The 72,089-nt window shown below is 53.7% G+C and overlaps 3 gene segments (V, D, J or C); all 3 read left to right on the top strand.

The window, feature by feature from the left end:
- Positions 1–1,781, top strand: part of LOC119515372 — a 6,494-nt gene extending 4,713 nt beyond the window's left edge. Inside the window, 4 exon segments of the C gene segment in view lie at positions 87–377; positions 766–804; positions 902–1,222; positions 1,354–1,781. Of these exon segments, the coding sequence occupies positions 87–377; positions 766–804; positions 902–1,222; positions 1,354–1,682 (980 nt within the window).
- Positions 1,782–22,720: 20,939 nt separating this feature from the next.
- On the top strand, positions 22,721–34,175 carry LOC119515587. The segment is given in 7 exon segments: positions 22,721–22,783; positions 28,384–28,680; positions 28,943–29,266; positions 29,368–29,688; positions 29,778–30,101; positions 32,876–33,009; positions 33,160–34,175. Coding segments are annotated over 6 exon segments (1,440 nt in total).
- LOC119516034 lies at positions 33,268–45,837 on the top strand. The segment is given in 4 exon segments: positions 33,268–33,294; positions 44,257–44,575; positions 44,846–45,184; positions 45,380–45,837. Coding segments are annotated over 4 exon segments (1,080 nt in total).
- Positions 45,838–72,089: the final 26,252 nt, after the last annotated feature.

Genomic DNA, 72,089 nt, shown 5'->3' on the forward strand with positions numbered 1-72,089 from the left:
GGAGGAGCTGCAAATGGAAGGGTCTAAGTGCCTTGGTGCCAGGCGGGTCAGGCTCTGCCTTCACACCAGCACCTCCTCTCTTCCAGTCGCAACCACGGCCCCATCAGTTTACCCTCTGGCCCCCAGCTGCAAGGAGAAGGTTGATGCCACAGTGGCCCTGGGATGCCTGGTCACAGGCTACTTCCCCGAGCCCGTGTCGGTGCAGTGGAACTCGGGTGCCTTGACCAGCGGCGTCCAAACCTTCCCGAGTGTCCTGCTTTCCTCGGGCTTCTACTCCAGCAGCAGCCTCGTGACTGTGCCCAGTAGCACTGTGAAAAGCAAGACCTACACCTGCAACGTACACCACCCGGCCAGCAGCACCAAGGTGGACAAGATCGGTGAGAACATGGACGGGCAGCACGGGCCCTCACCCACAGCCCAGTGTGCTCTGGAAGACAGGATCAGGGTCAGCCCTGGGGTGGCTGCCTGTCAGGGATGAGCCAAGGGGCATGGGACGGCTGAGAACCTAGCCCAGGGTGGCCAAGGAGGAACCTGTCTCCTCCTCATTAAAACCTCTGCCTGACTCCCACCCACAAGGTCAGTGAGGGGGTTCTCTGGGCACTGACCCAGGCCCAAGGCAGGCATAGGATGGATGACACTGACCCAGGTCCTGGGCACACAGACAATGATCTAAACTGGCCCCAAAGGGCAGAACCTCCCCATGGCCCTGTCTGGTCGCCTCCTCTCCTCCCAGACTCTGGTAACCCCAGTCTGCTCTCTCTGCAGTGAAACCAGTGATCTCTCAAGTCACCCCCACTTGCCCAGGTAAGGGGCCGGCCAGGCCTTGCCAACACGGGGGAATGGGAGGATCCATTCCGCCCACCCCAGGTGGTAACTCACCTTCCTGTCTCTCCGACCCCAGTATCTGCGGGACCATCAGTTTACATCTTCCCCCCGAAGCCCAAGGACACCCTCATGATCTCCCGCACCCCTGAGGTCACGTGCCTGGTTGTGGACGTGAGCCAGGAGGAACCTGAGGTGACATTCAACTGGTACGTGGACGGTGTGGAGACACACACGGCCAACACAGGGCAGCGGCAGGAGCAATTCAACAGCACCTACCGGGTGGTCAGCGTGCTGCCCATCAAGCACCAGGACTGGCTGAAGGGGAAGGTCTTCAAGTGCAAGGTCAACAACAAAGCCCTCCCGTTTCCCATCGAGAAGACCATCTCCAAAGTCCCGGGTGAGTGAGGGCCATCAGCCAGGCTGAGAAACACCCTCTGGAGGACCTCCACCCTTCCACAGCCCCTGGGGTCCACACACCTCAGGTCAGCCCCCTGCCCTGACCGGCAGCATGGTCTTCTGTCCCCACAGGGCAGCCACGGGAGCCGCAGGTGTACGCCTTTGGCCCACACCCAGAGTCGCTATCCAAACAAGTACTCAGCCTCACCTGCCTGGTGAAGGACTTCTTTCCCAATGAAATTGATGTCTCATGGCAGAGCAATGGGCAGCCATTGCCCGAGAGCAGCTTTGTGTCCACCCCGCCCCAGGAGCAGCAGGATGGAACCTTCTTCCTCTACAGCAAGTTAACCATAAAACGCAGTGATTGGCCAGGAAGCAATCTGTATTCGTGTGTCGTGATGCACGAGGCCCTGCACAACCACTACACACAGAAAACCGTCTCCCAGTCTCCCGGTAAATGAGTGTGACCAGTGAGCACCCCTCCCCAACCCCTGTAAATATCTCCCAGGCACCCCTGCATGGAAATAAAGCACCCAGCACTGCCCTGGGATTCTGCGAGACTGGCATGGTTCTTTCTGAGGCTGCTCCTGAGGAAGCCTCTCTCCTCACTGTTAGGGAGAGAGCACGGGTCCTGGGCCAGATCCCAGGGGCACATGAATCTGCACTGGCCACCTGGAGGGAGCTCCGTGCAGGTGTTCCCACAGCAGGGAAGAGGTGGTCTCTCTTCTGTGCCCTCCCTCCAGACAGCAGCTACTAGGGGCTCAGGCGTGGGAAAATGGAATAGGTGGAGGCATCTCCCAAGGACAATGAAGTCATAGCATGCCTCTGTAGGGGCCTGTGCAGTGGGGAAAGTGGCCTGTCATTTGTCCCAAGGTCCCTGTCCAGGAGCTCCCCTGGCAACTTTGGATCCTCTTGTGAGAACTGCCAGGGCCAATGGATGTGCCTTTTCTACCTGGATCCCACATGGCAAGTTCAGGAGGAAATGGGTTGGCCATGGCCTCCATCCTTATGGAGTGTCAGGGAGACACATGCATGGGGACCCTCACCCCAGTGCTCCAAAGAGGCAGAGGCAGGTGGGTCCATCTTCCCCCGGGGTGGGCCCCATCCCAGCCACCACATTCACACTGAGCCCAGACACTTTGGAAACAAGTGCCTCTGATGAGCAGCTCTCAGCCCCCATTGCTATCTTTCCATATGCATGCACATCACACCTAACACACCTGGGCCTCCCACAGGTATTCAGTGCAAGTGCCCATCCATGTGCACCTGCAGGCACCAGCTGGGCCCCTGATGTCCACCAGACCTGGCACAAGTGCCCAGCGGGCAGCTCACTGCTCATCCACTCACTGACCAGCTCAGACTCAGCCTCCTCTCATGTGCAGACATGGGAAACCCATACCCAGACACACACTCCACACTTACTCTAGGAGGGACTGACATGGGGCCTAAGGCAGGTGCTTCGTGCGTTCCCTCATGCTCCTGTGATGGCAAAGGCCTCTTCTGGCACAGCCGCCAGCCTCCCACATGCTCCCACACTCACACGCTCCCACACTCACATGCCCATGCATTCAGCCACTCCTCTACACTCACAGGTTCACACACTTGCAGGCTCACACGCTCCCACTCCCCCATGCTCCTATTCCCACATGCTCACAAGCTGACATGCTCACACTTGCACATGATCACACACTCATATGCTCACACTCCCATGCTCCAACATGCTCACACCCTCACAAACTCATACACTCAACACTCACATGATCCCACTCTCATGTGCTTACACTCCCACACTCATACACTCACATGCACCCACTCCCACATGCTCCAGGCTGACATGCTTGCACAGCCACATTCTCAGACACTCCCACTCCCACAGCTCACATGCTGACACTCTCACATGCTCACACTCCCAATGTTCACACACTCACACTCGCACACACTCATATACACACACATATGCTTACACTCCCACATGCTTACATACACAAACGCACTTCCATGCACTCACATGTTCAGAGACTCATGCTCACAATCCCACACTTCCATACTCCCACACATTGACACTGCCACATGCTCACACACTCACATTCCCACATGTTCACACTCATACTCCAGGAAACCACACTCACTAGGTCCACCCTCACCATTGTCCCTAACACTGGGGGCCTCTCCTTAGCTCTGTTCCTCTCTGCAGCCAGATGACCCAAGGAGGGTGCAGAGGGCTTGGGGTGGCCTCATTTCCTTTGGGCCCCTTACACTGCCTCTGCAGCCCCAAGGCCCAGTGGATGGCAGGGAGCAGGTCCCACAGCTGACCACCGGGCACTATCTGGAGCAAGTGGGTGCGAGGCTAGAAGAGGGGGATGGTGATAAGGATGATGCCTCTCAGGCTGGGAGGGATCACAGCACTTCCCTGAGAGACCCAGAGAGGGTACCCCAACGTGACCCAGAGGGAATGGGGCAGAGAAATGGGAGAACAATCCTGGCACACAGGCCCTTCCACCTGAACTTTCCCATCCCATTCCTCCCACTCCAACCTGTCCTGCCTGACTCAGAGGGACCTGCCCCTCCCAGAGGCTGTGGCTGGGACAGCCCCCTGACCCCCATATTTCCTGGGCAGAGCTGTGGCCAGACGAGAGTTGTGCTGAGGCTCAGGATGGGGAGCTGGATGGGCTGTGGACAACCATCTCCATTTTCATCACCCTCTTCCTGCTTAGTGTGTGCTACAGTGCCACCGTCACCCTCTTCAAGGTGGGCTTCTTCCTGGGACCTCCCTCTCTGCACCGACAACCATCCCCACCAGCCCGGGGCTCTGTCAGCCAGGGCCCTGGTGCAATTGGCAGAAAGAAGGGTGGTGGCCAAGGGGGCAGGGACTGTGGGCACCACAGAAGCCGCGGGAGCCTGCCTTTCCCCACACGCTCACATCTACCTGTCTTCCTACAGGTGAAGTGGATCTTCTCCTCAGTGGTGGAGCTGAAGCGGACAATCGTCCCCGACTACAGGAATATGATCAGGCAGGGGGCCTAGGGTCACCCTTCCTGCTCAGGCATCCAGAGATTGTACATAGAGGAGGTGCTGTCCTGGCTGCAGACTCCACAGAAGAGAAGACATTGGCCCCCACTCCAGACCTGCACCTCTCAACTCTGACCTCATTGACCCCTGATCTTGACACCCTCTGACCCCACAGGCCTTTGACCCTGCTCTTTCTGACCCTGCCACCCTCTGAACTGCTGCCTCATCTACATCCCTTTAGAGAACTTTGAAGGCAGCAAATTCTAACCCCAGACCTCAGCTGCCTGGACACCTGCTGGTTCCCCCATAACCAAGCACACGTGCACAGCAGCAAACAGAAGGGCTGGACAGGGGTTTTTGCAGACAGAACCATGTGCACTTCTGGGGCTCAATGCACTGAGAGCAGGAGCATCAGGCCCTGTTCCCACAACTCAGACCCAGACACATCACTGCCCAGCTCGTGCAGGTTCACACTGAATGGGGAGATGCCAGGGCCAAATGTCCAGGTGTCCATCAGGGAAAGGGCAGGCCTCTGTAGGAATCAGAGCTGAGAGTCCACCCTTGGCCAGACCCCAGAATGCAAGGGTTTCCCACAGAGGCTGTGGTGGGAACATCGCATTGTGAAGGGCAGCCCTTGGGAGGTGCCACTGTCCACTTCTCAGATCTCCCTTCTTCCTGGCCCTCATCTGGCCACACTCCATCCTGGGAGCTTCGGTGCACACCTGGCCTGAGGAAGAGTCTCACTGGAGCCTCCATCCAATCACTGGTTCACCTCAGTTGAGCCACTGTCCAGCCTCCGTGCTCTGGCACCTTCTTTTAGCATGGAGATCTCTGCAAAGACCACACCCTGGATACCCACAGTAACCTCAGATGAGGGATCCAACACAAATGGACAGACAGTCCTGACTGCCTGCTGGGGAGAGTGAGAGGACAGACTCAGGACATCCTGCCATCTCCCAACCATCAACCGCCGCTCTGCTCCAAAGGTCTGTGCTCAAGGATGTGGGCAGTGGGAGTTTGTCTTCACCTCTACACAGGGAAACCCTGCAGAGGAGGATGTGGGCAGGAGTGCAGGGGTGAGAGATCTATCCTTCCCTCCACCTTAGGAGTCCCTGTGGACGAGGGCATGGGCTAGGGGTTGTGTGGCCTCGGCAGGTGCCCAGGTAGGTACAAGGATAGATGCCCGTGAGGGGTGAGCATCTCTGCCACTGAGGAAGGGCAAAGGACAAGTCGGTGACAGTCAGATGGGCCTCCTGGGAGGGGCCTAGGCAGGATGTGGTCACATGAGAGGCAGCCTCAGTGGGTCCCATGGACAGAGGAGGGGAGAGAGGAGTCTCTGGGCACAAGCGCTGGGAGAGTGGGGCCAGCAGGCATGGCCAGCCCCAGTACTGGATGCCAGGCCTCCAGCCCATGAGCATGCAGTGGGGGTTGGGACACAACAGAAGAGAGTGCCCCCACCTTGGGGGCTGCACCAGGCAGCTGTGGGATTTGGTAGCAGTTGCAGCCCGAGGGGCCTCAGTGCCCCTCTAGGTTCTTTGACTTATTGCTTCTCAGGGCAAGAGAGCCAGATAGACAGGGCCAGAGGTAAAATCGCCCTGCTCTGTGCAACTCGAGCACTGCTATGCATGGGAGGCAGTGGGGAGTCTCCTCAGGCCAAGCCACACGCTCTGGGGGAACCCATCCCACCCATACAGGGAACCCCGCTAAAAGGATAGAGCCTCAATTAATGATGATGATTTGGGGCATGGGGGAGGGGAAATCGTAAAGACAAATTGCTCAGAAGAAATATCAGAACATTAGTTTCAGCAGCTTTTTCTCCTCTTTAATTTTCTGAAGCCCATTCATTGTCTGTAATGTGCATGTGTTTCTACTTTTTTACAAATGACAATAAACCACCCTTTAAAATGATACGATTTATTAGTCTGTCCATGTTGCTACACTCCTTGCCTATCTCAAAACACAGTTGGGAAGAGCGTGGCCACATCACTGTTCCAGGGACTCCTTCCACAAATGTACACTTTCTGGAATGTTCTGGCCCTTCTGCCCACCCTCAACCCCTTCCTGCCTGCACTGGCCACCCTCCTTGACCTGCCACAGGACCCTGTCCCCCGGGCCCCTTCCCCTCCTCAGGGTATTTAGATGGGCCTTCCAGGGGTGTCCTTCTCCCTGCAGAACTGGAGCCCGAGTTAGGAGGCACCATGCAGTCCTGTGGGGTTACTCTGCAGGGTGGGCAGGGTGAGCAGCCCCAGGAAGGCCTCACTGCCCTCAGCTGGGCAGTCCCAAAGGACCTTCATCCAGCTGTGTCCCAAGCACACAGGGACAGGCCCAGCAGCACTGACCTCAGTTCCCAAGTCTGGGCAAGGAGGAAGGGCAGGGGGTCACATGGGGACTGGGGGGTCAGCGGGGGAGTCCTGGGGAGCAGAGCCATGTGGAGGTCGGGTACAAGAGGGTCGTCGAGCACTGGCATGGCCAGAACTGAGAAGCCACCTGCTGTGAGAGGTTGGCATGGATCAGGCCCCAGTGGTCAACAAAGGCCAACCCAGGTGGGGCTAGAGATGGAGAGAAGCTGGGCCACAGTCATAAAAGGAGGAGCTGACATGTCCTGTGGGCCTCAGACAAACAGAGATAATTATTGGCAGGACAGGGCCACAGTGGGGCTTCTTTAGCAGCATCACTCCAGCAGCTGCACAGAAGCTTCACCAAAGACACAGGGGCCAGGCAGGATGTCCCCAGAGGCCCAGGCCCAGACTGCCCAGGGAGAAAGAACAGGGCCAAACAAGCAGTCAGGGTCTTCACCAAGGAACGGATGCCTGCTGGATGGTGAGCTTCAGGGACCCTGAGGGTGGGCTGGTTTGACCAGGCAATTTGTGCCCAAGGCTGGCCTTTGAAGTATCAGGATTTGGTGCTTCAGGAGCTGTGGGGAACAGGTGCAGAGGGACTGAGGGTGAGTCCTTTGGCTTTGCTGAGGGTCAGGCAGAAAGAAGAGTGACCAACCGAAAGACAGGCAGCAGGCAGCTGGCAACTGGCTTTATGCCCACCAGCTCCATCCCATGATGATGGGAGCACAGCTGACTCCAACTTCCAGTGACATCAAGACATCAGGGATGGCCATGCATCTTCTCTGTGGCTTTACAAAGCCACCCCCTGACCTTCACCCTGCTCAGGGTGGGCACTGCTGAATTCCTGAGAGTGCACAGCTCAGCCCAGGCTGTATCAGGTGCCACATCACTCAGGGTGGAGAGGGCTGTGGTGGGAAGGGCAGGAGCATCCAGCTCTATGGGGAAGGAGCAGATGCTTCCTGCAGCCCCTGACAGTGAGAATCCTCAGTCCAAGGGCAGCCTGGGGGTGGGCAGAGGGGACATCTGGTCCTCTGGTCCCCCAGAATCCACACATTTGTGCCAAGTTGCCTTAGGGATCTGGGCATTTTCCCAAAGGCTCTGAGTCCTGTCCCAGATGCTGCCTGCAGAAATGTCCACACCTTGGCCCCATAAGAACCCCCATTTCCACAGTGCCATGGGACAATAAGGACTGCTGGAGGCAGAGTCAGGGCTCATCCTGACCTGTCCCCATGCCAGGTTCACATCTCTAATTGCAGCTGGTGTGCACCCGCCTTGTCCTCCAGGCACTGCAGGCCTCAGATGCCTTCCCAAACCTGCTCCCCCTCCAGGATACCACACAATGGCATCTAAGCAAAAAACTTGAGATTTTCCCACACTTTCTCCTCTAACCTATAAGCTCCTCTTGCTAATGGGGTTCCCCATCTTTCTCTAGCCCACCACTTCTACCCCATCCCTTAAACCAATGCAGTAGCTTCCCCACAGCATCTCACCTCCCATCTGCTCACCCCCCACAGCCTCCCATCTTCCATAGCCATGCTCCCAAGTCTCCCATCCGGTTCCATCCTCCTTCAACACTTGTGGCACCATCAGCGTCTGTGCCCCGTCCTGCCTCTCTGTGTACAGCCCGTTCAGGCCCTGGAGGCCACCATCTGTGAACAGTGTGTTCTCTGTGATGTGCCATCCTCTGACCCCCTCCTCCCACCTCACCTCACTCCCCTGCCCCTTCCTCATTCCCCCTTATACACTCCCCTCTCAGCACCTGTCTTCTTGACACACTCCCCACCCATCATCCTCCTTACACCCTGTCCTCCTGATACCCGTCTCCTCCTGCAGTTGCATGACCCACCCACCCCCACCATCTGTCCTCCTCACCCCCTCTTGCATGAGACCCTTCACCCTCTGATGCCAGAGCTCTCCCTTCCTGAACCTGCTCCGCCCGTGGCACATCTGCTCTGAGGGCTGGCTCTGCATCTGCCCCTCCCCCTTCATCAGGCTCTGAGCTCTCACCACCTAATCTCCCTTGCAGTCCCCACATGGAGGGGATGGACCCACCATCACTGCCTATTAAGCCAGTGATGGCTCAGCTCTGTACAGTGAAGCTGGGATCTGGGAGACCCCCAGAATCCTCAAGGGCTGCACCCAGCCAGGCCATCAAGAGCCCCAACAGGGAACCCAGCAGGCCCCAAGTCACCCTACCTGATCTCTGCTGCATTCTATGATCACAGCCTCTGGCAGATGACAGAGACCAAGCCAGAAAGAGATGGACCTGAGCCATCCATGGCCTCTGTCCCAGAGCATGTACCTGGGCAGGCCTCCGGACCTCTATGTTGCACACCTCAGCTGAAGCACAGACACAGACACACACACCTGTTGTGCAGAGAAGTCATGCAACACATGCTCAGATGCACACAGACAAGCATGCTGGCTACACAGGGTAGTCGCAGCAACCCAACACAAACTCCAACACACACAGACATGCATCCTGCCATGTAGGGCAGTCACACCAATACATGCTCAGACACACACAGACACACTGGTCTAATGCACAGGGACAGTCAAACCAGCAAACATTTAGAAACAATCACTGGCACACATGCCTACTGCACCAATACACACTCCAACACATACAGCCTCACACACTTGCTGCACAGGGCAGTCACACCAACACAACTTCAGACACACAGACACATGAAAGCTTGTCCTGTATAGGAGAGCCATAGTAACACACTCAGACACACACAAGTTCACATGCCTTCCCCACACTGGGCATTTATGCTAACACACTCAGACACACATATTCATCTGGCACCTGCAGTCATACACGTCCTCACATAGTGGAACACACACAGACACACACACACACCTGCTGATTTCCACCAGAGCCACAGCTGGATGCTGAGTTCTCTGGATCATAAGGCTGCCTCATGCACCAAGCCTTTGCACACATGGTTCCTTTCACCTGGAAACTCCAAGCAAGCTCTTGTAATCCCTTTTCTTTTTGGCTCATGTGTCTTTTTCCCCTGTGAATCCCCCCCAACCCACCAAGCAGAATGGACCTTGCTCTCTCTCAGCCTGTGAATGTGCTTCTCCACTTGATAGCCATGCACGTCCATCTCCCTTGAGACTGGGAGCTCCTGGAGGTCAGTAGAACATCTTCCTGAGTCATGCCCTATGGGCTGAACCCAACTGCTGTTCTACAGGGCTGGGATACCATAGTGAACAGTCACTCCAAGTCCCTGCCCTTGTGACAGTGGCATTCTCATCCCTTCTTTATGTTCTGTCTGGACCCAGACCAGGCCATGGCACAGATGCAGGCTGGAGGATGGGCAGATGGGTGAAGGTCAGTGAAATGACCAAGGTCACCCATCAGCATGTTGGAGAATTGGGTCCAAACACAGACTGCTGACTTGAGGTTAGTGATCTTGCTCCTACATTGCCATCCTCTGGGTCCTTTTCTTGTGCAGGTTAAAGAGGGTCAAGCCAGAGAAAAGAGACTTGGGACAGGGAGGAGCCTTAGACATAACAAGGCAGGGGAACCACATGAAGTGAAGTTCCCAATGATATCAGGGGATACAAAGAGCATAATACAGAAGACTATTGGGCACACTGACTCTCAGGTGTCCAGTGAAAAACTACCCAGAGAAGTAGCTCTTCTCAAATCCTCATCCTGATGGTAGATCTTAATATTGGTCCTCACTGGTCATTGCCCACTCCCCACCCCATGCTGAGAGCATGCTGCCCCGTGGGAGAAAGATACTCACCACCCCACTGTCATCAGCCTCAGATAAAGGAATGTCAACAGGAGTGTCCACTGTGTGGATCCATCATTGCTCTATTCCTCTTCCCTGGGAATGATATGTTCCAGAATGCACCTCCTCCTTCAGCTTTGATACCAGAACAAAGAATTCACCTGGAGCAGAACCAGGCAGAGTCACCACAAACTGCAGTAGACACTGAAATGAGACAGAAAAATAACTATAATGTTAATAAACTTTTCATTTGGGGATTGTGGTGGTTTGGAGATGTATATACCCCAGGAAACCATGTTCTCACATCTAATCCCTTCCTGTGGGTGTGAAACCATCATAAATCAGACCTTATGATGAGGTTACTTTAGTTAAGGTGTGGCCCACATCAATCGGGATGGGTCTTGAGTCTTTTACAAGAGAACGAAATTCAGACAAAGAGAGAAGAAAGCCACAGGAGACAAGAAGCTGGATATCGACGGAAACCAGAAGAGAAGGGAGAGGCCAGGAGGGGCCACCATGAGCATGGTCATGTGACAGAGGAAACAAGGACCAAGATCCACTGGCAGCCAGCTCCAGAACGCCAGTCTTCAGGAGGAAAGCATCACCTTCACTTGCCTTCATTTAGATGTTCTCCTAGTCTCAAAACCATGAGCTAATAAATTCCCATTGTTTAAACCAACACATTGCATTGTATTTGCTTGAACAGCCCAGGAAACTAAAACAGGGGTCATTTGATATCACAGTATATCCTAGCAAAACTGAACGATACACCACCATTAAAATGCATGTCCACTATTGAAGTAAATTAAAATATCTACTAAAATGTAATACTTTATTATAAATACAAAAATTTATTACAATGTGTGTCCATTTGATGTGGATACAGCATTTTGACTTTTTCAGAGTTTTCAGAGACTTTCATTGTGTTTTCACAGCACCCCTGAGAGGCAGATGTCACTGCCTCAACTTTGCTGATAAAGAAATCAAGGCTTTAGAGAAGCTGCATCTCCCTGCTTCTGGGTAGAGACTGAACTCATGTCTTCTGGCCCTGAAGTTCATGTTCTTTCTTCTCTATACTGCCTCTGAAAGAGATTCCAGAAAGTCATCCTGATCTGATTCCTACCCTCAAGAGAAGACCATCTCCTTACAGCAGGAACTCAACCCAGTTGTTGAAACCTCGTGCTTTAATAAGGTCCCAGAAATGTTTGGAAGGGCAGAGGCTGACTTGGAAGTTCTGTGAATATTCTATCCATTTATTTATTCAACAAGTATTTACCAAATGGACACTTGGCACATTATGTATACAAGACCAACAGGGCTTCTGCCCTCAGGAATTTTGATTCCAGTAGCAGAAACTAACATTGAGTACATAATCTCACAAATTATTATTTAAGTACAACTGTGACAACTACTATGAATGAAAAGTAGTGGCATGATAAAGTCATATAACAATAGGTGCTGTGGGGTCAGGGAAAGTTTTCCTGAGGGAGTGCCCAGGAGGCGTGTGTGGTCGATCTCAATTCTGCTCATCAATTCTGGTTTTCTGTGCTTCTGGGACACAGACAACTAAACTCCCTGAACACTTAGGTTGGGTGAGGCCATGTGGGAGAAGATATTTGTGATACATTAAAGGATAATTATTAAGTGGTATAATCTTGACTCTCATATAGATATATAATGAACACATTTCCAAGATTTTACTTAACTGATACAGAATGAAATAAAACAAAATAGAATTGGTATGGCTAGGAGATTTAAAATGGAGTCAGGAGGTCATTCTTGAGGTACTCTTTCACAAGTCTCAGCCAGATAGCACAAACTGCCTAAGTATGCAGAGCCTCAAGCAATAATGTTCCTGGAAACCCCAAAGACATACAGATACCATAAACAAGCTACAAAACAAAGAACTCAGTAAATTAATAATCTGAAGGACAAATGGAGTACCCAATATCTATCAACCATAAAGAACAAACCTTCTTTTCCTTTGAAAACTCTTACCTGGAAATGCAAAGATGGGCCATGACTTAGGTTGCTACCTGAATCTATGCTCTGTGAATTGCAATTCTAAGACCCCAAATAAATGCTTTCATTGTCTTGCAGCTTTGTTTTTATCATTTGACACTGATAAGAGGTTACAACCAGTTCGGAATAGAATTCAAAGCACTGTACTTACATAGTTGAATCAGGCATGCTAAAATGAATTCATAAATAGATGCAAGAAACTAGCTTTTTCCATGGGAGGACAGGAGGAATCAATTGTCTTTCCAAGGAACAGAACTTGCATTCCAATCAATTAACAGTAACTTACAGAGTTGTAAATCATAGATTGAAGACAGTGAATAGTGTGGACTCCCATAGAATCACATCATCTGGAGAACATGCAAGAAAATGGCTTGTTTTCCATTGAAGACACCCATCAATTTTTTGGTCCATTTCGAAGTCTTTCACAATTTTCCTTATAAACACACTATAAGAGGAAAAATTATACCCAAAATTATATTATATGCAGAGCTCATGCAAATCAATTAGAAAAACCTAACACTTCAATAGAAAAATGGGCAAGAGAATTGAAAGAGTATTTCACAAGAGATATCTAAGCAGCCATTAAACACATGAAAAGGATTATAAATATTATTAGTCACCAGAGAATGGAAATGAAAAACCACATGAGAGAAAGTAGTTCTGATTCCAATATGCTGGTGAGACTTGTATCAGACTAGCCCATTGTCAGATAGCAATTATAAACTCTGGAAAACAATAATAAACAATTATTTGAAGGCATTGGAGTATGACCCGAAGCAGGCAGATACTAGAGAGGACTCTTTCCTTGAAGGACGTGTCTGAAGGCAGTCTACACAGCATGTGCAGCAAGAACTACAGCAAAAAATGGAAGTCTTATTGGCTAGAGGAGTCAGATAGTAGAATTCAGGGCTGCTAGAGCAGCTAAAAACTGAAGGGAAATATCCATAAAAGGAGGGATCCACAGAAAAGGAGCCCCAAAATCTGCACATAAACACCACTCAAACCCATGCATGGAGACTTAGGGAGCAACTCACAGAAGCGAGTTAGAATTTAGAACTCTGCACATATCCAGGCACAAGGACCTAAGCCCGCAGAGACCCAGGGGAAACACAAGTCACTGAGCAGTGCTATATAGAACAAGGGCCTCCAGGTGGGAGGGGAGAGACACAATGAGAGAAATGCTGGCAACTACTTTTGTGCCCTCACACAACCCTGTTGCAGTCAGCAGGACCAGTAAAGGCAAAACAGACTTTTCTGAAGTGGCCCACCTTTCTGGATTTGCCACAACTGGCCCCCAGGGCAGGATTCCGGAAAGGGGAAGAAATCAGGGAAAGAAAAGAATCAGAGAAAAAAAGGGAGTGGTAAACTGAATTGCTGTAAGAAAGGGCAGATCCCAGAACTGAAGAGTGTAAAAGTGAGGCAGAGAATTTCAACAACTCATAGGAGCTGGGAGAAAAGTCTGAACAAAAACAAAGAGAACAGATCAGGATTCACAGAGAAGGAGAGAGGAAAGGGGGCTCTCTCCTGGAGGTGAAACAGCTAGCCAAAAAGTGCAATCTTAAATATCTTACCACATTCCAGGACAAGAATCAGATGAAGAACTGAGAAAATCTGAACAGGTAAACATGGGGCATATTAAAGGTCTGGAATAGGTTAATCCAAGAGTCAAAGAAGAGCCTTAACATAAAGCCAACCAACAATAAAATCCTAGGCAAGAGGGAGAAATGAACCTACAGAGTTAATTCTTCAAGATAATCAGATGCCTAGATATTATCAGAAAATTACACACCATATTAACAAACAGGAAGACATGGCACAATCAAAAGAATAAATGAAAACTTCACAGGACACTCATAAGATAGAACAGCTAACCAAAGATGATCATCAACAGCATATAACAGCAGATTTCAACAAGCAGATTTCAACAGGCAGAGGAAAGAATCAGCAAGTTAGAAGACAGGGCAATCAAAATCATAGAATGAGAAGAACAGATAGAGAAAAGAATAGAAAAATAAATGAGCAGGGTCTCCATGAATTGAGTGACAGCCTGAAGCATAGAAATATATTTGCCATGGATGGTCCAAACGGGGAAGAGAAGAGAAAAGGGGCAGAAAGAATATTTGAGGTAATAATGGCTGAAAATTTCCCAATTCTTATGAAAGACATGCATATACATATCCAAGAAGTGCAACATAATCCAGACAGAATAAATCCTAATGAACCTACTGTGAGACACAAATCAATGAGAATGTCAATTGCCATAGATAAAAAGAGGATTATAAAAACAAAACAAAAAAAAAAGCAATTCAGGACGTACAAGGGATCCCCAGCAAGAGTAAGTTCCAATTTCTCATCAAAACCAAGGAGGCAAGAAGGCAGTGATATCATAAGTTTAATATACTGAAAGAGAAAAACTGCCTGTCCAAAACTCTTTATCTGGAAAAACTGTCCTCTAAAATGAGGGAGAGTTTAAAATGTTCATAGACAAACAGGAACTGAGAGAATTCATCAACAATAGAACTGTCCTACAAGAAATACTAAACAGAGTTCTGCAGGCTGAAAGGCAGAGACAAGAGAGAGTGGCTTGGAGTAGTGTGAAGAAATAAAGATCTTTAGTAAGGGTAACTTAACACGTAAATGCAAAACCCAATAATGGTACTGTCTCATCAAAATAGAAATCTATTCTTTAATTCTTTGAAGAGTCAGAATACAACTGAACAAGAAAAAGGCATATTTCCTGAAAATGGACATGCAAAATATAAAGTGGTAAAGTGGTAAAAAATAATAGTAATAATAATAAATACAGGAGAAAAAGGGGGATATGGGGGCAGAGAATGTGCATGCTAATGAAGCTAAATTAGTATCTTTTCAAATTAGTGGATTATAGATGGAGGTTGTGAAATATAAATCACAGGGTAACCATAAAGTATTTTTAAAAATACAGAAACAGAAATGACAGAGGGATCAGTCAAATACATCACAAAGATAAACTATACAGAAAAGGAAGTTGCAATAAAGCAGAAGAGAGACAACAAAAGATATCACTATAGAAACCAGTGTACAAAATGGCTGAAGTAAGTAGTGCATTTACAGTAATAACGCTGAATGTTAAAAGATTAAATTCCCCAAACAATAGATACATGTTGGCAGAAGGGATTTAAAAAAGAGCATTATCTAGCTATGTGTTGTTTACAAGAGACTCACCGTAGAACCAGAGACACAAACAGGTTGAAAAGGGAAAGGATGGAGAAAGTTAGTCTATGCAAATAATAACCAAAAAAGAACAAAAGAACTAGGGTAGCTATACTAATATCAGACAAAATGGACTTTAAATCAAAAGCTGTTACAAGAAAGAAAAAACACTATAGGTTAATAAAAGGGGCAATCAACCAAGAATAAATAATAGTCACAAATATGTATGTACCCAAACACAATGCTCCAAAATACATGAGGCAAACACTGGCAAAACTGAAGGCAGAAATAGACACCTCTATAGTAATACTTGGACAATAGCACATCCAGACAGAAGAGAAAATGTCATGATCATTTTAATCGACACAGTAAAAGCATTTGACAAAATTCAGCATATGATCTTTTTTTTAATTTAATTCAGTTTTATTGAGATATATTCATCCATGGTGTACAATCAACTGTTCATAAAACCATAATATGAAAGTAAAAAAGAACATCCACATCATCCTCCCCATCCCAACCTCTTTTTCATTCAGTTTTTGTCCCCATTTTTCTATTCAACCATCGATACTCTGGATAAAAGGAGTGCTATCCACAAGGTTTTCACAATCACACTGTCATCCCTTGTAAGCTACATTGTTATACAATCAACTTGAAGAGCCAAGTCTCTTGAGTTGGAGTTTGGTAGTTTCAGGTATTTACTTCTTGCTGTTCCAAAATATTAAAACCTAAAAAGAGTTATCTATATAGTGCGTAAGAATGTCCACGAGAGTGACCTCTCGAACCCTTGTGAATTCTCTCAGACACTGAAGATTTATTTCATTTCATTTCGCATCCCCCTTTTGGTCAAGAAGATGTTCTCAATCCCACAATGCTGGGTCCAGATTCATCCCCAGGAGTCATATCCTGCGTTGCCAGGGATATTTACACCCCTGGGAGTCAGGTCACACATAGTGGGGAGGGCAGTGAGATCACCTGCTGAGTTGGCTTAGCTAGAGAGAGAGGACAACTTCTGAGCTACAAAGAGGTACTTGGGGAGACTGTCATATAAGCAGGTTTAGCCTCTCCTTTGGAGTAACATGCTTCATAAGGGCAAGGCCCCAAGGACAGAGTGCTCAGCATACCAAACCATCAGTCCTCAATGTCCATGAGAACATCAGCAACAATCCAGGTGAGGAAGTCCAACACTTCTGCATTTTCCCCCAGCTCCTCAGGAGGGACTTGCCTATATATTTTTATTCTCTGCCCAAATTATTTTGCAACGTGTTGTTATTTCATACTAACCTATACAAACCTACCAGATCTCATGTACTAATCAAAGTTCCATGTAATTATAGTGTTTAAACAAACAGACTGTAGAGATTATAATGTTTAGAAAATACACATCCTGCACCAAATAAATATCTCTTCCCTTGGTCTCATATGGAAGTTAAAGTTTCAAAACACAGTCAGTTTCAACCTTTACCCTTTGGTCCAATTTGCCCTAGTGTTACCCAGATATGCTTCATTCATATCTCTAATTGAAATCTGGGGTCTTTTTCAGCATTTTCTCTTTTAATGGTTGCTGTATGTACTAATACTGACATTCATATCTGCTGAGCTCTAGCTCTGAGTTTCAGGTGTCACACAGATATCCAACATTCCAGAGACCAATCAAGTTATACACAAGGGGATCAGCATCTCAGGGTTTAGAGACAACCATTACAATCCAGGAGTAGATGTGACTGCTGTAAGAGCTTACAATCTAGGAGCATTACAGTAATCATTCCACTGATAGTCTGTGCTCTAAGATTCAATTCTGAGTTTGCACATTATAGTTAGCCCATATTGGTGAAGCATTATAGTGTTTGCCTTTGTTTCTGGCATACTTCACTCAAATTGCTGTCTACAGGATCCATTCACCTTGCATGTCTCACAGCTTCACTCCTTGTTGTTGCTCAATATTCCATTTCAGCATACTTTCTTGATAGAAATGCTTAGATAATTAAGAAGAGAAAAAAACTTCCTCAACATGATAAAGGGCACATATGAAAAACCCACAGGTGACATCATACTCAATAGTGAAAGACAGAAATCTTTCCCTCTAAGATCTGATACAATACAAGGACAACCACTGCACTGTCACCACTTTTATTCAACATAGTAGTGGAAGTTCTCACCAGAGCAATTAGGCAAGAAAAAGAAATAAAAGGCATCCAAATTGGAATGGGAGAAGTAAAACTTCCACTGTTTGCACTTGACATGATCTTATATATAGAAAGTCCCAAAAGTCAACAAGAAAGCTACCAGAAATAAGAAATTAATTCAGCAAAGTGTCAGGCTACAATAACAATATGCAAAAATCAGTAGTGTCTCTGTACACTAGTAATAAGCATGTTGAGGAGGGAATCAAGAACACATTGCATTAAAATAGCAACTTAAAGAATCAAATATCTAGGAATAAATTTAACTGAGGATGTAAAGGACTTGTACACAGAAAATTCCCAAAACATTGCTAAAAGAAATCAAAGAACACCTAAATAAATGGAAGGACATTCCGTGCTCATGAACTGGAGGGATAAATATCATTAAGATGTCAATTCTACCCAAAATGATTTACAGAATCGGTGCAATCCCAATCAAAATTCCTACAGCCTAATTTGCAAAAATGGAAAAGCCAATTATCAGGTTTATTTGGAAGGGTAAGTGTCCCTGAACAGCCAAAAACATCTTGAAAACGAAGAACTACATTGGAGAACTCACACTTCCTACCATTAAGGAAAATGGCAAACCTACAGTAGTCAAAATATCATGAAACAAGCACAAAGGATTGTTATACTGACCAAGAGAATCGAATTTAGAGTTCAGAAATACACCCTCATATACAAAGCAAGTTGATTTTTGACAAGGCTGCCAAGTCCACTCAATTGGGAAAGAATAGTCTTTTCAACAAATGGTTCTGGGAGAGCTGGATTCCATATGCAAAAGAATGAAAGAGGACCCCTAACTCATACCATGTACTAAAAAATTAATCCAAAATGGATGAAAGACCAACAAATAATAGCCACAAATATAAAACTCCTAGAAAAAAATATAGGGAAGCATATTCAGGATCTTGTTTGAGATAATGGTTTCTTAGAGTTATACCCAAAGCACAAGCAATAAAAGAAAATTTATATAGATTGGACCTCCTCAAAATTAAGAAATTTTGTTCGTCAAAGGATTTTGTTATGAAAGTGAAAAGACAACCTACTCAATAGGAGAAAATATTGGGAAACCTCATATCCAATATCCAGAATATATAAAGAAGCACTACCAATCAACAACAACACAAAAAAAAACAATTTTTAAAATGGGCAAAATACTTGAATAGACATTTCTCCAAAGAGGATACACAAATGGCTAAAAAGCACATGATCCTCAACATCACTATCATTAGGAAAATGCAAATTAAAGCCACAGTGAGATATCATTTTACAACCAATAGAATGGCTACTTTAAAAAAACATACAATTGCAAGCATTGAAGTGGATATGGAGAAATAGGAACACTCATTCATTGCTGATGAGAATGTAAAATGGCACCCCCTATGGGGAAGACAGGCAGTTCCTCAGGAAGCTACATATAGAATTACCATATGACCTGGCAATCCCGCTACTAGATATAGATCCAGAAGAACTGAAAGCAGGGACTGCAACAGATATTTCCTCACCAATGTTCATAGCAGCATTATTTACAGTTGCCAAAAGATGGAAGCAATGCAAGTGGCCTTCAACAAATGAACGGATAAACTAAATGTGGTATACACTTATGATGGAATATTATGCAGCTGTGAGAAGGGATGAAGTCCTGATGCTTCATGAAGGACTGATGAAGTACTGAGGGCATTAGGTTGAGTGAAATAAGCCATACAGAACAGGACAAGTAATGTACGATTTCACTGCTATGGACTAATTATTATAAGCCAACTTAGAATTAGAATCTAAAATATAGTTTACCAAGGGATACACTTGAGGTAGAGAATGGGAAACTGAAGCCTAATTTATACAGAAGTTCTATTTAGATTCATTGTTAAGGTTTGGAAATAAATGGCAGTGATGGTGGTACATTGTAATTAACAATGCTGAATTATGTATGTGAATTATGTGTGTGAATGTAGTTGAAAGGGGAAGTTTAGGGTTGTGTATGTCAATAGGTGTACATTTGGGGTTGCAGCCAAGGACAACAAGGGAGTCAGCTGGACTCAAAATCTGAGGACCAGGGCAACTCTGAAGTCCAGCCCTCTAAGAGGGGCAAAGCTCAAAGCACTCAGTTATGGGGGAATCTGAGAACCTGGTGAGCACTGAGCCCCCCAGGTGAGAGCTGGGGTAGCTGAGGGCCAGTTCCTGCTACCCTGTGGTGTCCCAGTTCAGAAGAGTCTAGGAAACATCTGCAGCTCAGCTCTCTTCCCCAATGGCCCCCTGACCTGAGCTGGCATTGGTCCCTTGTTACCCACACAAACCCTAACAGTTGGCCTTGTCTCAAAGGGTGGGTGTAATAGCACATGGGATCAAAAACCACTCCTCCCATGCTCTCTGGCCTGGCTCCACCGAAATTCCTGCTGGTCATTCAAGCAATGCAGCCCCTAAAGAATTGCCTAGCCAGGTCAGATCCTGCTCTGGGGGCCCACCTGAGCCAACTCAGTTAAGGAGCATCCTGGATCAAGGAAGGCTTAGCTCTTCACACATCCAGCTTCCCAGTTCCACACCCTCTGACATGGGAGAGCCCATGGTGAGCACTCCAGTGGACACCAAGCAACCCTGCCCTTGCTCAGGCCAGTCACAAGCTGACATGGGAACAGCAGTGCCCTCTCACACACTGCCTGGGGGTCTCCTCAGTCAGCAGGGCCAGTTCAGGCTGTGGTAGGGGAGAAGACCCTTCCTTATTCCCGCAACACACAGAAATATACACATGAACACATGAATGCTTACACACTCGTGCATCTGTATGTGCATGTGCACATGTGCATACAGATGTATAAACACTTGCACACACATGCACACCTGAGATGCTGGAGTAAGGGAAAAGCACTATGGGACACAAGAGAGGTCCTGAGCAAGCAGGGGGGCTGCAACAATGCTAGGGTGGACAAGGCCAAGCATTCAAGACAGCCAAGTTCTGTGTCGGCTTGGACCAGTGCCATACGAAGCAGCAAGTACCAGTCCCACCACTGGATGGGAAAGGGTGGGGGTAGCAGGGCAACTCCTAAGACCAGAACAAGAGTGAGACTTGGACTCCTGTGTCCAGAGCTGAGTCCATCCTGGAGGAACATGGGAGAGGAATGGAGGGCACTCTTCTCCAGGAACAAGGGACCCCAGGTGGGAACCTGAAGCTCAGGGGCAGCAGGTACCCTGAGCCTCCTTCCTGAGGACCCACCCACTGATGCCACACACACAACCATCTCACATGGTCTCAGAAGCCTGGCACCCAGGACATCAGAGGGAAACCAGGGGCAGGCGGGCTGGCACTGAGCCCCCTTTGCCTAGTGCCCATGGCCTGGAGAGAGAGCAGAGGGATGCAGGGTGAGTGGGAGTGGTCCAGGTGACCACCTACACAGACCCTGGGCCAACCTGGGCTCACACTCACTGAGGTGGGCTTCACTGGGCTAGGCTAGACTGAACTAGACTGTTCTGAGCTTATGTGACTGAAAGCCCAGAAGGGAGAGGAGATCCCCCTCTGCACCCTCCCTTGCCCCCTGTGGTTTCTCTGAAAGCACAGGTCCTTCTACAGAACTCAGAGTTTCCCACCCATCCTCCCACACTGTGTCCATCCCTGGGGCTGAGGATGTGGAGGGACAGACCTGGGACAGACTGCCCTGGGGAGTCAGAGGGTTCAGGAAGGGTCATGGCTTCCCCAGGCATAGAATTCACACCACAAATCTGTGACTAACCCTCACCCTTCCCCCTTGTCCCCAGCCCCCTCAAGCTGGGTCAGGCCCCACCCCAGGTCAGCCCCTGTCCCACACAGCCTCAGACATCCAGTAGCCCTTTTTGGGTCTCCAGAATGAGTCTGAACACCCCACCAGAAGGCACCAGGTCTCATAGAGCCCTTCTCCACACAGTTCCTGTGCATGGGGACCACTAGTACATTAGACCTGGAGTCCAGGGTCCGGGGTCCTGATGCCACCTAGCAGCTCTCCCCTCCCCCAAGGACCTTGCATGTGTCCTCCTGGAACCTTTGGGTCAACAAGCCTGGGCACACGGGTTCCCTGTGGCCTCCCCCAATGTATGTGTGCACACAGGCCTTGGGGGATTCCTGGAAGCCCACAGGCATGTAGGTTCTTCCACACCATTGAAGGAAACTCTAGGCTCCCCAGACATTGTGGGAGCAGGTACTGGGTGTTGGCTGTGTGGCACACCAGGCACATAAGCTGAGGAAGCCTCTGGAGAGCCACCCCATGCCCCATCCCAGCCTGCTGCATGGTGCCAGAGCCCCTGACACTGATCCACCCTGTGGAGTCCAAACACCAGCAGCTGCAGGGCCTGGAAGACTCACTGACCAGCCCTCAGCCTCACAGCCCTGTCCAGCTCTCCCCCACAGTGGGCCCCTGCTCACCAACTCTGCCCTCGCCCTGTACCCTTGGTGAAGCCTGCCCCAGCTAGAAATCTAGGCTGTGGGACAGGTGCCCAGGAGCAAGGAAAGAGGCCATGGGTCACCACACCTTCTGGAGGAAAGGCAATGTACTGGCCAGCATGGTGCCTCTGGGGAGCCCAGGGAAGGACAAGGGCCTTCCCAACTTTTATGGACCTATGGCCCCCATCTCACTCATGCCCAGAGCAGGCACGACCATGCTCAAGGGGTCCTTGAGCATCTGCCAGCAGGGAACACGCACATGGCATCAGATCTTGAGGCCAGGTAGGAGGAGCTGGTGGAGAAGACATAAACAGAGGGCTGCAGAGAGGAAGGAGGAGGCTAGCCCAGAATGCACCTGTGCATCCCCAGCCAAGGGGCTTCACCTGGGACCCCACGGGCGGGTGCTCCATCAATTTCCCAAGAACAGAAAGAAAAGGGAACTTCCAGAGCTGCCCAGCCCCTGGGATTTCCCACCCCATTTTTAGCTAAGAGCACTGAGGCAGAGCTCCCCTCCCCATAAGCCCTCTTCTCTTGATGTAAAAATAACATCAATGGTTACTAGGGGTTCTCTTTGGCCAGGGAGCCACCCCTAGGCAGGAGACCAGCTGAATATCCAAGGACCCTACAGACAACCACAGCCAGGCGTGACAGGACAAAACGGTGAGCAGTTCCTGATGAAAGCCCTAGGACCTCAGATATCCCAGTCACTGGGAACCCAGAGGGACCGGGCTGCTGGGGCTGCTGGGCTTGGGGTAGTGGACACTAGCTGCCTTCTGGAATGGACTGAACCCCTCAGTCACCATGAGTCTTTCAGCTGTCCCTTCCCTGCACAGGGACACAGAGGGTCAGGAGACTGCCCAAAACCAACGTTTAAAGGCAAGCAGCTCTTGGATTAAATAAGTCTGGGAGCAGGGCCTAAGAGGGAGACAGTCAGGGGTATCTCAGAGTTCCAGACCTAGGCTGGGCTGTGGATCTCCTTGCAAAAGCCTGGGACCCAGATCTGCCTGCCCAGTCATGCCTGGGGTATAGGTATCAGCGAGCTGTCCTTGTGCTGAACCATGGGCCTGAGATGGCCTGAGCCATGACTTCTGGGCCAAGCTGTGCAGGACTGCACTGGGATGGGCTTAGCACAGCTAATTGAGTAACCTAGGCTATGTGAAGGGAGATTAACTATTCTGGGTACAGTTGAGACATGCTGGTCATTCAAGGCCATCCTCAGCCATGCTTCACTGAGCTGTCCTGAGAGGAGCTGGGTGGACTGATCTACACTGAGCTGGGAGGTCTGAGATGGACCAGGATGGACTAAACTGGGCTGGGTGAGGCTGGATTGGGCTGGACAGGGTTGATCTGGGATGAGCTGGGCTGAGTGGCCTGACCTATACTGAGCAGGTTACGCTAAGATGGGCAGGATGGACTGAACTGGGCTGCACTGGGCTGGACAGGGTTAAGCTGGTCTGGGCTGGATTGGGCTGGGCTAAATAGACTGACCTACATGAGCAGGGTAGACCAAGATGGGCCCAGATGGGCTGATCTGGACTGCGTGGGGCTGGACTGGGCGAGGTGGGATGGGCTAAGGTGGGTTAAGCTGGGCTGGGGTGGGCAAGGATAAGCTTGACAAGGGCTGAGCTGGGCTAGGCTCAGCCATGCTGGGCACAGCTGAGCTGGGATTGGCTGGGCTGGACAGGGATGGACTTGACAGGGATGGGATAGGTTAAGCTGGACTGGGCTGGGATAAGCAGGAATTGGCTGTACAAGAATGGGTTGGGCTGGGCTGGCCAGGCTGGACAAGGCTAAATATGGTGGGCAGGGATGGACTGGACTTGGCTGAGCTGGGCAGGGCAGGGATGGGCAAACCCACCTATGTGAGCAGGGTAGACCAAGATGAGCCAGGATGGACTGAGCTGGGCTGAGTGTGGCTGGACTGGGCAAGCTGGACAGAGCTGAGCTGGGCTCGCCTGGGCCAGGCTGGACAGAGCTGAGCTGGGGTGAGCAGGGATGGGCTGGACAGGGCAGAGGTGGGAACAGCAGGGATGGACTGACCTAGATGGACTGACCTATATGTGCAGTGTAGACCAAGATGGGCCAGGATGGGCTGAGCTGGGCTGGATGGGGCTGGGCTGGGGTAAGGTGGGCTAAGCCAGGCTGGGTGGACCATGCTGGACAGAGCTGAGCTGGGCTGGGTTGGGCAGGGATAAGCTTAAAAGGACTGAGATGGGCTAGGTTCAGCCATGCTGGGCAGAGGTGAGCTGGGCTGGGCTGAGCAAGGAAGGGCTGGACAGGCCTAAGCTATGCTGAACAAGGTAGGACTCAGATGAGCTGGGCTGGGTTGTGTTGGGCTGAGTGTACTGAGCTATACTGAGCAAGGTAGACTGAGATGGGCCCAGATCGGCTGAACTGGGCTGGGCTGGGGTAGGCTGTACAAGGCTGAGCTGGGCTGGACTGGTCTGGGCTGGGCTGGGCAGAGCTGAGCTGGACAGGGCTAAGCTAGGCTGAGCAGGGCTGGACTGAGATGAGCTGTGCTGGGTTGTATTGGGCTGAGTGTACTGACCTACACTGAGCAAAGTGTACTGAGATGGCTCAAGATGGGCCAAGCTAGGCTGGGTGGGATTGCGCTGCACAAGCTGGGCTGGGCTGAGCTGCCAAGCTGGGCTGAGCTGGGTTGAGCCAAGCTGGACAGAGCGGAGCTAGGCTGGGCTGGGCTGGACAGGAATGGGCTAAACAGTGCTGAGCTGGGCTGGGCTGGGCCAGGCTGGACAGGGCAGCTGGGCTGGCAGACAGGGCAGAGCTGCGCTGGGCAGGGATGGGCTGAGCTAAATGGACTGACCTACATGAGCAATGTAGACCGAGATGTGCCAGGATGGGCTGAGCTGGGCTGGGTGGGGCTGGGCTAGGTGAGCCAGTCTGGGCTAAGGTGGGCTAAGGTGGGCTGGGCTGGGCCATGCTGGACAGCACTGAGCTAGGCTGGGTTGGGCAGGGATAAGCTTGATAGGGCTGAGCTGGGCTAGGCTTGGCCATGCTGTGCAGAGCTGAGCTGGGGTGGGCTGGGCAAGGAAAGGCTGGGTTGTGTTGGGCTGAGTGTACTGACCTACAGTGAGCAAGGTAGACTGAGATGGGCCAGGATCGGCTGAGCTGGGCTGGATGGGGCTGAGCTGGGGTAGGCTGTACAAGGTTGAGCTGGGCTGGGCTAGGCTGAACTGAGCTGGACAGGGCTAAACTGGGCTGGGCTGAGCTGGGCTGGGCCAGGCTGAGCTGGACAGGGCTGAGCTGGGATGGGCTGGGGTGGGTTGGGCTGGGTGTACTGACCTACACTGAGTGAGGTGAACTGAGATGGGCCAGGATGGGCTGAGCTGGACTGGGCAGGAATGGACTGGACCAGGCTGAGAAGGGGTGGGCAAGGGTGGGCTGCACCAGGCTGAGATGAGCTGGGCAGGGATGGGCTAGACAGGGCTGAGCTGGGCTGGGCCAGGCTAGTCAGGGCTGAGCTGAGCTGGGCTGGGCTGGGCTAGACCAAGTTGGACAGGGCTGAGCTGGGCTGGTTTGGGCTGGACAGGACTAGGATGGGATGGGCCAGGCTGGACATGTCTGACCTAGGCTGGACAGGGATGGGCTGGGATGAGCTGGCCTGGGCAGGGATGGGTTAGACAGGGCTGAGCTGGGCTGAGCTGGGCTGAGCTGGGCTGTACAGAGATGTACTGGACAGGACTGAACTGGGGTGGACAGGGCTGGGCTGGGCAGAGCTGAGCTGAGTTGATATAAGCCAGACTGACTAGAGATAGTTTGGGCTGAGTAGACTGAGCTACACTGAGCTGGGTAGACAGATGGACAAGCGTGGGCTGAACTGGGCTGAGCTGAGTTGGGCAATTTACGACTGATTTAGGCAGGGCTGGATTTGTTTGAACTGAGTTTACTCTTCTGGGCTAGAGTGAGTTCGTCTGTCCTGGAGTAGGCTGAGCTGTGCTTATCTAATCTGAGTTGTACTGAGATGGGCTGGACACCATTTAACTGAGCTGAACTGGGCTGGGAGAAGCTAGGCTCCACTTGGCTGAGCTGAGTTAGGGTAAGCACGATGGATTGAAGTGGGATGCCTTGGCATTCCCTAGGACAAGCTTAACCAAGCTGTCCTGTACTGGCAGTTTATGGTTGACCTGGGTTTAGTTGAGTTGGCTGCTCTGAGCCAGGGTGATCTGACTAAGTTAGGCTGTGCTGGGTGGACTAAACTGAGCTGGATTGAGTATAACTGAACTGGGTAGAATGTGCTAGGATGAACAGGGTAGATATAAATGGGCTATCCTGGATTCAACTAGGCCAGTATGGATCAAGCTGGAGTACCCCAAGAAAAGTAGGGCTGAGCTAGGCTGAACTGAGCTGAGTTGAGCTAACAAGTTTAGACCAAACAAGAATGTTCTGTGCTGAGCTTAGCTGATATGAATTGAAGTGGGCTGAGCTGGGCAGAGATAGACTTGGGCTGAACTGAACTGGACAAGGCTGAGCTCTATTAAACTACAATAAAATGGTATGGGCAGCATTGGGTAGCACTGAGGTGACCGAGGCAGGGCTGAACTCGAATGGGTGGTTGGAGCTGAGCTGGATAGGCCTGAGTTGAGTTTGACAGGGTTGGGCTGGGCTGAACAGGGTTGAGCAGGACTGGATTGAGCTGGACAATGCTAGGCTGACCTGTGATGGGCCAGGCTGGGCTAAGCTGCACTAAGCCAGGCTGAACTGGGCTGGACTGAGTTGGGCTAAGCTGGACTGAGCCGGGCTGAAATGGGCTGAGCTGGATCAGGCTGAGCTGCATCAATCTAGGTGGTCTGGCTGTTCTAGGCACATTGTTTTAGCTGAGTTGAACTGAGCCAGACTGGACTGTTAATCCGAACTGTCTGTAGCTGACTGTCCTGGGTTAGCTGAGCTGCAAAGGGCTGAGCTAAATTGAACTTCACGTAATTGAGTGGTCTGAGCTAAGAGGAGCAAGGTGGACTAAAATGGGATATCATAGGCTGACATGGGCCAGGCAGGACCAAGCTGGGATATCTTGAGCTGAGCTTTGTAGAAATGGACTGAGTGGAGTTAAGCTGGGCTGGCCTGGCTGGACTGTGTAAAGCTGGACTCAACTGAGCTGGTTGGTGTCAGTTGGTCTTGGCTGCACTGAGACAAGGAGATCTGGACTGCACCCAGCTGGAATAGACAAAGCTGGGACAGACTGGTCGGGGCTGGACAGAGTTGAGAAGGAAGGACAGAGCTGTGCTGGACCGGGGTCTGTGATATTTTTGTAGCTTAGAACAGACATCAAGATCAAGCTGGGCTAGGAAGCATGGTTAGGATGAACTGGAGATGAGGGTGGGGTATATGATCTGTGATTCCAAGGCCAGAGGAGGGGGCAGGCATGTGTGCAAGCAACTTGGTGCAAGGATGCTCTTTAGGGAAAGGCTGGAAAGTGTGCTTTGATCAACTCTTCATTCTCTAGCCATGGGGCACTGTGATCAGTCTTCCTCACCATGACAGGCCTGTAATTAGACGTCCCCAGTTGATGAGCAGGAAGGACGGAGAACCTTGAGACCTGGCTGGTCGGGCAAGGGGTGAGATGGAAATGTCAACCAAGGCAGAGTGGCCAGGGGAAATGAGTTGCTGAGCCTCTGGGCCACAGGGATCAGGGAGCCGAGTGGGTGGCAGACATCCTGCCTGTGGGGAGACCTAGATTGGCTTTGAGGTTGGGGCAGAAGGGACAGCTTGGTGATTCCTGAGGAGGGGCTCTCTGGGTCCCCAGGATCCAATGGGGGATCAATGGATGGGGGCACAGGGGAAAGTCTGGTGATTCCTGGGGATTTTCTGGCCCCAATGGGTGGGCTCCAAGCCTTCTCTTCTGGCCAAGGGGAAGGACCCCACGATCCAGCCATCCCAGGCTGAGGATGGGCTATGTCTTGGGAAGGTCCTTGTTCCTGAGGCTGAAGGTTATGACTACTAAGTAATAGCTCCTGATGGCAGAACAGGGGGATATCAGATTGCTTCCTGGCCTGGGGCTTGTAGAGGAAGAAGAGGGGTCAAAACATGAGAGAAGGTCCTGAAGTGAGCCTGGGCTGCCTGACCCCCCTCCACCGCATCACAGCTCCCATCCCTAACCCACAGGCCACACCTTCCAGACCACCCAGAACCCTGGGGATGGGAAGCCCCTGGTCAGACTCCATGGTTATCTTGGAGCCTGATAGGGTGACGCCAGGGACTGCCTGTCCCAAAAGCCAGTGCTGACTGTGGTTCCATCCCTGCAGAGGCCATCCAGGAGCCCAACGTCTTCCCCCTGGCCCCCTGCTGCATGAGCACTGCTCTCTCCAATTTGACACTGGGCTGCCTAGTGAAGGGCTACTTCCCGGAGCCAGTGACCGTGAGCTGGGACACGGGTCCTCTGAGCAAGAGTGTTGTGACCTTCCCCACCACCCCGGACACAAACCCCAGCCTCTACACCACCGTAAGCCAGGTGACCATCTTGGGTGAGTGGAACAAGCAGAAGTTCACCTGCAGTGTGGTCCACAGTCCGTCCAATGCCAGCATCAGCAAGAACATCAGCGGTGAGCATGGGCTGGGTTCATGGTGACTCAGCTAGAGGGACTGCAATCAGAGAAGAGGAAAGACTTCCAGAAAGTGATGGGCTGAGAACAAGAGGGCCCCCAACGCTTGTTCCAGCAGAGAGCAGGAGAAGAGTAGCCTTCCCTTGTGGAGGGAGGAGGCATAGAGGCTGGGAGGAGAGGACAGGTCCAGGGCACAGAACTCAGCGAGATCAAAAACACTCCCACCCATGGTCACTCACACTCTGCCTGTCTCTGCCTCTAGTGTGTTCAAAGAACTTCACCCTGCCCTCCGTGAGGCTCTTCCACTCATCCTGTGACCCCCAAGGGGACTCCCACTCCACCATCCAGCTCCTGTGCCTCATCTCTGGCTACACTCCAGGTGACATCAATGTCCGGTGGCTGGAAGATGGGCAGGAGATAAAACATTTGTTCTCAAACACTGTCCCTGCCACGGTAAAGGACAAGCTGGCCTCCACCCACAGCGAGATCAACATCACCCAGGGCCAATGGGTGTCTGAAAAAACCTACACCTGCAAGGTCACCTATCAAGGCCTTAACTTTGAGGACAATGCCAGGAAGTGCTCAGGTACAGACCCCACCCACCCTGACATGGGGTGGGAGGCTGGGGAAGGTTAGGGAGGGGGAAGGGAGGCTGCCCTCCCATCTGCTCCTGGTCCCACCATGCAGATTCCGAGCCCCGAGGGGTGATGACTTACCTCAGCGTCCCCAGCCCAATAGACCTGTACGTCAATAAGTCACCCAAGCTCACCTGCTTAGTGGTGGACCTGGCCAGCAGCGACCAGTTGAAACTGACCTGGTCCCGGAAGAGCAAGAAACCTGTGCACCCAGACCCACCCAACAGCAAGAAGCAGTACAATGGGACAGTCACTGTCACGTCCACCCTGCCAATAGAAGTGAATGACTGGATCGAGGGTGAGACCTACTACTGCAAGGTGACCCACCCGGATCTGCCTAAATCCATCGTGCGGTCCACCACTAAGGGCAATGGTGAGCCAAGGGAACAGGGTGGTGGGCAGACCCAGGGTGCTCCGGGAGACAGCCAAGTTGGTTGAACTTGCCTCCACTCCCACCCACAGGCAGCCGCGTCCCCCCGGACCTCTATGTGTTCCAGCCGCCCGAGGAGGAGAAAGGGAACGAAGTCACCCTGACCTGCCTGATCCAGAACTTCTTCCCCGAGGACATCTCTGTGCAGTGGCTGCGCAATGACACGGTCCTCAGCGCAGACCAGTACAGCACCACAGGCCCCTACAAGGCCAATGGCCTCAAGCCCTCCTTCTTCACCTTCAGCCGCCTGCAGGTCAGCAGGGTGGCCTGGGAGCAGGACACATTCTTCTGCCATGTGGTGCACGAAGCACTGAGTGGCTCAAGGACCCTCCAGAAACCAGTGCCCAGAAGCCCTGGTAAATGAAGCCCTCCCACCCACCTTCCAGCCCGTCCTTCCCCTTTCCCCCCAGGGTGCCACCTGCCTTGGTCAGGGACTGGGTACTGGCTGGAAGTCTGTCCATTGTGAAACTGCACTGGGAGGGCCCCCAATAAACTCTCAGGAGCCTGCTTGGAGCCCTGGCATGCCTGTTCTTGTGGGGCAGGGCAGGGATTGTGCTGAGCCTCTGGGAGTCAGAGGAAGAGTCTCTCAGATCAGAGAGATGGGAGAAGGCTGGGTCATCCTTCTGTCTCTATATCTTGGGTATTTGCCAAACTCCAAGTCCACGGGTTAGGGGTGGGGGTCCAAGCACAGACACCCAGACTCTCCTCTTGCCACTCCAGGCCCTGCCTGCACAGAGAAGTCCAAAGGGTCAGAGCAGGGGTGGTCCTCAGAGGAGACCCTGCCCCAGTCCCTCCCTTTTCCAGAGGCCCCAGTGGCCTCAGCATCTGGGCCTGACCAGCTGCTGCTCCTCCAGGCCTAGACAAGTGTATGTACCCAAAGCAGCTTCACCAGTCCTGGGTGGGCACCCACAGGTCATCTGGGTGGAGAAACAAGCTGAGGCAGCCCCCAACTTGGGCCTCAATGTGCCTGTAACCCCTGCCTTCACCCATAGCCCACACCCCATGTGCAGAGTGGAGCAGGGCAGACCCCACCCCAGTAAAGGGCACAGGTACATGCTCACTCATAAACCATGCCCACTGACCTCTGCCCAGCCCACAGGGACACCTGAGGTCCAGGTTGGTACCCAGTGACCCTGCCTCACTGCAAGGGCCTTGCTTCAACCCCAGAATGATCCTGAGGGATGCCCTACACACACACCATCTTGGACACACACACGCATGGGTGCCACACAGGGCCACACCCACTGTGTAAGTGCTTGCACAAAGGCACCAAAACCACACACTCAAATCATGCTCACATCCACACTTATACACATGCATTCCCACACCCATCCCCTCCACACAGCCCCCAACAATGACACACCCACTTGACATGGGTGCAATACGGCACCTGCACCGGCACACTTGCACATGCCCCATGCTCAGCCCCACTGCTGCCTCCCCTGGGCCCCTCACCCAGGCTACACCCAAACCCTCCATGCCACACCTGGGCACCAGCTCCCTGCAAGAGAAACCAGATCCACAACAGACATGAGGGGCTTCACACCCCGACTGTGAACCAAGGGTCCTCCCACCAGACACTCCTGTGGCCCCAGCCACCCCGATCAGAACCCACTTGTCAGCTGCACCCCACAGACACACACACACACACGTGCACACACATACACTCATGCACACACATGCATACACACACATGCACACATGTACACACAGATACATGTGCCCACACAGAGGCCCATAAGTGCTGTGTGGACCCCATTCAACTTCTAAACTGGTTTTGTTGGGACTATGAGGGTGTGAGCAGGCTGCAGGATTCACCCCAGATATAGAGGCCAAGGGGATCAGAGCTGAGTGGTCACAACCCAGACATATACACACCAGTGCACACAGCACCCACATGCCCTCCCAAGCACACAAGCTCCTCCAGATGCACACGCAAACACAGACATCTGTGCATCCTGCAGTTGCCCTACTCACATTCTGAACCACACACGCCAAACAAACCCAGGCACTCCCACTAGGACTCGACCACACGCTCGCCGCAGGAACCTGTCCTCTTGCCAGCACCTGTGCCCACACACACACCCTCCTTCTTGAGCTCAGACCTACCAAGCTTCTCCTCTCACCCACCACACCACACCCTGCTCTGTGCACCTGCTTTGCTGTAAGTGGCAGAGAGGAAGGTCTCAGCCTGGCCAGAGTGAGATCAGAGACAGGAGTGGGTGGCACAGGGGACCTGAAAGGGGCAGGCCTGAGTGGACTCTACAGTGCCAGGCAGGCAAGAGCTCAGGGGCCAGGCCCAGGCCAAGGGAGGAGAAAGGTGGGGCAGCATGCACTCTGGGCTCAATCAAGCCTGATTCTGTGTCCACATGGCCTCTGAGAGGTGAGCTCCTTCAGCCCAGCTTCAGTTTCCCCATCTGCACACAGATGGCCAGACCTCCTCACACAGAAGGAGGTCCAGGCCCCAGAGTCTGCATCCTGGGTCCTGCAAGCCAGACTGCAGAGCTCAGACTCTCCCTGGAGGGCAGCAGCTCCAGGGAGGCTCCAAGCTGGGAAGGCCGGTCCATGTATAGGGTGGAATGATCCCCAAGGCTGGTGGGGAGCAGAGCTGAGGAAGCGATGAGAGATAAGGCCGGGGCTAGGATGAACAAGTGGCCAGGGGGAGCTTCTGGGAGCCCTGACCAGGCAGAGAGTTCCTGACAAGGTGGGGGGTTCCTGGGGACCCATCTGCCAGGGAGTAGTTGAGGGGACAGAGTTGGATCTGGGGACTAAGTGGAGGTGACCAGCTATGGAAGAGAAGCCAGGAGAAATGGAGGGAGAGGAAATGCCAGCGCCTTGAGGGTTTGGGGGACAGAGGAGGGAAAGGTCCGAAGCAGGTGTGGCCCCTGCCCCCAGCACCCAAGGAAGGGAGTTGTCAGGAGAGAGCAGAAGACTGGAGCTGCTCCCCCATGGCTGCCTGGGGCTCTGGGTTCCAAAAGCTCCAGGTAGGACTGGCCTCTCCGTCCCTGCCCTACCAGTGCACTAGGAACCCTCCATTGCCAGACCCCAATACTCTCTACTCCCTAAGGGTGGCCCCCAGTCCTCCCACATCACTGGAGGAGGACTGACCTGCCTATCCATCTGTCCCCAGAGCTGAACCTCTGGGACCTGTGCACCGAGGAGCCAGAGAGCAAGGAGCTGGAAGAGCTGTGGACCAGCACTTACATCTTCATTGCCCTCTTCCTTCTCAGCGTGAGCTACAGCGCCACAGTCACCCTTGTAAAGGTGGGCCCTGGCTGTCCCCCCACTGCCCCTGCCTTCCCAGGACCTGGCAGGGTGGGGTCAGGCAAAGGCCAGATGGAGGGTCTGATGGGGTCCTGGTCTGAGGGGGAGCAGACCACACTCACCCCTCCCCTCCTGGAACCCTGCCCGCAGGTGAAGTGGGTCTTCTCGGCCATGCTGCAGGAGAGACCTCAGACCTTTCATGACTACAAGAACATGATCCACGAGGTGATCTAAGCCCCGGAGACCCAGCCCGGGGACATGGACCAGGCTCAGCAGGCTCTAGATGTAGGCCCCACTCTCTCCCCGCGACTGAGCCCAGATCAGATCCCTTGAGGCTCTGTGCTGGGTTGGAGAGGGGAGAGAGGAGAGAAGGAGCAGACAAACCCCCACAGGGAACGGGGAAGGGAGGCAATGAGCCTACCAGGAGCTGATGACCTGCACACAGGAGCCAGGGCCACCTGCAAGTCAGCCCCAGGGTTCAAGGCATCTGATGGGACCATCGATACAGCCCTCACCCCCCACATTGGGACAAGCCCCAGAATAGCTCCTGTACCTACCACAAGTGACCTGAATTGGATGGGGTGTCTGACCACCCTGGGCTCATCTCAGGCCCCTGCAGGTCAGGGTCACCCCTGATCTGATTGAACAATCACCTAAACACAGTGAAGCCCCAGAACCCATTGCTTGGCTTACTTCCCAGGGGACAGGCAGAGTCCAAGGCCAGCAAAGACCCAAGACCAACCCAGAGTCTGAGTCCAGGCCAGGTCCAAGTCCAGTCCAGGGTTTTAGTCCAGCCCAGAGCCTGAATCCAGCCTAGAGCCTGAGTCTATCCCAGAGCCCAAGTCAAGCCCAGGGCCCAAGTCCAGCCTCGAGTTTGAGACCAGTCCAGAGTTCAGAGCCAAACCCAGAGGCCAATGACAAAAGCCCAGCCCAGTGCCTGAGTCGAGCCCAGAGTCCAAGCCCATCCCAGGGTTTGAGTCCAGTCCAGGGTTCGAGTGCAGCCCAGGGTCTGAATCCAGCCCAATGGAGAAGGAATTTCCAGCATCCACATGGCCACCAACACAGCCCAGCAGCTTCCCAGCACTGGCCAGCAGGTCTTCATCCAACCTCTCCCCCGACTTTGGTTTTTCTGTTTCCTTCTGTTTGGGTTTCTTAGTAAACTTCCTTTCTACAAATCCCACACGGCCTGAGTGTGCTTTGGGAAGGTGTCGGTATCCCTGGTGTGGGCAGCAGGAGTCAGCCCCCAAGGGCATGGATGAAGGAACAGAGGGAGGAAAGGAGGAGCAGGAGTGATCACCCGGACACCTCCACATGTGAGGCACCTCCTGGAGGGACAGCCCCTTGACATCTCAAGAGACACCCCCAGCTCAGTTCCCATATCATGCAGTCCTCTGGAAAGATCTCCAGTGTAGACTTACTCCCTCTTCTCAGGATTAAGTAGAAGCAACAACTCTAATTCCCAAGGGACAAAACTCCAAGGGACGGGCTGGTTGTTCAGTGCAGGAGGCTGCAGGAACTCAGCTGCAGTCACCAAGGCTGGGTCAGCTGCTCGGCCTCTCCGGGACCACTGGCCACCCACCCTGGTCCACCTACTTGAGCACAGACAGGCTAAGCCCCAGGCCCCAGCACCACCAGCAAGCCCCAGACATTCTGGAAGCTTCCACCCTCACATCCCTGATGAACTGTGAAAGAGAGCTGTCTGGGATGCCTGCCACCATCCTCAGCAAAGGCAGAGCAAGTAGAAATCTAATGAGCCAGGAAGTCAGGAGCCACACGGGTCAGCAGGCTGGCTGGCCAGCCAAGGGGTTGGTGGGGCACAGGGACATGCCCTAGGCCCAAGCCTTACCCCTTGCCTTGCCTCCTCCAGAGGATAAAGAGGCTATTTTTATCGTAGAGATCCACCTATGAGGGTCTCTATAAAGTGAAATTAAAATGTGGGGATAATATGTGCAACATGCATGACAAAAAGCAGGATCCTCTCAGAAGCAAAGACTTCTCGGGAACCACTAAAAGAAAAAAGTGAGCAATGGGTCCTTCACAGAAAGGAAAACCAAGTCCCAATAATCTGAAGGAAATGTTTCAATAGATTAATGTTAATATTAGAAAACTTACAATAATGAGGCAACTAGGGGCCAGGGATTGACACTTCTCAGCCCTCTTTGACAGTATGTGAACATTTAAGACCATTTTTTAGTACAATTTGGCCACAATGCCAGCACATAAATATCCAAACTCTTTTTTACTGGAGAGTCTACTTGTTACAAGTGGCCCTAGAGGGACATGCATCAGAGACTGCAATTCAATGTCACACAGACTCTGACACGGAACTAGCATCACACTGAGCTTAGACAGTAGGGTCCGGTCTGCCCATGGGGCTGGTCTGCAGCACCTGGGTCTCCCAGGGTCTGTCCTCTTCAGCTAAATGAGGCCAACCTCTCCAGGCTGAAAGAAGCCAGGGAAAAAGGGGCAAAGATGAGGAGCTTTTCCCTTGGGTTCACCCAATCTAGGTCTGGGTAATGTGGAGGTTTGTCGTTTTACGATCCAAATAGATACCATGTAAATAAAACATCACAGGAGTAATGGAGCTGTTCAGGACAGGACAAAGGCCACAGCCACGGCCCAGCTCTCCACTCACACACTCAGACACTTACACGCTCAAGTGACACACGCACACTCATCTTCACACTCACACTCAAATCAACACACTCATACAGATTTATACCCTGACATACACACACTCACACATTCTCACACACTCACAGACACACAACTGACACACTCATGCAAAGGCATGCACTCATGCACACCTGGACACGCAATCATAGACACACTCATAGCTCGCATGCTCACATGCTCTCATTGACCCATTCACAGACACATACTTTCACACTCACACTCACAACGTACACAATCATATGTTCACATGCTGGCATACAGTCACTCTCACATAGGCACACTCATCAACAGACACACACTCACACTCAGCTCACAGACACAATCACACACACCTGGACACACACAATCTTAGATATACTCACACTCATGCTGCACATACTCACACACTCTCACTCACACACTTTCATGCTCATAAGCAAGCACTCACACAAACAAAATCATGCTCCCACATTCACAGACACACACTCACAAGCACTCACACAGACATACACACACTCACACACATGGAGTCTCAGGAATTCAGGCCCCCAATCCACCCACCACCCTCCAGGTTCCTTATACCTCAATCTCTCCTGCAGCAGACCCTTCCCAGTGGAGGCCCAGCTGCTCTCCTCCCATCCCTAGGACTCAGAGCTCTCAAGGGAAGAGCTGAGTCTCACCCCAGATCACAAGACATCTCCATGAACCCAAGAAAGAGGGCAGCAGGGGCTCAACTCATGAGGTGCCCACCCTGAGCCAGGCACCAGCTCAGGACCCAACTTCTGTGAATGAGCCCAGTCTCTTCGGCAAGCCTACGAGTAAAGTGCTGTGGTCGCCTCTTAGAGAGGAGTCTAGAGGCCCATAAAGAAGGAATGGCCAAGGTCACAGGCCAAGGTAGAGGGTAGAAGAGCTGGATTCAAGCCCAGCCAGTCTGGATGCAGAACCTATGCTTGGAACACCACGACCCTGCCTTCCAGGAGGTAGCTTCACGGGACAAGGGCCACGGGGCAAGGACTTTGTCTTGGGGCTCCCTTATTAACCCACCAAGCAGGCCCTGAGCCAAGCAGGGGTCTCTCTTCCTTCTGGAGAAAGCAGCGAAGGGCAGGCCTCCCCTGGGAGCAGTGCCTGGCTCAATCTCACTCACATTCAATCCCTCAAGCTTGGCACAGTCCCTACAGGCTCAGGCCTCTTCCTGAGTTCCAGGCCCTGCCAATGCCAGTGGCCATTGCTACCTGCAAGTCCTCGACATCACATCTCACCATGGCCCAGTGGACATTGCTGCAGTGTCAGTGTGTCAGGGCTGCTGTGACAAATACAGGAATTTTATCGCTGCACAGTTTGGAGGCTAGAAGTCCGACATCAAAGCATCAGCAGGCTCATGCTTTCTCTGGAGCCTGTAGGGTTCTGTAGAGGCGTGCTGGCAATCCATGGCTCAGTCTCTGCCTCCATCAGTGGCTGTCTCTCTCCTCATCTGTCTCTTTCTGTCTCCTCCTGTCTCCTACTCCTGAGTCCAATCTCCTCTGCTCATAAGGACTCCAGTCCTGTTGGATTAAGGTCCACTCTGATTCAATTAAGCTTTATCTTAGCTAATATGATCTTGAAGATCTTATTTACAAATGAGTTCACTTCCACAGGACCTGGGTTTAGAACTTCAACATGTCCTTGTGGGGGACACAACTCAATCCATAGCACCTGACACCCAACGCAGTGTCCCAGCATTCCGAGAGCCCACTATCGGGCCAAGGCTTTCTGCAGGTGGGTTGAAGGATAGAAGGCAAACACGGCATAACAGGAGGGCTTAGTGAATCTGCCCCACCATGTTCTCCAGCGCTGGACTCGCTGAGCAACCTCATAGCCCTCCCGTGTCCCTCCCACCAGGTTCTGCTCAGCCCACAAGACCCAGGCCCCAAAAGGCCCATGTCATGTGCCTCAGTCCTTAGGAACACATCAAGCATTTGCAACATGCGTAGGTGCCCAAGAAGTCACAGGAGTCAGAGACTTGTGGGCAAGGCTGCAGACTCACAGGATCAAACCTGAGCAAGGTGGCCATCAGAAATGTTAAAGATGCTGATTGTTCACATGGCTCCTGCTTTGTGACAAAAGGATGTTGCAAGGGGAAGAGAAGGTGGTGTAACGATGAGCCGGGTGTGCTGCGTGGCAGTAACATTGTATGAAGCTTCCTCATTGATGAAAATCTCATCCTGAGGTTGACGGTAAAACTTCCAGAGGTGCCCTGAACCAGGCTGGTGTGTCTGCCCAGGCCCCTGGGCCCCACTCTGAATGCTAACCACAGGTTCCCCTCCCTCCCACCCTCCCTCCAGCCTCAGCAGCCTCCTGTGCCTTCCCCGACTCCTCCTCTCCATCCCTGGCCTTCACTCCGCAGGGTCCAAACCCTCCTACAGCCCCTCTGACCCCTGCTCACCTCATGGAACATCTGTCCATGACCCTGTCAATCATCCACACTCTTTTCAAGGCTCAGCTAAAGTGGATTCTCCTCTGTGAAGTGCCCCAGTCTTCCCATCTCCAGGCCCCACCCAGAGGCCCCAAGGGAAAACTCCCTCAGGGCTTAGGCATTGTGATGGGATTTCTCAGATGCACTTGCCAGCTCACTGCTTTTCCCTCAGATTTTTCCTGGGGCACAGGATGGGCAGTTCCTGCTTATGGCTCCAGACCCAAGCTGTGAGGGGTAGAAGGATGGATGGAGGTACATGGGTGGATGGATGGATGAGAGTGGGTGGATGGATGGATGGATGGATGGATGGATGGATGAACAAAGGAATGGACATTGACACAATCAAACCTAACTGCCTTCCTATGGAAGAGGGATGGGACAGGCAGGGTACATGGGAGCAGACATAGCAACAGGATGTGATTCTGGCAGCCCAACTCCAAGGAGGATCTCTGCAGGGGCTGGCAGGTCAGGACTGCACTTCCCAGGGGAGGCCCTACATAGGGAATTGGGGTGAGGAACAGCAGGCTGGATGCCCCTGCAGAGCTCCCAGCCCTCAAGGCAGTTGTAGTCCCCACACCCCTGCCCCAGACTTCAGGCTGGGCGACCTGGTCTAGGGCTAGTGGACAAAAATAGGCTGTACTTGGGAGTGATGTCTAAAGTGTCCAGCCCTGACCATGCAAAGGCTCAGATCCCTATCCTGACACATGACCCCACAGTCCTGGAGGTCTTCCCAAGGCCTCACTCACTAGGGTCCCCTCTGGACATGGCGTGGTCTCTATGCTCCCTGCCTCTGCCAGTCTTCACCATTGGGACCCACCCTGGCATGCCTTGTCCCTCTCTGTCCCTTGCCCCTGCTGGCCCTTGCTCACTGGGGTCCCCTCTGGGTGTGCCCTGTCCCTCTGCCTGCCTGCCCCTGCCAGTCCTCAATGACTGAGCATCCACCTTGGCATACCCTGTTCCTCTCTGACCCTGCACCTGATGGCCCTCACTCATTGGGGTCGCCTCTGGGTAAGCCTCTCTCTCCGTCCCCACCACTGTCCATCCTCCATGAGGTCCTCTTTTCTGGCCCTGACCTGTGTCTCTCCATCCTACACCTCTTGAATCATCTCTGTCTCGATATCTCTGAGCCTCTGTCTCTAGCAGGATCTGTTCCAGTCTCTGTCCCCATATCTCCCTCCCTGCATCTCAACCCCCTAGTCCAGTCCTGGGGGTGGCTATGTGGTCCCTCCACACCCCCTGCCCTCACACCCACACCATCTCAGGCCCAGGCAGAGCTCCTATGGGGTCATACAGCACCGGCCACACACACCTGGCCCCACCACAGCCAGACCACAGACCAGACATGACGTGAAGTTGAGCAGCCACGTCTGGCAGGGCAGGAAGTGGGCAAGTGACCCCACTGAGCCAGCTTAGGAGCTGTGGACCAGATGTACAGTCACGCTGCCCCTCCCAGAGGCAGGGGGCCCCAAGCTCATCCCACCCAGCCTTACCCCATCAGCGAGGAAACAGTACAGAACGGGACAGGGGTCTGCTGAGGCCTCACAGCAAGCAGGGTAGCACCTGAATGGGCCTGGGCCTCTCTCCCCACTCTGGGCTCCTTGGGGGAAGGTGGTAAGGTGGCCATAAGATGGATCTGCATACAGAGACTGCCTAGCTGGAGGAGGCATGGGCCCTCTCAGCAGAGGGGGTATCCTCCAGAGCCTGGGGCAGGTGGGTTCCAAATGCGCACTAGCCTCTATCTCCCATCTGCACTAAGAGAAATCTGTGCGGCCTCAGACAGGCTGGTCTTGAGCCTCCTGGGGTGGGGGTGATGGAGAATAGGAACCAAGGCCAGAGCAGGGAAGGAGAAAGGGAGACACCGTGGAGACCCAAGGGGACCACAAAGTAGAGGCTGCAATGAAGAACATCGGAGCTGCCTGGAATAGGCTGGGTTAGTGTGGGTAAGCTGGGCTGAGCTGGCTAAGCTGAGCCTTTTGAGCTGGGTGGGGATGGGCTGGGTTGGGCCACCTGAACTGGGCTTATTTTTGCTTAGCTGGACTGAGCTGGACTGAACTGGGCTGAGCAGAACTGGGCCGATCTGGCTAAGCTGAGCTGATTGACCTGGGTGAGCTGGGCGGGCTGGGCTGGCTGAACTGGGTGTATTTGGGCTGAGCAGAACTGGTCTGAGTTGGGTTGAGTTGGGCTGAGTTGGGCTAAAGTGGGCTGAGCTGGGCTAAAGTGAACTGGGCTGATCTGGCTAAACTGAGCTGGTTAAGCTGGGTTCACTGGGCTGGGCTGGCTGAACTGGGCTTATCTAGGCTTGCCTGGGCTGAAACAGGCTGAATGGAACTGGGCTGATCTGGCTAAGTTGAGCTGGTTAAGCTGATGGGCTGGGCTGGCTGAACTGGGTTTATGTGGGCTGAGCTGGGCTGAGCTGGGATGGCCTGAGCTGTGCTGAGCTGGTAGAGCTGAGCTTATCTGGGCTGACCTTGGGATGAACAGGGCTGAACTGAGCTGGGCTGAGCTAGACCAAACTGGGCAAAGTTAGGCTGAGCTGGTTGGGCTGAACTGGGCTGAGCTGGACTGGGCTGGACAGGGTAGGGCTGGGCTGAGCTGGGCTGAGTTGGCAGAGCTAGGTTTATCTAGGCTGAGTGGGGATGAATAGGGTTGAGCTGAACTGGGCTGAGCTAGGCTGAGCTGGACTGAACTGGGCAAAATTAAGCTGGGCCAGTTTGGTTGGACTGAGCTGGACTGAGGTGGGCTGGGCAGGGCTGAGCTGGACAGAGCTGGGCTGGGCTAAGCTGAGCTGTACTCTGTTGGGCTGGGTAGGTCTGGGCTAGGCTGAAAAGGGCTGAGCTGAACTGGGCTAAGCTGGGTTTATCTGGGCTGAGCTGGTGGAGCTGGTCTTATCTTGGCTGAACTGAGATGGCCTGAGATGGGCTGGCCTGAGATGGGCTGAGCTGGACTGAACTGGGCAAAGATAGTCTGGGCTAGCTGGGCTGAGCTAAGCTAGACTGAACTGCATTAAAGTGGGTTGGGCAGGACTGGAATGGCCTGGGCAGGGCTGAAAAGGGCTTGGCTGAGCAGGGCTGAGCTAGGCTGAGTTGGGCTGAACTCAGTAAGGCTAGGCTGGCTGGCTGGGCTGGACTGCTGTGGGATGAGCTGGACTAAGGTAAGCTTAGCTGGACTGAGCTGGGATGAACTGAGTTCAGCATGTTGGGTTGGGCTAAGATGGTCTGCACTGGGCAAGACTGGGCTGAGCTGGGCTGAGCTGTGATAGCCTAGGCTAGGCTGTGCTGAGCTGAGCTGGTTGAGCTGGGCTGGGCTGAGCTAGGCCAAGCTGAGCTGGGCTGGGCTGAATTGGGTAAGGCTAGGCTGGGCTGGCAGGGCTGGGCTGATGTGGAATGAGCTGGACTAAGGTAAGCTTAGCTGGACTGAGCTGGGCTGAGCTGAGCTCAGCAGGTTGAGTTGGGCTGAGATGGTCTGTACTGAGCAAGATTTGGCTGAGCTGGGCTGAGCTGCAATGGCCTAGGCTAGGCGGGGCTGAGCTGAAGAGACTAAGCTGAGCTGGTTGAGCTGGGCTGGGCTGAACTAGGCTAAGCTGATCTGTGCTGGACTGAATTGGGTAAGGCTAGGCTGGGCTGGGCTGGGCTGGGCTGGTCGGGCTGAGCTGGGCTGAACTGTGATGGCCTAGGCTAGGCGGGGCTGAGTTGAGCAGGCTGAGCTGAGTTGGTTGAGCTGAGCTGGGCTGGGCTGAGCTGAGCTGAGCTGGACTGGACTATTTTGAGCTAGGAAGGGCTGGACTGTTCTGGGCTGGGCTGTATTGAGCACACCTTGGCTGAACAGAGCTGGGCATACTAGGCTGGGCTAGCTTGGGCTGGGCTGAGATGGCCTTTACTGGGCAAGACTGGCTGAACTGGGCTAAGCTGGTTGGAGCTTAGTTGGGCTGAAATGGTCAAGCTGAGCTGAGCTGAACTGGACTGAGCCTGGCTGAGCCACGCTGTGCTGTGCTGACCTCAGCTGAGATGGGCTGTATTGGGTTGAACTGGCCTCAACTGGTCTGGGCTGAACTGGACTGATCTCAGCTAAGTTGGACTGAGCACGGCTGGGTGGGCTTAGCTGGGCTGGGCTGACTCTAACTGAGCTGGGTTCAGCTGAACTGACCGGCCCATGACAGATTAGACTGAGTGCCGGGCTAGACTCAGTCAGTTAGACTGAGCAGACGTAGACTGAATTAAACTAGACTAAGTTTGGCTTTTCTGAGCTGGTCAGCACTGGGCTAGGCCAGCGGAGAGAGCTAGAATACGGAGAGACTGAATACGGAGGGGCTGGGCTGGGCTGGGCATTGCTGGACTGAGCATTGGTGGGCTGAGCTGGGGGCTCCAGTTGAGGGGGAAGCAGTTAGTGGAGGTTGACTCAGTCCCCCAGGACCCTGGGCTCAAGGCAGGCTCCTCCGTCTTTCTCAGGGAACCTCCTCTGAAGACCAAGTGATCTCAAGGTAAGGCTCTCTCCCTTTCACCAGCTGCTCTGAAGGAAATTGGAGATGTACAGTTGGGGAGAGCAAGCCCTGTGTAGGACACTGGCTTGGATTTGGGCCTCTAGACCCTCTTAGACCACAGAGTTGACTGCTGCTAATTTGAGGGCTGGGGGTGAGGACAGAATGATGAGAAAGTCAGGCTGGGAACCTGATAGGGGAAGTGGGAGGCAGGAAAACCTTCAGGAGAGGCTCCCTCTCCTCTCAATGCATCCCGAAAAGCAGTAAGCCGGGCCCCCTGTACAGGCTGTGCTTCAAGCACAGACCTCTCTGCTCTCCTTGAGCCCTACCCTCTGGGCTCACAGTCTCATGATACCATCTACCCACCCCCAAAGCCTGGGAGACAGGGAGCACAGTCGTGCCCACACCCACAGCATAGGTCAGGGAGTGAGGCTCAGGGCACACCCAGCAACTCTGCTGGTAGGTGGCAAAGCCTTTGTAGCAACTGCGGCTCCCTGAGTGTCTGCATCAGTATCTGCATCTGAGGACCATGTTAAGAAACAACATTGCTTATTATTTTAAGGCTGTGGAGTTTTATTCCCAGAGATCTGTGGAGTACAGTGAAATCTACACTCCTGGCACTGACCTACACAGACCTCCATGCTCAGGCTCTTGCCTCCCTTTCCAGTTTCAACTGTTACCACTACCCCTCCCACCCCAACTCTGCCTTCAGCATGCTCCAGCCATGCTGACCACGATTAATTGCTCAATTACTCAATGCTCTTCCCTCATTGAGACTTTTGCACTTGCAGCTGTTCCCTCTGCTTGGACTGTTCTTTTCTAGATCTTTCTGTGGTGGAAATTCACTGAGCAGATGAGAGGGCTCTTTCTCATTCTTCAGGTTTTATCTCAGCTGTCATCTTCTAGAGCTCATCTCTGTCTATGCTGTCAAAAGTAGCAAGCCTTCCATCCCGTTTCTAACCTTAGTCACTCTTTAAACCATTACATTATCTTCAAAACCTTTATCACTATCTGAAATTTTCTCAATTATTTAGCCGGGAAAGTGGTCAATAAGTATTTGTTGGGTAAAAGAAAAAGCTCCATACTCTGACCTTTCAAGAGTCAGATCCGTTTTGAGAATTTAAAGTGTAAAAATCAGTGTTGGGCAGATGTTGTCACCCAAGGAAATGACAGTGAATATTCTAGACCTGCACTATACAATATCGTAGCCACTAACCACATGTAGCTAGTGAGAACTCTAAATGCGACCAGTCCAAATTGAGATGTACTGAAATTTAAGTGTATCATACGGAAAATGGAAAATATATACCAGAGTTTGAAGATTTAGTACAAAAAATATCTCATTGGTGATGTTTCATTAATTCTTACTGAAATGATAATATTTTGTATATTTTTGCTATATTTGTGTAAATAAAATACATTATTTTATTAAATAAAATATTTTATTTTATTAAAGAAAAAAGAAAGAAACAATATTGCCGGAATCAGAGGGCTTCCTAGCTGTGTGACTTTGGAGTAGTCACTAAACCTCTCTGGGCCAGTTTCCTGCCCTGCAAAGGAGAGAAGGCAGCAATGCTGTCCTCAGGGCCTGTGGTGGGGAGCCCAGGAGCAGTGTGAGCACCCGCCATCAACACGGCATGTGGGCCATGCCCCAGGACACTGACAGTGTCTCCCCTGTGTTCCAGAACCTGTAACCGAACCCAAGGTCTTCCCTCTGAGCCACGCAATCACAGACGACCACGCGGTCCTTGGCTGCCTGGTGCAGGGCTACTTCCCAGAGCCTGTGACAGTGAACTGGAGCTACAGCGCGACAGGCGTCAACATCAGCCAATTCCCGGCAGTGCAGGCTGAAGGGAGCTCCCTGTACACCACAAGCAGCCTGCTCACCCTGCCAGCCAACCAGTGCCTGGACACTGCCACTTTCGTCTGTCAGGTGCAGCTCAAAGAATCCAGCTCAACCCAGGAAGCGATCGTGCCCTGCAAAGGTTAGAGAGCAGGGCCAGGGAAGGGCCTGGATGAGGTGGGGCCACTGCCTTCCATGCTCCATCCCCAGAGCCCGACACCCACCTGCCTCCCCCACCCTCTCCCCCAGCTTCCCAGAGGGCTACTGGACTGAGACCCCTGGGAGTGGCAGCCTACGGGCAGACCAAGTGGGCTTGGAAGGGAGCACAGGGACCAGAGCTAGAGAGAAGGAGAGGGAGAGGGAGGGCAGAACTGCCAGGGAGGACTGAACTGCCAGGCTTCTCTCTCAGCAGCCACTCCCGTTCCCTGTCCTGACTGTCCTGCGTGCTGCCAAGCCCGTCTGTCGCTGCACCGGCCAGCCCTCGAAGACCTGCTCCTGAGCTCCAACGCCAGCCTCAAGTGCACTCTGAGTGGCCTCAAAGACCCTAAAGGTGCCGTCTTCACCTGGAAGCCCTCGGGCGAGAAGGCCACCACCCAGGAGGCACCTGAACGTGACTCCTGCGGCTGCTACAGCGTCACCAGTGTCCTGCCAGGCTGCGCCGAGCCATGGAAACGTGGGGACACTTTCACATGCTCAGCTGTCCACCCCGAGGCCAAGAGCCTGGAGGCTGTCACCATCACCAAAGACTCAGGTGTGGCCCGGACTAGCGCTCTGCAGGCTTGCCTCTTGCCTCAAGCTTCCCTGGCTGGGGTGCCCCCTCCACATTTTCCAGGGGGGAAACTGAGGCTGGGGGATCAGGATGCAGCCTGCAGTGCCTAGCAGGGCAGGGGAGCTCTCTCCACCACCTCTTCCCAGACTCCTGACCCCAACTCTCCCCACTCTCCAGGGAACAGCTTCCCTCCCCAGGTCCACCTACTGCCGCCGCCGTCGGAGGAGCTGGCCCAGAATGCGGAGGTGACGCTGATGTGTTTGGTTCGGGGCTTCTCCCCCAAGGAGGTGTTGATACGCTGGCTGCGAGAGAGTGAGGCGCTGCCCAGCAAGGACTACGTGACCTTGGCCCCGGTAAAGGAGCCAGGCCAGGGCACCGACAGATTCGCCGTGACCAGTCTCCTGCGAGTGTCGGCCAAGGACTGGCAAGCGGGAGACAACTACTCCTGCATGGTGGGCCATGAGTCCCTGCCCGTGCCCTTCACCCAGAAGACCATCAACCGCTTGGCGGGTAAACCCACCCATGTCAACGTGTCTGTGGTCATGGCTGAGGTGGATGGCATCTGCTACTGAGCCTCCCACACCCACCTGCCCCTTGAATAAACACCGTGCTCACCAGAAGCAGCACCGCTCTTCCATCCAGCTGCCTGTCTGTCCGTCCTCAGGGTCTGCAGCATGATGGCAGGGTGCAGGGCCCTGGGAGGAAAAAGCAGTCCATTTCCCTGACCCTCTTGAGATCTCAGTTTCCCCTCTCAGCCCAGCATCTTGACATGTCTTCATACCCTTGAGGGTGCACATGTGTGTGTGAGTGGGTGTGTGTGTGAGTGGGTGCATGTGAATGTGTGTCTGTGATTGTGAGTGCCTGTGAGTGAGTGCAAGGAGCGTGTGTCTGTGCATGGCACAGGGGGCTGCGCAGGGAGCAGGCCAAGACAGACACACCTGGTTGACCCCAAGGGCAGTGGGCTGCCTGGGAAGGTTCTGAGGGGGCAGGTGACATGGCGATACGGTCGTATGTATCTTAGAAAGGCCCCTGGTTGCAGCCAGGGAGGGATTGGAGAGGGTGGGAAAGGGGCAGAGCAACCAGGAAAGGGGCTGTTGCCATGATGGAGGGGGAAGGGTCATGGGGGGGATGGATGAGAGAATGAAGTGGGGCTGTATTCTAGGGGCACCACTGGGAAGAAGGGACACCCAGGAGACTCCCACAGCCACCCTCAGCATGGGCAGCCTCAAAACAACAGGGCCACCTCTTGGCCTTGGAGCAGCCTCCCCACCTCCCCATGCTACACTATCCTGTAGGCATGCACATGCACATACACATGCACAAGCACACGTGCACACACCAGAGCCACTACAGGTGCAGGAAGTTCACAGCCCGGACCCAGCTCCAGGCAAGCAAGGAGAATCCCCCCCACCCATCTCCAGCCATGTTTTCCCTGAGCATCACCCCAATGCCTGGAATATGAGGCCCAGCCCTGCTGCCCCACACCCCCTCCCGGGCCTTCTCCAGCCTGCCCTCCCACCTTGCCTCCTCCTGCCATTTTCCACTTCCCCCACCCCCATATGTCCAGCTGTGCACAACTCAGAGACCAAGTCCACAGACACCTCCCAGCAGCCTCTGCTTCCTGTCCAGTCGCAGACTAACTTACCCCAACCAAACAAAGGACAGGGTGGGAGCAGGGTAGGGAGGGAGGTCAAAGGAAGGCCAGAAAGTCAGCTCCCAGCCAAGGGACCCTCTGTAGGCCTGCAGCTTCTGCTTGGAGCTCCTGAGAGAAGAGGGCAATGGGGAGAGGCAGAGCCAAGAAGGGGAAGTCCAACAACCACAAGAGGAACCCCTGCACCCGGACTCCCGCAAGAGGGCGGTGGGGACTCTGCTTTGCTCTCAGACCTCCAGGCCTCCCTGAGGAAGCCTCCCTCTGTTCCCAGGGCCAAAGTGGGTGGGGGCCACCACTCCACCCTCAAGGGTACAGTCACCCAAAGGACATTAGGGAGGGCAGCAGTCAGCCATGGAAGTACTGTCATAAGGAAGGTGCTCTAGCCACATACAAGACCCAAAATAAGGCCTGGCCCAAAGGGAGGGGGATAGAAGAAGAATCAATAGATGAGGAGCCAGACGAGCAGATGGGTAGCATGGGTACCCATAAGTGGATGGGTCACAAAATGCATTGGTGGGTGCATGGGTGGGTGGATGCATGGATGGATGGATGGGTGGATGGAAGGAGGGAAAGAAAGGATGAATTGATGGATGGATGAGTGGGTAGATGAATGAGTGGGTGGATAGGTGAATGAATGGATAGATGAGTAGATGGAAGATGGATGAATGGATGATGAGATGTATCAGCATATAATATGTATCAGCACATCCATCCCCCATATAATATGGGTGGTCTGTACCTGGGGCCCTGAAGACAGTGGGGCTGTCTGAACTGCTGGCCTCCAGTTGGCCCTCCTTGTGAGCCCTGTGACCCTCAGGCACATTCCCTGGGAGGGTAACAGTGGCTGGACATGCCTTACCCAGCTCTTGGCATGCAGAACTGCAGACCCAGATCTCCCTGACAGCAAGACATGCCTCAGTCCTCTCTGGGCCCCAGGGCCCAGTCCAAGGCCAGCCCAGATCAGGGGCTCAGTGAATTCTGGCTGAGTAGGTGTAGAGGGCTGAGACTCAAGCGGCTTTGGGCCTCAAGCTCCCCTCTCTGGAGCAGCAAAGACAGTGCCTGCCCTCTAACCTGCCCAAGTCTCTCTTGCCAAGGTACCCTAAGACCCTCAGAAACAGTGGTCCTCAAGCAGCTCGGGAGCTGCAAGGGTTGCAGCCCCCTACCTGGGGACCTCCTTGTTTTCCCTGAGGTGAGGGCAGACCTCAGATAGGGAACCTCATCATGGTGCCCCAGACTTGGGAGGTACAGGAGGGGCCAACTCTGGCCTGGGCCCCTGCCCATGCATGTCTGGGCCTCACAGGCCCTCAGTGTCTTCCAGCTTGGCAGGAGATGTCTCCATGGGTGGTGCTGGATCCACAGCAGGACAACCTGGAGGAGGAGGCCCCGGAAGCCAGCCTGTGGCCCACCACTGTCACCCTGCTCACGCTGTTCCTGCTGAGCCTATTCTACAGCACAGCGCTGACCGTGACAAGTGTACGGGGCCCACCTGGGGGCAGGGAGGTGCCCCACTACTGAGCAGGAGCCAAAGGACTCAGGTGTGTCCCAGTCAGGGAAGGCTAAGTGGTGAAGTGGTGATGGGGGTGGCTGGTTGTTCCCAACCTGGGACCTCTGCTCTCAGTGAGATCAGAACGTGAGCTTCCCCATGGGAGCTGTATCCTCAGGGTGCAGCCTCCCCTGGGCCAGGCCTGGGTTGGGACTGGGCTGCCAGCAAGGATGCTACCCACACTCAGGAGCTTTCCTGGCCAGGACTAATGAGTGCCCCTTGTGTTCACAGGTGGGAAGTGAACCTCCTGGAGGCCCCTGGAGAAGTCCAGCTCCCAATGCCAAAGCTCCCCTGCTATGAAGATGCCCTCTCCACCACATCCCAAACACACCTCCCTGAATCAATAAACTGATCGTAAATGCAAACATTCTCAGAACTCCAGATGAGGGGATAAATGGGAGAGGGAAGGGCAGTGCCATCAGGGCTGGAGGATACGTGCTGCATGGTGTCTGGGAGACTCAGGGTGGCTGGATGAGGAAAGGGGTCATCACTGTCCCATCCCAAGACCTGACTTGACCCAGTGCAAAATGATGCCAGTATCAGGAGCAACAGCTGGCCTACACCAGAGACTAACAAGACCTGTCCCCAAAGCAGAACCCAGACCCTGAGACAGACCACAGGGAATTTATCCTGGTCCTGGGCCATGGTCCTGATCACTGAGCCCCAGCTCTGATCACTAGGCCTGGTTCTGATTACAGGCTACTTGTTCTAATCACTTGACCTTGGAGCTGGTCAATAAGTCCTGGTCCCAATCACTAGGCCCTGGTCCTGGTTGCCAGTCCCCGGTCTTGAACATTTAGCCCTGGTCCCGGTCACTGGGCCCTGCTCTGGTACTGGTCATGAAGCCCTGGTGCTGATCACTAGACCCTGGTCCTGATCACTGAGCCCTGGTTCTGGTCACTCAGCTTTCGTCCTGATCACCGGTCCCTGGTCTTGATCATTTAGCCCTGGTCCTGATCACTGGACCCTGGGCCCAATCACTCAACCTTGGTCCTGATCACTCAAACTTGGTCCTGATAACTGGGCCCTGGTCCTGATCACTTGGCCTGGTCCTGATCACTCGGCCTTGGTCCTGATCACTCAACCTTGGTCCTGATCACTTGGCCCTGGTCCTGATCACTCGGCCTTGGTCCTGATCACTCAACCTTGGTCCTGATCACTTGGCCCTGGTCCTGATCACTCGGCCTTGGTCCTGATCACTCAACCTTGGTCCTGATCACTTGGCCCTGGTCCTGATAACTGGGCCCTGGCCCTGATCACTCAACCCTGGTCCTGATCACTCGGCCTTGGTCCTGATCACTCAACCTTGGTCCTGATCACTTGGCCCTGGTCCTGATAACTGGGCCCTGGCCCTGATCACTCAACCCTGGTCCTGATCACTTGGCCCTGGTCCTGATACCTGGACCCTGGTCCTGATCACTTGGTCTTGGTCCTGATCACTCAACCTTGGTCCTGATCACTTGGCCCTGGTCCTGATCACTCAACCCTTGTCCTGATCACTCGGCCTTGGTCCTGATCACTCAACCATGGTCCTGATCACTTGGCCCTGGTCCTGACCACTCGGCCTTGGTCCTGATCACTCAACCTTCATCCTGATCACTTGGCCCTGGTCCTGATAACTGGGCCCTGGCCCTGATCACTCAACCCTGGTCCTGATCACTCGGCCTTGGTCCTGATCACTCAACCATGGTCCTGATCACTTGGCCCTGGTCCTGACCACTCGGCCTTGGTCCTGATCACTCAACCTTCATCCTGATCACTTGGCCCTGGTCCTGATAACTGGGCCCTGGCCCTGATCACTCAACCCTGGTCCTGATCACTCAGCCTTGGTCCTGATCACTCAACCATGGTCCTGATCACTTGGCCCTGGTCCTGACCACTCGGCCTTGGTCCTGATCACTCAACCCTGGTCCTGATCACTTGGCCCTGGTCCTGATACCTGGGCCCTGGTCCTGATCACTTGGCCCTGGTCCTGATCACTCAACCCTGGTCCTGATCACTTGGCTCTGGTCTTGATCACTCAGCCCTGGTCCTGATCACTGGGCCCTGGGCCCAATCACTGGGTCCTAGTCCTGACCATTTTCTTGAACCCTTAGATCTTGTCCTCTGCTGTTAGCCTTTTGTGATGATCTCTTGTCCATTCTTCCTGTGCCTTGTTCCATGTCTGAGCCTAAGTCTCTTTGCACAGTGACTGAGTTCTTTGTAATCTGTCCTGTTCCTTGACCTTCATTAGGAAGTTGTCCTCAAGGAAGGCAAGGAGACTCCAAGGGTCAAGAGACCCTCCTGGTCCATCCACTGCCCAAGAGACTGAGTGATGCCACCCCATGCCCAGCTCCATCCTCCCCAAGGCTCCAGAGGGTGTGTAGGCACTATGCTGGCCTGTTGAAGACAGCATCAGGCCCAGTGGTCAGGCAGGCCCAGGGCTAGACCCCTGGCCTGAGGGGTCATAGGTAGAGGATTCCCATGAAGGAGTGTGGTGTGGTACAGGAGAGAGGGACAGGAAGGAGGGGGAGGTGTTCATCTTCTCTTGTTTTTCTCTTTCTTCTCAAGCCTCCTATACCCTATCACCTGCCGAAACCTCCAAAATAGCCCCCTGGGTGGCTGAGTCATTATGAGCACAACCCAGGTGTCCTGAGCAGGGGGCCTGTGTTTCTGAAAGCTAGGCCCCAAACCAAGACCTGGCCAGGTGGTCTGGGGCCTGGGAGAGCACTTTGAGGCCCAGCCCCCACCCCACACCAACCCCCAGCCCAGGCAGCCAGGCCCAGCCAGGGTCAGCCCAGGGTCAGCCCAGAGTTTGCCCAGGATATGGCAGGATCAGCACGAGGTCACTCTGGCCTCTGCCCACATCAGACCAGAGGTTCTGGGCTAGCTGCAGGGGCATGCCAGCATCCAGACCCCATTGGACTGTGCCCACAGCACAGCCAGGCCCAGGGCATTGCTGGCTTTGCAGACCCACAGTCAGGCTCTGGCCCTGGGTCTGTGGACTCACACTCACACACCCCTCCCTCCTACTTCCCCCACATCCCAGGCCCCCACAGGCTGGGACAGGCTGGGGGACACAACCCTGGGATTCTAGCCAGCTGTCAGCCAGGACTGTCTGCAGGGACTGAGGACTGCCAGGAACCTGGAGTCACTGAGGGTCAGGGGAGAGACAGATGCAGAGACAGGGATAGGATCAGGGAGGGACAGAGACAATGAGAGACATGGACGGGAACAGAGATGAGGGCAGGGGAGACAAAGGGACAGAGCCACGGACAGGGAGACAGAAGAACAGAGACAAAGAGACAGAGATGGGGAGACAGAGAGACAAACAGGGAGAGACAGAGAGACAGAGTCACAGACAGGAAGACAGAGGGACAGAGACAGAGAGACAGGGAGACAGAGGTGGGGAGACAGAGAGAGGGAGACAGAGAGACAGTGACAGGGATGGGAAGACAGAGGGACAGAGACAGAGAAAGAGAAACAGGGAGATAGAGAAGGGGAGACAGAGAGATAGAGACAGACAGGAATACAGAGGGACAGAGACAGAGACAGAGAGACAGAGACACAGACAGGAAGACAGAGGGACAGAGACAGGAAGACAGAGGTGGGGAGACAGAAAGAGGGAGACAGAGAGACAGAGACATGGATGGGAAGACAGAGGGACAGAGACAGAGAAAGAGAAATGGGGAGATAGAGGGTGGAGACAGAGTGATAGAGACACAGACAGGAAGACAGAGGGACAGAGACAGAGACAGAGGTGGGGAGACAGAGAAGGAGAGACAGAGACATGTATGGGGAGACAGAGGGACAGAGACATGGATGGGGAGACAGAGGGACAGAGACACAGATGGGGAGACAGAGGGACAGCAACCAGGACATCATGAAAGACAGAGGGACAGAGGTGGGGACAGAGGCAGAAACCAGGAGAGAAGGTCATGGAGTCAGAGATGCCCAGAGGAAGGATTAGGAAGAGATACCCACACACATCCACAGAGATGAACACACACTCATGCAGTCGTGGTCACACAAATAGCCACGTACCACAGAGACACACAAATACATACTCACACAAACAGACACACATTCACAGAAATACCCCAACACACACACTCTCCTCAAATACACACACTTACACACAGAAAAACAGACACCCTCAGGCACACATAAAGTTGCTCACATACACACCCAAGCACACACACTTCCTGCTGCACACCTGCACAAAGACACATTCACAGAAATCCCCCAACACACTCACATACAAATACACACACACAATGCACATATGTAAACACTCACAATCACACCCAGACACATTCCAGAAATGCCCCTGAAACAGGCACTGATCTCCCCACACTCACAAATACACTCAGTCACACTAAACCACACCCACTTGCACACACAACACACCCCACATTCACTCACATTCACTAGTACTCACATTGTGCCCAGTCACATGCAAATCCACACTTACACTAACACACACACTTACACACGTACTCACAATCTCTCATTCACACTCACATATGCTCACTGGCACTCACACATGCTCACACACATTGACTACCTCACACATTCACTCACACAATCACATGCTCACTCACACCCTCACACACACACTCACCCGTCCCTCCCACTCCCTCCAAGCACTCTGTGCTCAGTGAGGCTCCCCGGGGCTCACTCCCCAAACCCCTTTCTTTGGAGCCAAACAACACACCCCAGCCTGTGGGTCCCAGTCACACAGGCAGGCAGAGGAGCCCACCACTCACTATCACATGTCCACCCAGACCTGGCTCAGGGCCTGGGGTCCCATCCTAAAGTGGGCACAGGCCCTCCTGCTCCAGGGTGGACTGTGGGGGTGCAGAGACCCCAGGCACCACCTCAGGGAAGGCCCCCAGCATGCAGTGGACAGAGGACAGTAAGCAGCTGTGAGGGCCGAGCCACCCTGGGTCAGGGCTTAGGGCCCAACACCTGGAGGTCTGGCCACCCAGCCCCTGTGGCTGTGATGCCCACTAGGCCACCTGCCCTGTTCACTGTCATGTGTCAACAGGGAATAGGCCTGTGGGCCCAGAGAGAACCCACAGACCCACGCAGGACCCAAAATACTGGGAAAGGACACCGTGCTGGGGGTCACAGGAGGGGGCTGGACACTGGAGCTCTGGGACTGCAGGTCCAGAGCTCAGGCCTTGGGCTGACACAGGGGCCCCCAGGATGGGCTCGATGGCCCTGGGCATGCAGCCACGGGGCAGTACAACCCTTAGGGAACTGGGGGTTTTCCCAAGCTCCGAGTGAGGGGGAGGATGGACTATCTTAGCCTCCCCTGGGCCCTGGGCCTGAGCTCAGAAGGGTTTCCTGTCCTTCTGCTCCAATCTCACAACCTCAGAGACCATCAAACTATTCCAGGGACACTTGCCTGGACCCCCTTGCTGCATCCCACTTCCCAGATCACACATTGGGGGTGTCCCCACCCATCCTGGGACCCTGTTGTGGCTGTGTCTGGGTACCAAGCCTCCAGGGCCTGGGGCTCTCTAGGACGACAGAGGAGGTCCCTGCCCTGGGGAACACTGCCCAGGGACAGAGCCCAGTACACATGGGCCCAGGCCAGGGGCAGTGATGCAGCTGCCGGGTTGACCACGGAGGAGCTGTGGGTGCAATTGTGCAGAAGTGGAGTGCCCTAAGAGGGGCTGTGTGAGGGGCTGGGGGGTATCTGTTGGAAAAGTCTGGTCTGACTGTGGCTCATCCCACCCTGGTCTTAGAGCAGCTCAGAGTGGCCAGGCTGGGGTGGTTATCAAAGTGGGGGGAGACATTGACTTTGCCCCAACTGACCCACATGTGGGAGGCACAGTCTCTGACCCTGCTGCGACCATTATCCCCCGGCTGCCACGTGGAGACAGGACTCAGGGGTCAGGGTGGAAGAACGGAGCATCAGGGGATGAGGACTGGGAGCTGGCCTTGGAGGCCAAGTAGACGTGGGAGAACAGATGGCCCAGCTCCACTGACAAGGGTGCTTCAAACGCGCACACATGTCAGGGAAAAACAAGGGCACGGGGCCATCTCCTGCCACACACAATGTTACACATTCATCTGAGGCCACCTCCTCCTCTGCCCAGCTCCCCATCGTGGGTTAATCAGGACCATTTGAAAGTGGATCTAGAAGGACTTGCTGAGACACAGGGGCTGATTGAGGATGGCCAGGGAGGGAGCACCAAGGTTTCAGAATGAACAACTGGACTTTGGAGGTGGTGGTGTCAGTCCCCAGAATGAGGGTCTGAGGGGTATTGGTTCGAGAAGCCCAGTGGACAGCTGGTGGAGAGGCCCAGGGCCACTGCCCAGGTGAGCCAGGGGTTCAGGGCAGGCATCCACTCACCCCAATCTTCTGACCCCTCCCTCCAAAATACCCAGACATTGTGAGATTTCATCTGTGAAACACTCAGTGTGTATCCCCCAAAGATTAGGAAGCCTTTGAAAACCATCCACCCCTACTCTCCCTCTTAAGTTATGACTTGGAACTTGGCAGTGTCACCCCCAGACCCTGCTCACACTCATCCATGGTGTGTCAGTGTGTGAGGGGCCCATGAGGCTCAGCTGAGCAGCTGGATGATGACACACCCCTGCCTCCCCCCTCCCCTCTCTGCCCTCCAGTGTCTGCTGAAGACACATGACCCTTTGTACTTCCAGGTCTCCACTCTTCACCTGGATCTTGTCCCTGCCCCTCTCCCTGTTGTACCAGGAACCGGAGCTGGACTCAAGGGGGATCCAAGACAGTTTCTCTTTTCTCAGCCTAACTGGGTCCTGGGCATGGGGCGCTGAGAGGGCAGGGGGGTCTGGTGCAGCAGCCCCCCACCCCCTCAGGGGCCAGTGGCTTAGTGGCCACAGGCAATCAGTGCCTCACTCACTGGGCCCCGGACTCCATGGCACGTGAGGTCCTGGGGGGCTCTGAACAGTGTCCATACCAGCCCCTTCCCAGGTGTTCAACAGGGTCAGGATGGGGTACAGCCTGGGGCACCCTGGTTCTATGGTGTCTCTAGGTTGGACCCACTGACCTGGATACAGTATCTCACTGCGGGTTTCAGGATGGTCATCCCCTATTTCTCTCAGTCCTTCTTCATTTACCAGCTGGGGATCTTCTCAGAGGCGGCGCTCACTCACCAACTATTTGGTGATAGTGGGACACAGTTCACACTGGAAATGGGGTGCTGCTGGATTCATTCCCTCTTCTTTCCAGTTCAAGATGAGGAGAAATATAGGGAGATATAGATGTAGAGACAGACCCAGAGACAGACTGAGAGGGGAGGGAAATGGAGAGACAGAGGGATGGAGACAGGTAGAAGGAGATAGAGACAGAAAGAGAGGTGAGTAGATGGAGACAGGGAGTGAGATAGAGAGAAGGGGAAGAGTAAAGAGAAATGGAGGGAGACAGAGCTACTTGGGAGAGCTGCAGAAGTAAAGGAAAGCACAGAAGGAGACAGACAAGGAGACAGAGAGGGAACCAAGATGGCAGCAGAGAAAAATCCAGTAGGTGGGGACAGGCAGAGGGAGCCAGATGTAGAGACACAGCTGACACAGTGACAGAGGGAGAGAGCTAGGACAGATGTCCAGGCAAAACAGACAAACAACAGAAGCCCATGAGGAGGCAGAGGGGAGCAGAGAGATGGAGAATGCTGGACCACGATGGAGAAACTGACAGGAGCAGAGAGCCTGACCCTGATGGACAGAAAGGACGGGAGGGAGGGGGTGAGCAGAGAGAAGGGAGAGAGAGAGACAGAGGTTCAGACAGAGGGAGACAGAAGGGGAGGCAGGGAGAAACACAGGCAGAAGGAGCTGGTGGTGTGGACAGCAACATGGGTCAGGGAAGGGGCAGGGGCAGGGTCCAGGGGCAGGGTCACGGGGCAGGTGTATGGAGCATGGGGCAGGGATAAGGGTTAGAGCCAAGGGGCAAGGGCACAGGGAAAGGGCAGGGGCATGGAGCAGGGGTCATGGGGCAGGGGCAGGGATATGGGGTAGGGTCATGGGGCAAGGGCAGGGGCATGGGCTGGGGCATGGGGCACAGGGCAAGGTCACAGGGCAAGGGCAGGGGCATGGAGCAGTGGCAGTGGCAGGTTCATGGGGTAGGAGCATGGGTATGGTCATGGAACAAAGACAGAGGCATGGGGCACAGGGCAAGGGAAGGAGCATGGGGCAGGGGGCATGGAGCAAGGGAAGGCACATGAGCAGGGGGCAGAGCAGGGCAGGCCAATGAGGTCTCAGGTGCCATGTCTACCTTGGTGGCCAATTGGCTCAGGGGTCCCAATGCCTTGTTGGGGGGACCTTGGCCCTCCTACCCTTCCCTGGGTGACCTCAGGCTGGCCCCTCACCCTGTTAGGCCTCATCATCCTTGTCTGTGAAGTGGGGACCCCAGGCCCTGAGGACCAGGTGAGACGGGGACACAGGGCACACATATCACAACATTGAGGGTGGTCAGTAAGCCCGTGGGCCAAAGGGCCCATCTCTGTCCTCACTCTCTCCAGGCTCCCTAGGGATACAGGTCTGGCAGTGGGACCTTGGGATCCCTCTCCCCCTTCCCAGCTGTCCCCCCACCCATGGCACTGGGGACTTGAACCCCCTCTCCCACCCAGGCAGGGTCAAAGAGCAGGTGGGTCGGCCCAGCCTGGGGGCTGCTCCTCTGGGGGCCCTGGGTCATGTTGATAGAAACAAGTGGAGAAACATTTTAATTCAATAGCCCCCTTTGCAGGGTGGTCACTGTGTCATGGACCTGGGGTCAGCCAGGTGGGGACATGAACTAGCAGAGGGGGCCAAGGGCTGTCCCCCCCTCTCAGAACCACTGGGGTGGGGTGGGGGGTGGCTGTGGTTGCAGGTGGCGAATCTGTGTAGTCTATTTCTGCAAACAGCCGCAGAACAAGAAACAACATGTTATTTTGGTGTGGAACAAACAGCCATTTGCATGCACCCTTGAGGGCAAAGTTGGCCCCAAATGAGTAACTTGGGGAGAAGCTGAGACTGCAGCTCGTTACACCTGCCCTGGGTGGGGGTGGGGCAGCAGGAGCCGGCCAGGGATCCCGAAAACCCAGCCCCCCCCCCAGCCTGCAATGGCAGAGGCTCGCCCTAAAGAGCATCCTCAGGCCTGATCCCCCTCAGAAAGCCCCCAGAAGCTCTCTTGGGTCAAAGAAATCCCATGAGAGAACTGCAATCCCATTTCTAGGTATATGCTGCAAAGAACTGAGAGCAGGGACTTGAATAGATATTGAAACACTGATGCTCATAGAGGCGTTATTCACTATTGCCAAAAGATGGAAGCAACCCAAGTGCCCGTCAACAGATGAGGGGACAAACAAAATGTGGTCCACCTGTACGATGGATTATTACTCAGCTTTAACATGGAACTAAGCACTGATACACACAATACCACAGAGAACCTTAAAGGCTTTATGCTAAGGGAAATAAACCAGACACACCAGGACAAATACTGCATGATTCCACATATAGGAAATATGTAGACATAGCACATTCACAGAGACAGAAAGTAGATTCGAGGTTACCAGTGATGGGGGAAGGGGAAGCAAGAGTTGTTGCTGGCTAGGTGCAGAGTGTTTGAACATTATGGACATTTTGAAATAAAATTTTAAAAATGATTAATTTCATGTTATGTGAATTTTCACCTCAATTAAAAAAATCCCTTGGAAACTTTGGAACTAACTTGATATTCTGAAGATGAAAGAAGAGGGAATGGATCCAGCAGCACCTCATTTCCTGTGTGAACTGTGCCCCATTATCACCAAATAGTGGGTGAGTGAGTGCCTCCTCTGAGAGGATCCCCAGCTGGTAAATGAAGAAGGAATGAGAGAAATAGGGGATGACCTTCCTGACACCCTCAGTGAGATGCTGTATCCAGGCCAGTGGGTCCAACAAAGAGACACCATAGAACCAGGGGGACCCCAGGCTGCACCCCATCCTGACCCTGTTGAACACCTGGGAAAGGGGGCGGCGTGGGCACTGTTCAGAGGCCCCCAGGACCCCACATGCCATGGAGTCCAGGACCCACTGAGTGAGGCACTGATTGCCTGTGGCCACTAAGCCACTGGCCCCTGAGGGGGTGGGGGGCTGCTGCCCCAGACCCTGCTGCCCCCTCAGTGCCCCATGCCCAGGACCCAGTCAGGCTGAGAAAAGAGAAACTCTCTTGGATACCCTTTGAGTCTAGCTCTGGGTCCTGGTATGACGGGCAGGAGCAGGGACAAGATCCAGGTGAAGAGTGGAGACCCGGAAGGACAAAGGGCCATGTGTCTTCAGCAGACACTGCAGGGCAGAGAGGGGAGGGCGGAGGCAGGGGCACATGTCCAGCAGGGTGGACACATCGTGCAGCTGCTCAGCTAAGCCTCACAGGCCCCTCACACACTGACACACCATGGACGAGTGTGAGCAGGGTCTGGGGATGACACTGCCAAGTTCCAAGTCATAACTTAAGAGGGAGAGTAGGGGTGGATGGTTTTCAAAGGCTTCCCAATTTTTGGGGGATACACACTGAGTGTTTCACAGATGAAATCTCACGATGTCTGGGAGTTTTGGAGGGAGGGGTCAGAAGACTAGGGTGAGTGGATGCCTGCCCTGAACCCCTGGCTCACCTGGGCAGTGGCCCTGGGCCTCTCCACCAGCTGTCCACTGGGCTTCTCGAACCAATGCCCCTCAGACCCTCATTCTGGGGACTGACACCACCACCTCCAAAGTCCAGTTGCACAGGCTGAAACCTTGGTGCTCCCACCCCTGGCCATCCTCACCCAGCCCCTCTGGCTTCAAACAAGCCCAGATTAACACATGAATGGGGATATTGGGAGGAGAGGCAGGTGGACACGTTTGGACATGCATGACGCTGACAGATGTGGCGGGAGACAGACTCAGGCCTCTTGTTCTCCAACGTGTGTGAATGTTTGAAACTTACTAGTGGAACCAGACCAACACTTTCTCCCCCTCCACTCTGCCCCACAGGCCAGCCCCCAGCCCCTCATCCCCTCATGCTCCCCAGTCCCTCACCGCTTCTTGTTCCTGAAGCCCCTCACCCACACAAGCTCTCCCAGCCCCTCACCCACACATGCTCCATCAGCCCCTTATTCCCACATTCTCCCCCAGCTCCTCACCCTCACAAGCTCCCCCAGGCTCTCAGCCCCTCATGTACCCCAGACCCTCACCCCCACATGCTCCCCCAGCCCCTAACCCCTATAAGCTCTCCCAAGCTCTCAGTCACTCATGATCCCTCAGCACCTCACCCCCACAAGCAACTGAGGATCTCAACCCCTCATGTGCCCCCAGCCCCTCAGCCCCTCATGCTCCCACAGGCTCTCAGTCTCTCATACTTCCCCAACCCAACATGCTCCCCAGACACTCACCTCCACATGCTCCCTCAGCCCCTTATTCCTACATGCTCCCCAGCCCCTCAACCACACATGCTCCCCCAGCCCCTCACTCCCTCATGGTACCCCAGCCCCTCACCCTCTCATGCTCCCCCAGGCCCTCACCATCTGATGCTCTCTCAGCCCCTCACCCACAGAAGCCCCCGGGCTTTCAGCCCCCCATTCGAACCTACCTCCTCAAACCCTCGTGTTGCCCAGCCCCTCACCCTGTAATGCTTCCCTAGCCCATAACCCTCTGATGCCCTGTAAGCCCCTCACCCCCTCATGCCCCCCAGCCTCTCAAGCCCTTATGCGCACCCAACCCCTCACCCCAACACACACCCATGGCTCTGAACCTCTCGTGTGCCTCCAGCACCTCAACCCTTCATGCTCCCCAACCCCTCACCCCCACAATCCCCCAGCCCCTCACCTCCACAAGCTCTCCCAGGCTCTCACTCCCTCATGCTCCCCCAGCCCTTCACCCACTCATGCTTCCCCTGCCCCTCACCCCCAGAAGCTCCTCCAGCCTCTCACCCCTAGTGCTCCCCCTGCTCCTTCCCCTTGATCATTCCCCACCCCCACAGCTCCCCCAGTCTTCAGCCCCTTTTGTGCCTATACCCCCTCATGCCCGCATGCTCCCCAGGCCCTCACCTCATCATGCTCCCCAGCCCATCACCCCCACATGCTACACTAGGCTCTCAGCCTCTCATGCTTCCCCCAGCCCCACATGCTCCCACAGCCCCTCACCCACAAATGCTCCCCCAGCCCATTACCCCTACAAGATCCCCCAGGCTCTCAACCCTCTTTGGCCCCAGACACTCAGCCCCTCTTGCTCCCCAGCCCCTCAACCTCTCATGCTCCCCCAGCCCCTCACCAAAGCATTGTCCCCCAGCCCCTCCCCCCAATATGTTCCTTCACCCCTCATTCCCATGTGCTCCTCAACCCCTCACCCCTACAAGCTCCCCCAGTCCCTCACCCTAAAATGCTTCCCCAGCCCCTCAACCACACATGTTCCCCAAGCCCCTCACTCCCTCATGGTCCCCCAGCCCCTCACCCTCTGATGCCTTCTCAGCCCTCACCCCCACAAGCACCCCTGGCTCTGAACCCCTCATGTGCCCCCAGCACCTCAGCCCTTATGCTCCCCAGTCCCTTACCCTCACATGCTCCCCCAGCCTCTCACCCCACAATCTCTCCCAGGCTCTCAGTCACTCATGATCCCTCAGCATCTCACCCCCACAAACAACTGAGGATCTCAACCCCTCATGTGCCCCCAGCCCCTCAGCCCCTCATGATTCCCCAGCCCCTTACCATCTGATGCTCTCTCAGCCCCTCACCCACAGAATTCCCCCCAGGCTTTCAGTCCCTCATGGGAATCTACCTCCTCACCCCCTCATGCCCCCCCCCAGTCCCTCAAGCCATCATACTCACCCAGCCCCTCACCCCGACACACACCCCAGGCTCTGAACCCCTCGTGTGCTTCCAGCACCTCAACGCTTCATGCTGCCCCATCCCTCACCCCTTCATACTCCCCAGACCCTCACCCCACAACTTCCCCCAGCCCCTCACCCCACAAGCACACCAGGCTCTCAACCACTCATGCTTCCCCATGTTCTCAGCCCCTATGCTCTACCAGCCCTTCACCTCCACAAGCTCTCCCAGGCTCTCACTCCCTCATGCTCCCCCAGCCCTTCACCCACTCATGCTCCCCCAGCCTCTCATCCCCAGAAGCTCCTCCAGCCCCTCACCCCTAGTGCTCCTCCTGCTCCTTACCCCTTGATCATTCCCCACCCCCACAGCTCCCCCAGTCTTCAGCCCCTCTTGTGCCTATACCCCCTCATGCCCTCATGCTCCCCAGCCCCTCACCTCATCATGCTCCCTAGCCCATCACCCCCACATGCTACACTAGGCTCTCAGCCTCTCATGCTTCCCCAGCCCCACATGCTCCCATAGCCCCTCACCCACAAATGCTCCCCCAGCCCATTACCCCTACAAGATCCCCCAGGCTCTCAACCTTCTTTGGCCCCAGACACTCAGCCTCTCTTGCTCCCCAGCCCCTCACCCCCTCATGCTCCTCCAGCCCCTCCGAAGCATTGTCCCCCAGCCCCTCCCCCCAATATGTTCCTTCACCCCTCATTCCCATGTGCTCCTCCTCCCCTCACCCCTACAAGCTCCCCCAGTCCCTCACCCCAAAATGCTCCCCCAGCCCCGCAACCACACATGCTCCCCAAGCTTCTCACTCCCTCATGCTCCCCTAGCCCTTCACTCACTCATGCTCCCCCAGCTTCTCATCCCCAGAAGCTCCTCCAGCTCCTCACCCCTAGTGCTCCCCCTGCTCCTTACCCTCTGATCATTCCTTCACCCCCACAGCTCCCCCAGTCTTCAGCCCCTCTTGTACCTATACCCCTCACACCCTTATTCTCCCCAGCCTCTCACCCCACAATCACCCCAGGCTCTCAACAACCCATGCTTCCCCAGGTTCTCAGCCTCTATGCTTTCCCAGCCTATCACCCCACATGCTACTCTAGGCTCTCAGCACCTCATGCTCCCCAGCCCCTAACCCCTACATGCTCCCCCAGCCCCTCACCCCCACATGCTCCCCCAGCCCCTCAATCCCTGATGCACCCACAGTCCCCAAGGGCTCCACACTGACATTAGGTGGAGACACCACCCCACTCGTGGTCTGGGAAGTGGGAGGCCTTGCAGGGCTGTGAAGGCATCCAGACTTCCTAAGAGGTCCTGAGTGTTCTCTTGGGGCCCGATCTGCAATGACAGTCTTAGAGTCCCTGAGACTGGAGCTGAGGACAGGACACCCTTCTAACCTCTGTCCCTGGGCCCAGGGAAGGTTGAAAGATAATTCATCATCCCCCTCACCAAGAGCCTAGGAACCCCCACCCCAACTCCCTAAGTGTTGTGCTGCCCTGCAGCTGCATGCCTAGATCCCCCTCCTGGCAGTCAAGCCCATTCTGGGAGCCCCTGTTTCAGCTCAAGGCTGAAACCTGAGCTCAGTACCTAGACTCCCCATGTCCTCCCCATGCCTGGGTTCTCTGCACGTGGAATATTAGGGCCTGTGCCCACCTTAGGATGAGTGGCTGAGCCAGGACAGAGTGGACACGTGATGGTGAGTGGTGGGCTGCTCAGTCGGCCTGTCTGACTCGGGCCCACACTTTCAGGCACACTGCTCAGCTGCACAGTAAGGGCTAGGGTTACTGTGCCTGCTGGAGACTCCCTGAGCCCAAAATACTTGGAGGTAGTGAGGGAGGTGGGTGAGATTTGTGTGAGTGTGTGAATGTGTGTGAATGTGTATGAGACAGGTGATTGTGTGTATGTGTGTCCTTGAGTGTGTGTAAGTGTATTGTGAGTGTGGGGAAATCAGTGCATTTGTCCAGGGGACTTCTGGAATATGTGTATGGGTTCTGTACCTGTGGGGGTTGTGTGCTAATCTCTATGGGGTGTGAGTGTGAGTGTGGAGGGTGTATCTGCATTTCAAAGTTTTCAGCGAATGTGCTGTGTGTGGGTGTGTAGCAGCATGTGGGTATTGTGTGTCTAGCATGTGAATGAGACAGTGAGTGTGTGGAAGTGGGTTCTGTGTGAGATTGTTTATAAAAGTGTCTTTGTAGGTGTGTGTGATTGTGACTGAGTGTGCACAGGTGTGTGTTCATCTGAGAATGTGTGTGTATTTATGTGGGTGGGCTGGTGTGGCTTTGTATGAGAGTATTATGATTTCAGTGTGTGGATATGTGAGGAGGGTATTTGTGTGTATGTGGATATGTGAGTATAAGTGTTGGTGTTGCATGAGAGTGTGTGGGGAGCGGGTTGGCTTATGGTGTTGGTGCTGGTGTGAGTGTATGGTTGTGTGTGGATGTATATGTGTGTGAGTGTGTGGGTGTGAATGTGGTGTGTGGGGGTGAACGTTGGTTGGGCGCAAGTGTGTGGAGAATAAGTGTGCATTTTGGTGTGGGTATTGGTATGAGTCTGTGGGTTTGGGTGTTGGTGTGAGTGTGAATGTAGGTGACTTGATTTTGGTGTGGGTGAGAGAGTGAGTATACAGCTGGGGGTGTAGGTGTGGTGTGGGTGTGGGTGTAGGAGTGGGTGTTGGTGTGAGTGTGGAGGTGTGTGAACGTGGGTGTGTGCATGTGTACATGGGAAAAGGGTGGCCTGAGCCCAGCATCTGTCCAGCTGCCCCCTCTGTCTGTTCCTGCATCTCTTTCTGCCTCCCTGGGTCGCCATCTCTCTCTTGGCTTGTGTCTGTCTCTCTGTCTCTGTCAGTACCTTTGTGTCCTCCCTCTCCCTTGGGCCCCTGTCCATGTGTCTGTCTCTGTCTCCATCTCTGTCCACACCTGGGGCCACCTACCCTGAGTCCTGGGCTTCCCCTCCTGAAGCCACAACCCCAACCCCTCACTGACCCCCCACAATGTTGCTGACCCCAGCCATGACCTTCAAGAGGCTCCTGGAGTGGCACCCCCATTTGCCAGTTGTCTGGACCCTCCCTCCAGGGATCAGGGGCTCTGTTTAGGGCTGGGGTCTGGGGGCTTCACCTGGCCCAGGGAGGTGCTGAGCAAATCCACTACCCACCAGGAGCCATGCAGGTCCCTGCTCTCACACACACATCCAGACCTGAGTGCCGGGGCCTCCACATCTCTACTCAGACTACCTGCCCCACAAATGCCCTCCCCTTGCCCACCCTCCCTCCACCATCAGACATCTTGTCCTGAATGTGTGCGTCTCCTTTTGTTCAGGGACAGGAAGTGGTGGGCAGTGCAGGCCACCACACCGCAGCCTGCTCCCAGCAGCCAGCCCAGCCCCCCACACCTGTCTTTGCCTGCTGCTGTGATGTGGGATCTGGGAGGGACAGGCACCTCCACTGCAAGGTGGACAGAGGCACTGTGTTGGAAGAGGTGAGGATGGGCCAGGTCCAGGGGAGAGAGGAGCTCACTGGGCCTCTTATGAGCCATTACTGTATACATGCACACACCTGCACCCGCACCTACACATACACCTACACACATCTAATCCTGTGTACCCATCTAAGCCTGTGTACCCATGGCCACACACACCCAGACATATCTGCACACAGCTAATCATGCCTATACATACCTAGACACACCTGCACATGCTACTCATGCCTGCACACAACTAGACATACATGTACACAGCTACTCATACATAGACACACCCAGACACACACACACACCTACTCATGCTTACACACACCTAGACACACTTGCACACAGCCACTCATGCCTACACACCCATCTATACCATCTACACACAACATACACACCTAAACACACACCTACACATCACTCATTTTGACATAAGTACACACATGCGTACACCTACACATACACACCTATACACATACACACACATTAACACACCCTCATATGTGCACACAGAACTACACAACTACATAAGTCTCTCACACCTACACACAGTTACATGCAGCTACACCTACATGTGTTCACACTATTCACCTTTCATGCACACTCACTTGATCAACACATGTTGATATGCTCACACACACACAAACATGTTCATTAACACAGTCACACTGACACACAGTCACACACTCATATTCACACAGACACTGGATCCTCACATGCTCACACTTATGCTCACATGCTGGCATGTACACATATTCACAAATGAATGCACACGTTTTCACACATTCTCACATGCACACACTGACATCCTCACACAACACTTTCACATACAGACACATGCCCATACACACACTGACATGCTCACACAACATGCACACACACACTCACACGTTCTCACACACACACACACACACACACACACAAAGAGCAATGTCCTCACACAATATGTTCACACTCTCACTCATGCTTACATGTGTACTTGCACATGTATACACACACTGGTGTGCTCATGTGACATGCATACACACTCACAGGGAGCTTTGCTGAGTGTGGGTTGAGCACTGGAGGTGGCTCCTCGCCCTCCTTGGGCCTGCCTGCCCTGACAGTGAGGTGGAGGTGGGGGCTCTGGGACTGTGGTCAACACTTCTGCATTTGCAGTGGAGGTGCCACAGCACCATCCCACACTCGCCAAGTGAGTGTCAGCTCTCATTGTCACCATCATCCTGTCACTGTGTCATGATATTGCCCTGGCAGCCAGGGCTGGGGGCCACAGACAGTAAGTGTGCCCATGTACTCACACATGTGTTACTGTGTGTTTGTGCAGTGGGAGTGCAAGGGCCTGCCCAGGGTCTCTGGAGTCAGCATCCCTCAGACACTGGGGACCAAGCCCCAACCAGCCCCAAGTCCACCTGGGCCTCACCTGGATCTGCCCCCTTCCCGGCCCCCAGGGCTAGTCCCTGCCCCTCCCTCCCATCTTTCCCCTCTCAGCTCAGGAGGACTGAGATTCTAGAGGACTTCCATTTCATAACTGACCAGCCTTTGGTGTTGGCACCAGCATGGGGCCTGAGCTGTGCCCTGGACCATGCTCTTGGCTACCAGAGCATCCCCTCAACCCCAGGACACCACCCAGAGTGCCACGCCACACAGCCCAGGGCAGGGGCCACACACCCCGGGGCCCAGCTCTGGCCATGGGCTGCTCCCCACATGGAAGACTGGACACAGCAGCTCAGGGGGCCCCAAGCCCCCTCCCCCACCCCAGCCAAGACTGAAAAACAAGATTCTGTGGGCCCAGGGCTGCAGCTGGCATCCCCACCCCTACATACATGCACAAACACACGTTTGCAAATATTTCTAAAAATGCTGCAAACAGGAACCACAGAGCAGGTGTGGGGAACCGAGGTGGAAATCCCCACTCGCCTGAGACTGAAACTCCAGCTGAGGCAGAACCACTGGGGATTTGCATCAGGGAAGGGGGTGGGGGAGGGGTAGCTGGCGCTGGGGCCAGCGTTTTGGTGGATTCCATTGCTTTCCCCAGCCCTGGCCGCCCATCCCCACCCCTCGACAGGGCCCAGGACCGTGACCAAACAGGGCCATGGCAGGACCAGAGTGACCAGATGCCCAGGGTGCTTCCAAGAGCTGGTGGAGGAGGCAGTGAGTGGGACCCTGCCCAGGGGGTGAGAGGGCACTGCCAGGAGGAGGTCCTCTGGCTCAGGGAAGGACCAGGCATAGCCCCCCCAGGAATAGGGGTGTTCAGCACCCTTGGGAAGTGGGTTCACATTGCCCCCCATGGACAAAGTTCCAGGCCCCCAGCTGAGTCCCTCTCAGCTCCCATCCTCAGCTCCCACCTGCTGTACTCCCAAAACTTGTTCTTGCTGCCTGGCAGCCAAACCTTGGCACCTTCAGGGCCAGGTCCCCCATGAAATGGGCTGTGCACCCACCTCATCCCACCCCACCCTGACCCCAGTCCCCTCAGCATGTGTCCATGTCCTGCACTCTCTGGGCCCACCACTCACCTGGCCCCTTCTGAGCACCTGAGACTCCCCATACCACCCACAGCCCCGGCTGCCTCTGCTCCATCTCCCTGCAGACTGAGACCCCTGAGGGCAAGGTCTCTGTTTGCAGCACAGGGCACAGACACACACACAGCACACACTGTCACACATTAGACACACACAGACACATGCCAGACATACACAGACACACAGTCACACACCAGACACAGTCACATACCAGACAGTCAGAGACACACCTGAAACACAAAACACACACCAGAAACACACAGAGGCACACAGTCACATATCAGACACACATAGACACACACCAGACACACACAGGCACACACAGACACACACAGACACACACCAGACATGCACAGACACACAGAAACACACAGACACCAGACCTGCACAGACACACACAGTCACATATCAGACACACATAGACACACACCAGACACACACAGGCACACACAGACACACACCAGACATGCACAGACACACATAAACACACAGACACCAGACCTGCACAGACACACACAGTCACATATCAGACACACATAGACACACACCAGACACACACAGGCACACACAGACACACACCAGACATGCACAGACACACATAAACACACAGACACCAGACCTGCACACACACCAGACATGCACACACACCAGACATGCACACACACCAGAAACACATAAACACCCAGTCACACACAGTCACACACCAGACATGCACAGACACACCAGATACACAGTCACACACCAGAAACACATAGATACACACCAGACACACACAGACACACACCAGACATACAGTCACACACCAGAAACCCACAGACACACAGCAGACATACAGTCACACAGCAGACACACACAGACATACACCAAACACACACATTCACATACCAGGTACACACCAGACACACCAGACACACAGAGACACACACAGCCACACACCAGGTACACACACACAGTCACACATCAGATACACAGTCATACACCAGACACACAGACACACCACACATACACTAGACACACACAGAGATACACAGTCACACACCAGACACATGGTCACACACTAGACATACAGGCACACACCAGACACACAGACACACACCTGAAACACAAAAGACACACCAGAAACACACTGATACACACAGTCACATACCAAACACACACACACAGTCACACACCAGGTACACAGTTACACACCAGGTACACAGTTACACACCAGAAAAACACAGACACACACCACACAGTCACACTCCAGAAACACAGAAACACACCAGGTATGCACACACACACCAGATACATATTCACATACCAGGTACACACCAGACACACATAGACACACACCAGACACATGGTCACACACCAGACACACAAACACACACCACACACATGGTCACACACCAGACACACATAGACACACACCAGACACACACAGATACACACAGTCACACACCAGACAAACATTCACACACCAGACACATGGTCAGACACCAAACACAGAGTCATACACCAGATACACATAGACATACACCAGACACACACAGACACACATAGTCACATACCAGGCACAGTCACACACCAGACACATGCAAACACACCAAGCACACACAGAGACACATACAAATGCACACAGAAATACAAACACACGCATTCACCCACTGTTACAGACACACACACAGGCACCCACAATCACACACAAGCACACAAGGCACATATGGACATACACACAAAGGCACAAAGGAACACACAGATACAGAGAGACACACACAGGCAAACCCAGAAACAGAATCACCCTCTGGCACTCAGACATCCTACTAGACACATGCAAACACACACACACAAAGATGCACAGGCACACACAGGCATGTCCTGAAATACAAATACTTTCAGGTACACAGACGTACTGCCAGACACAGACAGATACAGAGAAATACACACAGACTCACAGGAATACAAATTCAAGAATTCAGATAAACCACTGGACACACACACAAATGATGTACACAGCTACACAGGGAAATACAAATGCACATGGGTACTCAGACACACTAACGGACACACACACTTGCACACACACTCACTGAGGCACACCTTGCTCACAGCCTCCCCAGTGCAGGTTTCCAGGGACTCTCAGGAAGTATGAGCTCAGCTGAACACCCAGGCGCTGCAGGCACACCCAGCTCAGAGCACACCGGTCCCACAGAGCCTCACTAACTCACAGAGTCACAAGCATCCCAATGTTACAGACACACACAGGCACATGCAGGCTGGGTCTGGAGCCCAGCTGAGCCCACAGGACCCAGGCCTGCTATTTGGCTTCTCCTTGGGGCCAGGGCTTCTTTCTGGGGCACACAGGCATGGGACCCCAGCTCCACACAGAAATGGACAAACCCAGGTACACAGCACACAAACACCACACCCTCCTTGGCCCCACACACACTGAGGCACACACCAGCGACATGGGGGAGACAGGGAGGGCACAGCTTTGCACATCTGTGGTAGTGTGCCAAGAGAGCAGCAGGCAGCTCAGGCTGGTGGACACACACTCACTTTCACACCTGTCACACACTCATCCACACTCCCTCTCACACACACTTTCACACATTCACTCACACACACTCTCATGCACATTCACTCTCACAACACTCATACACACACTCACACTTTCTGACACACTCACAGTCTCTCACAGTTGCACATTCACATTTTCACTCACAAACTAACCTGCTTTCCCATACACTTGCACATCGACACATTCACTCACACATACACACATTCACTCTCTTACACTTAGTCACTCACAGTTGCACACTCCAACAGTCACTCACACTAACACACTTGCCCTCACACACACACATTGACACATTCACTCACACATACACACACTCACTGTCTTACACTCAGTCACTCACAGTTGCACACTCCATCACTCACACTAACAAATTTGCCCTCACACACACACACTGACACATTCACTCACACTTACACACACTCACACTTGCTCACACACTCACTGTCACACACACAGTCACACAACCTAGACAGCTGGCCGGGCAGCCCCCACCGAGGCCCCGCCCCAACCACATGTGGCTGAGCGTCCGGGCCCCCAGCCCCACTGCCCCGAGCCTCATCCTTCTGGGACCCTGAGGGTCTTGGTCCCTGAGTGTGGGTCCACAAATTTGGGTGGAAGCATCCCCTCCCCTCCACCCACTGCCAGGCCCTGCGTCTCTCCATGGACCCCACACCGGTCCTCTCCCAGCCCGCAGCACCCCACACCCCACCCACCCAAGGATCATTCTAGAAGCCCCATCTGACCTTGACCCCAACCCACCCTCTTCTGTGGCCCCCCAATGCCCTTGGGTGGAGCCCTGGCCAGGTCCTGCCCTCCTCTGCAGCCACCTGCTGCCCACCAGCCACCCACAGCTCCCCTGGGGTCCCCACACTCGCTGGGAAGGGATCTCACAGCAGAACGGACCCTCGCTGCCTTTCTCTTTGTCCTCTCCAGCCCTGGCCTCTTGCCCCAGGAAACCTCCTGTGTCCCAGCCAGGGGGTGCCCCCACCCATGCCCCTGCAGCCTTGCCTGTGCCCACACCAATGACAGGCCCCAACCTTGCATGTGTCCATCAGTCCCCACCACCCAGGCCCAGGCCCCCACCAGCCACCCACAGGACAGCAAGTCCCACTACACAGGGAGGGGCTGGGGCTGGCCCCACTCAGACCCCATGCCCCACACACACTGGGGACCTGGGGACATCAGAGGTCTCACACACATGGGTGTGCATCCACGTGGGGAATGTCCAAGCAGAGGTGCCTCGAGGAGGAAGGGGCAGCCTCGGAGGGCCCTGGCAGGGGCTGCTGGTTCTCTGGGTCTCCACCTGGGCAGTTAAGAAGTGCTTGTGCCTTTTACGGCAAAGGAAAGGCTAGCCCTGCTTATAATTGTTCTAAGGGTCTCCCCCTCAGTGCCTCTTTGTTGCTCAGATGTGGCCCTCTCTCTCTAGCTAAGCCAACTTGGCAGGTGAAATCACTGCCCTCCCCACTACGTGGGATCTGACACCCAGGGGTGCAAATCTCACTGGCAACACAGGATATGACTCTCGGGGAATCTGGACTCAGCATCGTGGGATGGAGAACATCTTCTTGACCAAAAGGGGGATGAGAAATGAAATGAAATAAAGTTTCAGTGGCTGAGAGATTCCAAAAGGAGCCAAGAGGTCACTCTGGTGGGCACTTCTATGCTTAATATAGATAATCCTTTTTAGGTTCTAATGAACTGGAATAGCTAGTAGTAAATACTTGAAACTATCAAACTACAACCCAGAACCCTTGAATCTTGGAGAAGATTGTATAGCAATGTAGCTTACGAGGGGTGACAATGTGACTGTGAAAGCCTTGTGGATCACACTCTCCTTTGTCCAGTGTGTGGAAGGATGAGCAGAAAAACGGGGGCAAAAAAACTAAAGGAAAAATCGGGCAGGGGGACAATTTGGGTGTTCTGTTTTTACTCTTTTTTTTAATTCTTACTTTCACTTTTTCTGGTACAAGGAAAATGTTAAAATAAATAGATTGGGATGATGAATGAACAATCTACATTGTTATACAATTATCTTCAGGAGTCCAGACTACTGGGTTGGAGTTTGATATCTACTTTGGATGATTGCATGGTATGTGAATAAATCTTAATTTAAAAAAAGTGCTTGTGGTCCTTATTCAGGCTGCACATATTGTGTGGGGGCACTTATCCATAAGAATGTTCTATTTCACAATAAAAAGTGCCTTTTTCTTTAACTGCCAGGATAGTATCTTTGCCCTGTTGTGTGGGAAGCAGCAGAAAGGAGATGGCCAGTGGAGACTCCAGTTTCAGTGGGTTTAGGTCAAGGGCTAGAGGACAAGGCAGAGGAGTTGACAGGGGAGCTGGTGAGTGGGGTCCCTGTGCAGGGAAGGGG

The sequence above is a fragment of the Choloepus didactylus genome, chromosome 19 (genome assembly GCF_015220235.1).
Source record: "Choloepus didactylus isolate mChoDid1 chromosome 19, mChoDid1.pri, whole genome shotgun sequence".
NCBI lineage: Eukaryota > Metazoa > Chordata > Mammalia > Pilosa > Megalonychidae > Choloepus > Choloepus didactylus.